The sequence below is a fragment of the Chionomys nivalis genome, chromosome 6, assembly GCF_950005125.1.
Source record: "Chionomys nivalis chromosome 6, mChiNiv1.1, whole genome shotgun sequence".
Classification (NCBI taxonomy): Eukaryota; Metazoa; Chordata; class Mammalia; order Rodentia; family Cricetidae; genus Chionomys; species Chionomys nivalis.
In genome coordinates this window covers 6,076,336-6,141,510 of record NC_080091.1, presented here as the reverse complement: position 1 = coordinate 6,141,510, position 65,175 = coordinate 6,076,336, and the positions used below count along the sequence as shown (strand labels likewise).

The following is a 65,175-nucleotide window of genomic DNA, read 5'->3' as shown; positions in this document are numbered from 1 at the left end:
ATCCAGCAATAAATCTCTTGGAAATATACCCAAGAGATGCCCTATCATACTACAAAAGCATTTGTTCAACTATGTTCATAGCAGCATTATTTGTAACAGCCAGAACCTGGAAACAACCTAGATGCCCCTCAATGGAAGAATGGATAAAGAAAGTGTGGAATATGTACACATTAGAGTACTACTCAGTGGTAAAAAACAATTACATCTTGAATTTTGCGTGCAAATGTATGGAAATGGAAAACACTATACTGAGTGAGGTAACCCAGACCCAAAAAGATGAATATGGTATGTACTCACTCATAGGTGGATTCTAGTCATAAATAAAGGACATTGAGCTTATAATTCGATCCCAGAGAAGCTAAATAAAAATGTGAACCCAAAGAAAAACATATAGTTATCCTCCTTGGTATTGGAAGGAGTCAAGATTGCCAGGCAAAAATTGGAAACGTGGGGCTGGGGGTGGAGTGGGGGTAAGGGAATATGGGGATATGCCTATACTGTGCTTCCTTATCCCAGAGCTGTTCCTGAAGAGAATGATCCTTGTCTTGTATATATATAGAATATCATTATGATAAAAGAGGTTGTGCCAAGCCTATATCCCGTCTATGCCTCAGCGGTGGTTAATACCGGGCTGTCTGCCATTGACCTCCAGGAAGCCTAGTCCCATAGGACACGTAGCTCCCATCCGGCATAATGACATATGTCATGTCACACAGACGACACTGGAGTTGGTGTGGCAGGGATAAAAAAGTGAGAAGGGGAAGATGGGGAGAGCTTGGGGGAATGGGATGGTTGGGATGGGAACAGGGAAGTATATATTCTAATTAAGGGAGTCATTTTAGTGTTTGCAAGAGACTTGGCTCTAGAGATGTTCCCAGGTGTCCTTGGAGATGTCCCCAGCTAGATCCTTGTGCAACTGAGGAGAGGGAGCCTGAAATGACCCTATCCTATAGCCATACTGATGAATATCTTGCATGTCACCATAGAACCTTCATCTGGCAATGGATGGAGATAGAGACAGAGACCCACATTGGAGCACTGGACTTAGCTACCAAGGTCCAAATGAGGATCAGAAGGAGGGAGAACATGAGCAAGGAAGTCAGGACCGTGAGGGGTGTGCCCACCCACTGAGATGGTGGGGCTAATGAAATGGGAGCTCACTAAGGCCAGCTGGACTGGGACTGATGGAGCATGTGATCAAACTGGACTCTCTGAACGTGGTGGACAAGGAGGGCTGACTGAGAAGCCAAGGACAATGGCACTGGGTTTTGATCCTACTGCATGTACTGGCTTTGTGGGAGCCTAGTCTGTTTTGATGCTTATCTTCCTAGACCTCGATGGAGGGGAACAGACCTTGGACTTCCCACAGGACAGGGAACCCTGACTGTTCTTTGGACTGGAGAGGCAGGGGGAGAGGGGAAGGGAAATGGGAGGAGGTGGAAATTTTTTATTAAAATAAATAAATGAATAATTTAAAAAAGATTAAGAATTAGACATTAAGAATTTAGAGCTAATGGTTCAAGCAGTAATTTAATTAGTACAATTTCTGTGTTGTTATTTTGGGGCTAAGCTAGCCAGGTGGCCAATACAAACAAGTGGGCCATCCTCCTATAATCATGCTGATACTTTGTGTGGTTCATAGCTGGGTAAGACTCTTGGTCTCTTTGTTTCTTTGGAAACTTATATAGCAATGAATATAAAAATAGAGACTCTTGGTTTAATTAATATTAATAGCAGAATGAACAATTTATTATACTTTACCTTTCCTGCACTTTTATTTTTGCATTTTTGCTATTTATTTTCTTTCCTTTTTATTGAAAATACATTCTTTGCTCATACATATACCCAGGCCATAGGTTCCCATCTCTACTCCTTGCAGCTCACCCATGTCTATATTCTCCCTGTGATCTACTCTCCTTCTATTTTCTCTTCAGAAAAAGATCAGGCCTGTAAGAGTCAAACAATCCAATAGCACAAAACCTGAGACAAGGCAAAAGTGTTGATATGTGCTCATATGGTTTGGAGTTAGAAACTTCAGAAGATAAAGAATGCATAAAGTTTGTATTTCTAGATCTAGGTTACTATATTAAATATTTTTTTTAAAATTCTCTCAGATTATATGAAAATTTCTGTTTTTAAACAACTGAGTATCTTTTATTTCTTTCTTTGAAGTTGTAATATAATTCCATCATTTTATACCTTACCTTTCTTCCATATAAACTTTCACAAACAACTTTTCTGGGTTTTTCAAATCTATAGCCTCTTTCGTCATTAATACTTATTACATGCATATGTGTATGTATATACTCTAATATATAACTTTCTCAGTCTTTGTAATGTTATTTGTGTATATTTTTTCATGGTTTACATTTGGTGTTGGGTAATCGACAGATGTGGTCTTTCATGGGAAAAACTATGTCTCCCACTCACAGCCTTTACTTGTCCCATGTAGATTTTTGTATAAGGTCAAGGACTTATGGTTTCTTCTTGGACCATTTTTGCATGACTATTATCATTTACCTGTTCAGTTCATTTTTCATCAGTCATATTGGTAAGACTTATGGGTGTAGCTACTGGCATTATTAGGAGACACAGTTTGAGAGAAATCTCTGATCCTCTGCCCTTTACAATCTTAGGACTCTATGTTCTGCATGTTCTCTGAGCCTTAGATGTGGGACTTGTTTTTTAGTTGTGTCAGATGTGACTGGGATTCAATATTCTGCTATTTTTTTCATTATGTTTATCTCTTTTGCTCATGATTCTTTTAAATCTATGTATAATAGTTATGCATATTTCCTTCTTTGAATTGATCAACCCTATTCTTATTTAGAGTACCATCTTTTACTGTTTCACCAGTAAGATCACTTGTACCCTTGTATTCTACTCTCCATTGCATCCTCACCCTCTTTCCTGATTTCTATATTTAGTCTTGGTGAGAATACTAACATGTAAAAATTAGAGCTAGATGCCTCAAAGTGGAGAGAACATGTGGCTTTGTTTTTTATTGGTCTGGGTTACCTAACTCAGCATAATTTTTTATTTCCATCCATTCATGAGCACAATACTTTCATTATCCATTTGCAGTTGAAAGACACCTGGTGCTTTCATTTTCTATCTGTTTTGAAAGAACAGCAATGTGAATGTCTGGGCAAGAATCTCTGGAGTGAGGTGTTAATTCCTTTGCGCATATGTCAAGGAATGGTATAGTTGGCTTCTGTGGCAGACATATTTTTAGATTTTAGAGCATTCTACATACAAATTTATGATTGGCTTGATCTTTTTACAAGCACCCTTTTCCAGAGTACCATACTTTGTGTAACCTATATAAGGTTCTCAACAATCACACAAAGCCCCTTAAACTCTAAAAAATAAATAAATAAATAAATAAATAAATGAACAAGAAAAACATAGTCCATGTATTATTTATCTTGGAGGCTATCTTGTAACTGAAATTTGAGTATATCTATTGGCCATGAATTTATAAGTTATGTGAATAACTAAATAAAATGTATTTCCAGCAGTAGCTTATATTCCAGAATAGATTGTCTTATGTGAGACACATTGAGACTATTTTATTTTTGTTAAAGTATAAACTTAAGAAAAACTTTCTGAAAAGTAGTTAAATAATTACAAATTTTTTACTTTTCTATAATAAATGGGTTTATGATAGACTTAGTTAAGTAATAAAAATAATCATTTTTATTTCTATAGTGTGTTTTGTTTTTTAAAACATTTCAAATGTTTCTTATCAGGCCTTTGGAGTATTATGAAGCACTTTGGGAAAAAGATGCATCCAAGCAGTCCGGCAGCGGATGCTAAAATGGAAAAGACCTCCACAGCCACCATGACTTTGTTCTTGGTGCTGTGGTAGACAGGGAGGAAGGTGACCCAGACACTGCAGAACACCAGCATGCTGAATGTCAGGAACTTGGCTTCATTGAATCTATCAGGTAGGTTCCTTGCCAGGAAAGCCACAGTGAAGCTTCCTAAGGCCAGGGTCCCTAAATATGCCAGCACACAGTAGAAAGCAGTGACTGAGCCCTTGTTGCACAAAATGATGATGTGATCATGTTCAGAGTGTGCATCTTCTTCAATATAGGGAGGAGAAGTTCCCAGCCAGAGTCCAAGGAGAATAAACTGGATCAAGATACATATGGGGATGACAGAGTTATAGAAACCTGAGAAAAAGAGCCTTCTCATTGTTCTTCCTGGTGTCATGATTCTAAAAGCCAGAATTACCGTTATAGTTTTAGCCAAAACAGTGGAAAGAGCCAGAGTGAACACCAGAGCAAATGTAATTTGTTGCAATATGCAGGAGGCTGTGTTTGGCTGACCAATGAAGAGAAATGGGCACAGGAAGCAGAGGAGGAGGGAGATGAGCAGGATGAAGCTGAGAGTCCGATTATTGGCCTTCACGATGGGTGAGTCTTGGTGTTTGAGAAAGATCCCCAAAACTACAACTGTGCTGACAGTCAAACACAGAGCTGTGCAGGCTAGAGCTGTTCCCAGAGAATCATCAAAGGACAGGAATGTCACTGACTTTTGTAGGCAGTTGTTTCTCTCGGGGTTTGGAAACTCTTGAACTGGGCAAGGGATACACTCCTTCTGATCTATGGGAGGAAAATAATCAACATTTCAATTTCTAAAGTTATTACTCATTCCATATTTAAGTTACGGAGAGCACCTTCCACTGATATTCTGTATAACCTGTCACAGTCTGCTTTACTACAGTTTCAAGAAGGACACTAATGGACTAACTCTGTAGAAATCCCCTTTTACTGTCTGTCATGAATCCCTCATGATAATCCTCATGCAGACAAGTTTGTTACTGTTTGTGTTGGGCAATGAAATAATGATCTACTTATTCAGATAAAGTAAAATTGACATATAATCATATAAGAAAGTCTAAAATTGTGCCACACTAGATTGATCAGACTACAGATGCTCAGTTGCATGCCAAAAAAAAAAAAAAATGATCTTCTGCTACAACAAAATTCAACTTAATCACCAGAGGGCAAATTCTTTTTTGGACAGAGACTCCCTGCTAGACCAGAGGTCATGCCAGGTGCCAGAAATATAGGCCTCAAAGACTATGAAACCAAATGAAAACAGAAACCAGAAACAAAACACTATTCAAACAAAGAGAAATTCAAAATTCAAGGACGAGAATTAATTATCCCACAGTTAGATGCCTAAATGACAGTATTCAAATACAATCAACAACAGCCAGAAAAATATGATGCTACAAGAATTTATCTATCCCCATGGCAGAAAAACCTGAATATTGCAACATAGTCAAAGCAAAAGAAAATTACCTTAAAACAACTTTATTGGAGATGATAGAGGTTCTTAAAGAGGAAATGAAAAACTCCTTTGAAGAAGCTGAAGAAAAGTTCACCAAAGAATTAGAGGACATTCACAAAACTTTTGAAAAATGTCAAGAATAACAAGAAAAAGCAAGAAAGAAAACATTCATGGCATGAAAATTGAAACTGAAGCAATAAAGAACACAAACTGAGGGAATTCAGGAACTAGCCAATCCAAGGGAGCAAATACAAACTACAGACACAAGCAGTACCAACAGAATACAAAAGGTGCCTGGGGTTGAAGATGCAATAGTAGAAATAATTTCATTGGGCAAAGAAAATGTTAAATCTAATAAAAACTCCTAACAATAAACATACAGGTAATCTGTAACATCATGAAAAGACAAAACCTAAAAATAATCAGGAAAAGAGAAGAACCTCAGCATAAAAATCCTGAAAATACACTTAACTAAATAATAGAAGAAAATTTCCTAACTTGCAAAACATGACCATAAATTTTTTAGTAGTCTTTTTTTATTAATTAATTTATTTAATTATTAAAGATTTCTGCCTCTTCCCCGCCACCACCTCCCATTCCCTCCCCCTCCCCCAATCAAGTCTTCCTCCCTCCTCAGCCCAAAGAGCAAGCAGGTTTCTCTGCCCTGTGGGAGGTCCAAGGACCACCCACCTCCATCCAGGTCTATTAAGGTGAGCATCCAAACTACCTGGGCTCCCACAAAGCCATTAGGTGCAATAGGATCAAGAACCCATTGCCATTGTTTTTCAGTTCTCAGTAGTCCTCATTGTCCGTTATGTTCAGTGAGACCGGTTTTGTCCCATGCTTTTTCAGACCCCGGCCAGCTGAAAATACACTGAAAATACACTTAACTAAATAATAGAAGAAAATTTCCTAACTTGCAAAACATGACCGTAAATTTTTAAGAAACTTACGGAATGCCAAAAAGATTACATCAGAAAAGCAAGTCCCCTGTCACATTAGAATCAAAACACTAAATGTCCAGAACAAAAAAGAAAGAGCTTTTAAAAGCTGTAATGCATAACGATAAAATAACATATAAAGATGGATCTATAAGAATTACATCAGACTTCTCACTGAAGACTCTAAAAGCTAAAAGGGCATCACCAGCTAGATGTCTTGTAGACTCTAGGACTTCAAATATGTAAGCCCAGATTAATACACCCAGCAAATCTTTCAACAACCATAGATGGAGAAAACAAGTTAATAAATGTCAAAGTCAAATTTAAACACTGTCTATCAACAATTCCAACTTTATAGAAGGTACTACTAAAGAAGAGAAACTTCAACAAAGGAAATTAAATACACCCATGAAAACATAATTAATAGATAATCTCACAAAAGCAAAATCCAAAGAAGGAAAACATACACATACAACCTGAACATCTACACACACACACACACACATACACACCACACCACACTACACTACCACTGTCAGCAACAACATAATAACAAGATATAACAAACACTGGTCATTTATATCTCTCAATTGAGGATCAAGAAGACAATTAAAACACACAGAATTGATAAAAAAGAAAACAGGATCCATCCTCTGTTACATACAAGAAACCCACCTCAGCATCAAAGATAGACGTTACTGCAAAGGATTGGAAAAAGGTTCTCCAATCAAATGAACCTAACTACCAAGCTGGTATAACTTTTTTAATATGTAGCAAAATAGTCTTCAAAGCACAATTAATCAAATGAGAAGGAGAAGCTGGGCAGTGGTGACACATGCCTTTAATCCCAGAACTTGGGAGGCAGAGGCAGGCAGATTTCTATGAGTTCAATGTCTACAAGAGCTAGGTCCAAGACAGGCTCAAAAACCACAGAAAAACCCTGTCTCAAAAAAATAAATAAATAGGGCACCAGGAGAGACAGCAGTGGGGTGAGTTTGTGACCAGCGGCGGAAGCAGCCCTGGACAGGGAACTCTGAAGTTCCTCATCCCCCACCCTATACTCCCCGGGCTCCCTGCAGGGGCTCTACACCCCGCATACTGCCTCTCTCTTCTTGTCCCACCCAGCTTGCATCCAGAACCCTTCTTCCTTCTGCCCCCTTTCCTCTTTGGGCACATAACACCATCCAGCTCAGTCTGTCTGGCGCTGGGGGCAAATCCTCAGGGCAAGTAGGCAGGCGAGACTTCCTTTGTTTCACTGGCCTGCCTGCAACAAGCAAGGTAGGCGCTTTGTTTACGAACTACCCAACCTGCAGGGAGATTTGATCTTGGCACCAGGAGAGCCATCAGTGGGAGAGCTAATCTGGGTACCAGGAGAGCCGTCTTTCGGCACGGAGATCTGATATTGGTACCAGGAGAGACATCACTGGAGCACCAGGAGAGCTATCACTGGGGAGTGCCATCACTGGGAAGGTACATCAGTAGGCAAGGAGACCTGATCCGGTAAAAGAAGATCCATAGGGGAGCATTCGGAGAAAGAGATGGGCAGGCACCAATGCAAGAATTCACCCAACAATCTGAAAAACTATATGAAACCACCAGAACCCAGCGACCTCACAACAGGAGGACATGAACACCTTAATCATGAAGAAGTAGATAAAATTGACTTTATGAAAGTGATTGATGCTGATAAACGCCTTTAGTAATGTGGCAGGATACAAGATCAACTCCAAAAAATCAGTCGCCCTCTTATACACAAAGGATATGGAAGCAGAGAGGGAAATAAGAGAATCATCACCTTTCACAATAGCCACAAAAAGCATAAAATATCTTGGGGTAACTCTAACCAAGGAAGTGAAAGATCTATTTGACAAGAACTTTAAGGCATTGAAGAAAGAAATTGAAGAGGATACCAGAAAATGGAAGGATCTCCCTTGCTCTTGGATTGGGAGGATCAACATAGTAAAAATGGCAATTCTACCAAGGGCAATCTATAGATTCAATGCAATCCCCATTAAAATCCCATCAAAATTCTTCACAGATCTTGAAAGGACAATAATCAACTTTATATGGAGAAACAAAAAACCCAGGATAGCCAAAACAATCTTATATAATAAAGGAACTTCTGGAGGCATTACCATTCCTGACTTCAAACTCTATTACAGAGCTACAGTAATGAAAACAGCGTGGTACTGGCATAAAAACAGAGCAGTTGACCAATGGAATCGTATAGAAGACCCGGATTTTAACCCACAAACCTATGAACAACTAATTTTCGATAAAGGAGCTAAAAGTATACAATGGAAGAAAGAAAGCATCTTCAACAAATGGTGCTGGCACAATTGGATGTCAACCTGTAGAAGAATGAAAATAGACCCATATCTATCACTATGCACAAAACTCAAGTCCAAATGGATCAAAGACCTCAATATCAATCTGAACACACTCAACCTGATAGAAGAGAAAATGGGAAGTACCCTACAACATATGGGCACAGGAGATCGCTTCCTATGTATAACCCCAGCAGCACAGACATGAAGGGCAACATTGAATAAATGGGACCTCCTGAAACTGAGAAGCTTCTGTAAAGCAAAGGACACTGTCATTAAGACAAAAAGGCAGCCTACTGACTGGGAGAAGATCTTCACCAACCCCGCTACAGACAAAGGTCTGATCTCCAAAATATATAAAGAACTCAAGAAACTAGACTTTAAAAGGATAATTAACCCAATTAAAAAATGGGGCACTGAACAAAACAGAGAATTCTCAACAGATGAAGTTCAAATGGCCAAAAGATACTTAAGGTCATGCTCAACCTCCTTAGCGATCAGAGAAATGCAAATCAAAACAACGTTGAGATATCATCTTACACCTGTCAGAATGGCTAAAATCAAAAACACCAAGGATAGCCTTTGCTGGAGAGGTTGTGGAGAAAGGGGTACCCTCATCCATTGCTGGTGGGACTGCAAACTTGTGCAACCACTTTGGAAATCAGTGTGGCGGTTTCTCAGAAAAATTGGGATCAACCTACCCCTGGACCCAGCAATAGCACTCTTGGGAATATACCCAAGAGATGCCCTATCATATGACAAAAGCATTTGTCCAACTATGTTCATAGCAGCATTATTTGTAATAGCCAGAACCTGGAAGCAACCTAGATGCCCTTCAATAGAAGAATGGATGAAGATTGTGTGGAATATATATACATTAGAGTACTACTCTGCGGTAAAAAACAATGACTTCTCGAATTTTGCATGCAAATGGATGGAAATAGAAAATACTATCCTGAGTGAGGTAACCCAGACCCAAAAAGAAGATCATGGGATGTACTCACTCATAATTGGTTTCTAGCCATGGATAGGGGCCACTGAGTCTATAATTTGTGATCCTAAAGAAGCTAAACAAGAGCGTAAACCCAAGGAAAAACATATAGATATCCTCCCAGCTATGGGAAATAGACAAGATTGATGGGCAAAAAATGGGAATCTTGGGGGGTGGGGTGGGATGGGGATGAGGGGAGATGGGGAGAGAAAAGTGTGAAGGAGAGGATGAGGGGAACTGGGAGAATCGGGGTGATTGGGGATAAAGGAAGGTTGGATGGGGGAGCAGGGAAACTCATACCTTAGTTAAGGGAGCCACCTAAGGGTTGGCAAGAGACTTGAACCCGGAATGGCTACCAGAAGCCCTGGGCAATGTCCCCAGTTAGTTCATTGGGGCACCTGAGGATAGGGAACCTGAAATGAACCTATCCTATAATCATACTGATGAATATCTTGCATATCGCCATAGAACCTTCATCTAGCGATGGATGGAGATAGAGACAGAGACCCACACTGGAGCACCGGACTGAGCTCCCAAGGTTATAATGAGGAGCAGAAGGAGAGAGAACATGAACAAGGTAGTCAGGACCATGAGGGGTGCACCCAACCACTGAGACAGTGGGGCCGATCTATTGGGAGCTCACCAAGGCCAGCTGGACTGCTACTGAAAAAAACATGGGATAAAACCGGACTCTCTGAATGTGGTGGACAATGAGAGCTGACGAGAGGCCAAGGAGAATGGCACAGGAACTTTCATCTGGCGATGGATCGAGAGAGAGACAGAGACCCAATTTGGATCAACCGTCTGAGCTCTTAAGGTCCAAATGAGGAGCAGAAGGAGGGAGAACATGAGCAAGGAAATCAGGACCACGAGGGGTGCACCCACCCACTGTGACAGTGGAACTGATCTATTGGGAGCTCTCCAAGGCCAGCTGGACTGGGACTGAATAAGCATGGGTTGAAACTGGACTCTCTGAACAAGGCGGACAATGAAGGCTGATGAGAAGCCAAGGACAATGGCACTAGGTTTCGATCCTAATACATGAACTGGCTTTGTGGGAGCCTAGCCTGTTTGGATGCTCACCTTCCTGGACCTAGACAGAAGTGGGAGGACCTTGGTCTTCATGTAGAGCAGGGAATTTGGACTGCTCTTCAGTATCAAGAGGGAGGGGGAGTGGACTAGGGGGAGGAGAAGTGGAGTGGGGATAGGGGGAGGGGAGCGGGGGGAGGGGGCAATATGTGGGAGGAGGGGGAGGGAAATGGGAAACGGGGAGCAGTTGGAAATTTTAAGTAAAAAAGAATAAAAAAAAAAAAAGTTCAAATGGCCAAAAGATACTTAAGGTCATGCTCAACCTCCTTAGCGATCAGAGAAATGCAAATCAAAACAACGTTGAGATATCATCTTACACCTGTCAGAATGGCTAAAATCAAAAACACCAAGGATAGCCTTTGCTGGAGAGGTTGTGGAGAAAGGGGTACCTTCATCCATTGCTGGTGGGACTGCAAACTTGTGCAACCACTTTGGAAATCAGTCTGGCGGTTTCTCAGAAAATTTGGGATCAACCTACCTCTGGACCCAGCAATACCACTCCTGGGAATATATCCAAGAGATTCCTTATCATATGACAAAAGCATTTGTCCAACTATGTTCATAGCAGCATTATTTGTAATAGGCAGAACCTGGAAGCATCCTAGGTGCCCTTCAATAGAAGAATGGATGAAGAAAGTGTGGAATATATACACATTAGAGTACTACTCTGCAGTAAAAAACAATGACTTCCCGAATTTTGCATGCAAATGGATGGAAATAGAAAATACTATCCTGAGTGAGGTAACCCAGACGCAAAAAGAAGATCATGGGATGTACTCACTCATAATTGGTTTCTAGCTATGGATAGGGGGCCTCTGAGTCTATAATTTGTGGTCCTAAAGAAGCTAAACAAGAGGGCAAACCCAAGGAAAAACATATAGTTATCCTCCTGGCTATGGGAAGTAGACAAGAGTGCCAGGCAAAAAATTGGAATCTTGGGGGTAGGGTGGGATGGGGGTAAGGGGAGAGGGAGAGAGAAAAGTGTGAAGGAGAGGATGAGGGGAACTTGGGGAAACGGGATGATTGGGGATATAGGAAGGTTGGATAGGGGAGCAGGGAAAGTCATATCTTAGTTAAGGGAACCACCTAAGGGTTGGCAAGAGACTTGAACTTGGGGTGGCTACCAGATGCCCAGGGCAATGTCCCCAGTTAGTTCCTTGTGCACCTGAGGATAGGGAACCTGAAATGATCCTATCCTATAGCCATACTGATGAATATCTTGCATATCACCATAGAACCTTCATCTAGCGATGGATGGAGATAGAGACAAAGACCCACACTGGAGCACCGGACTGAGCTCCCAAGGTCCTAATGAGGAGCAGAAGGAGGGAGAACATGTACAACGAAGTCATGACCACGAGGGGTGCACCCACCCACTGAGACAGTCGGACCGATCTATGGGGAGCTCACCAAGGCCAGCTGGACTGTGACTGAAAAAGCATGGGATAAAACCGGACTCTCTGAACATGGCAGACAATGAGAGCTGACAAGAGGCCAAGGACAATGGCACGGGGTGTTGATCCTACTTCAGAATCTGGCTTTGTGCGAGCCTAGACAGTTTGGATGTTCAACTTCCTAGATCTGGATGGAGGGGGGAGGACCTTGGACTTTCCAAAGGGCAGGGAACCCTGACTGCTCCTGGGGCTGGAGAGGGAGGAGAAGAGGAGTGGGGGGTGGGGAAGAGGGGCGGGAGGAGGGGGAGGGAAATGGGAGGCGGGGAGGAGGCGGAAATTTTTTTTTCAATTAAAAAAAAGAATAAAACACAGAATTATGGGGGCTGGAGAGATGGCTTAGAGGTTAAGAGCATTGCCTGCTCTTCCAAAGGTCCTGAGTTCAATTCCCAGCAACCACATGGTGGTTCACAACCATCTGTAATGAGGTCAGGTGCCCTCTTCTGACCTGCAGTCATACACACAGACAGAATATTGTATAATAATAAATAAATAAACATTAAAAAATCACAGAATTATTCGTGGAATGTGTTTTTGTGCTACCAGGTATAGCAGATAGGAGTGGATTTACTTCCGATTATTACTTTCGTTTGCTGTCATTATTCAATTAAATGTTTAAGCCATCCTTTACCACATTGATTACATTCACTGAGTTTTTTCTAGTATGATTTTTTTTCATGTTTTTGAAGACTACTGAAATTTGCAAAGACTTTATTGCACTGATTACATTAATAGGATTTCTTTTCAGTATGAGTTCTTTCATATATTTGAAAATAACTGTTATGTACAAAGGCACATCGCTTCTTTCCATATCCCTTAGGATCACATGGCTTGTATCCAAAGTGACAGATGATACACCTATTAAAGTAGAATAACAAATAAAAGGTTTTACCATTGCATTCACTGTTTAACTTTTCTCACCAATACATATGTGGCATGGGATTAAGGTTTCTCCACCACAACCTTCTTGATGTTCCTAAAGGGACCCCACCAAACTTTGGTCAGTCACTACAAGTATATGAGGGACTCTGGCTTTAATATTGACAATTTACTTGGGAAAAGTCTTGGACATACACTAATCCCTTAATCAATGTGCATGCCTTTTATGATAATTGAATGATACAAAACTAAATGGACAGTTCTACAGCATGGACCTCATGGGGATATAACTAAAATAGTGGCATAAGCTGGGCAGTGGTGGCGCATGCCTTTAATCCCAGCACTTGGGAGGCAGAGGCAGGTGGATATCTGTGAGTTCAAGGCCAGCCAGGTCAATAGAGTGAGTTCCAGGACAGGCTCCAAAGATACACAGAGAAACCCTGTCTTGAAACACCAAAATAAAATAAAATAGTGTCATGTGTTAAGGTACTGATTCCTTGTCTTGTTTCATAGAGGAATGCCTTGCAAACACAGACCTAGTACATGACATTGAGGGATATGGTCTGTAAGAAGTTAATCATCAATATACTTAAAGCTGTGCTTATTTATGCTATAGCTTTTCTTGTTGGGAGCTGTGAACCCCCAGATCATGAAACAACTTGCTTTCCCCTTATCTGAGTGCCTACAGCTCCTCTGAGCATGAGACCCTCAGGAGCTCCTGATGGCAGGAGAGTGGTTTCTGGTGGGTTCGGCTGGGGCATGGCTGGGGCATGGCTATCCCTATATAAGCTGCCCCTGAACACAATAAAGGGAGCATTTTTGGAGCATTTCTGTATCAAATGTCTCTGTCTCTGTGTGTTTCAATCTCCAGCTCCTTGCCCGGCTCAGATGGTGCATAGAGTGCAGATGGGGCTTGGTGTGCCTCATTTTCTTTAAAACTTCAGAGCACATTAAAATTTCTTCAGTAGAGCACTGTATCATCTTGCACATGAAATTTACCTTCCATATCTTCTAGCACTTTGACAATGTTCTTCAACATTGTGGTCTTCCCATTTGGAGCCTAAAATATAGTACCAGAAAATGTATATTGCTGAATATTATACAAATCTAAATTAGTGTATTTAGTGAACCTGAGAACCATGCCTGATTTATTCACCACATTCTTCCTCTTTCACAGTAGAACACCAAACCCCAAGATAGGCTTGTGCCCTTGTTTAAAAAGTGAAAGATAACTCATATTCTTACCTACAGCAGTGATATTATCACAGATTTCCAGCATCACATCTCTGTAGAGACTCTTCCCCAGAGAAGTTCACACAAACACACCCTAATAGGTCACTGCCTCCTGAAATATCCCATATACATATATGATAGTAGTGGTAAGATGGGATGCATTGTGAATGTACACTTCGTGGGGAATACATTCACATAATTCTTCACACACTTATTCCATGTCAGAGAATTTCAAATGTATTCCGCCAAGTCACGTTAGAAGGAAACAGAAAAGAAGGATCAAACCACTCATTTCTGTGCCCACTGAATACGATACAGCATTGTGGGAGAAATGCCTACTAACAGATATACCACCTTGTCTTGTTCCTGATTTTAAGTGGAATGGCTTTGAGTTTCTCTCTGTTTAATTTGATGTTAGCTGTCGGCTTGCTGTATGTTGCTTTTATTATATTTCGATATGATCTTTGTATCCCTAATCTCTCCAAGACCTTTATCATAAAGGGTTGTTGAATTTTGTCAAATGGGTTTTCAGTATCTAATGAAATGATCATATGGGTTTTTTCTTTCAGTTTATTTATATGATGGATTACATTGATAGATTTTTTTTTCACAAAAATGACTTTTAATGAAAGCAGCTGACAAAAGAACTATCAATAACATGGTAAAACAGACATCAGTTCACTCTATTCTGTGGTAGGACTCTAGGAAAGATGCCTTTATTGTTACATTCTTGGACTTTGTAAAAAAAAAAAAAAAGAAAACCGGAAAATGACTTATAGTCTAGTTATTTCAATTCTTATCAAAATAAAACAAAATAACCAAAATAAGATATAAACATTTTAAAAAGTCAAAGTTCATTTTAATAAAGCCATGAACTTGAACAGTTACTGTAAGCTACAAACCTGGGTAAGGAATAGTTTGTTCTTCAAAAGCATCTCATCTGTTCTCAGTTAACTTAATGCTTTCTTAACTAAATCCCAAATCTAGAAGGAGAGATGTGTGACCTGGGACAGCGCAGCGATACTGAGACTGCTCAGGCTCTGAACAGTCTGAGGTGCTGCTTCCACCGCAAACGAGGAGTGGTACTTGGAGGAAAGATGAGAAGAGTTACTGCAAAGGTAGGTAAGGCCACAGTGAGCTCTGCCCTTGACCACTGAGGCAGAATGAAGGTATGAGGAAGGGAGGACACTGGCTGGAACAGATCTGAAGAGAAATGGTGAGCAGAGCACAGCCTGGGGGTGATTAAGGCTGGCAGTAACAGAAAGCCGCAGCCACAGATTTAACCAGCACATTTTACAGACGGCCTACCCCTTGAAAAACCAAGGAGGAGGCAGCTTAAAGATGTTCAGAGTGGCATTTACAGTAGCAGTCTTCAGGAAACAGTGGGTAACAAAGCAGGTGGAAAACAAGGCTCTGACAAAGGATTCTTAGCAAGACTACATGAAAACTTTCAGAAGTCCAGGGAGTCAGAAAGACACCAAAAATGCTGGAGAAGTTACAGTTTGCATCAGAAGGTACTCGTGGCTCCTGTTTTAAGGGACAGTAAAAGCTTACCACAATCTAGAGGTAGTTTTTACTCTACAAAAGAGAATGGCATCACTAGACTGTGTCCTTTAACACACACGTGTGGTTCCTGTACTAAATGTAGCCCAATGAGTCTGCTGCAATTCCCAAGAAACTGAACAAGGCATCACCAAAGTGCAGGAATGGAAGTAAAAACTGGCAATATTAGCACACAAGGCTGATACACAAGACTGAATGCAATCAAAGTTTAACAGAAAAGAAAAAAAAATTGGACAGAACATTTCTACTAGGGAAAAATAAACAAAGGGCAAAATGGGAAATAAAAATATAAGTTACATTTGTATTTTTATAAACTTACAACTATCTGTTTCTAAGGTACTGTCTTCTGGCTATTTTATTTAGTTCAGTTTATTTAGTTATCATCTAATAAAAGCCATCTTATGATCTTATATTCAGAATTATGAAGTTCTGGCCTAGGCTAAAGAAAGGAGAATGAAGTACAATAGATCATCTTGCAGAGACTTTCCTCATTTTACCCTAAGGGCACCATCTTGGCAGCAAATAATTCTCATGATATTTTTTGTCATTTGCCAACAAGGTGGGAAACACCCTGTTAAATGTAAGCACTGGGAACATTCCAAGTTAAAGATAAAATGTTTAACTTACACATAATACAAGTTATGTACAAGATTTGGGAAAGGAAGGAAACCTGAACAAACCCTGGAACACAGATAAACTGATGAACAGGCAAAGAGGCGCAAACCCTTCAAATGGTGATGTTCTGTGCCATTAACTCGGAAATGACTAAATGGTCACACTGAACTCCACGTAAATGTTAGAATCTCTTGGATTACCACTATAAATACATTTTTTTTAAAAAAAAAAAAGGAAAACAGAAATAACTACCAACAGTATCTGAGAATAGACTAAGTTAACATACATTGCATGTATTGCAGGCAAGGCAGAGGCATTTTTTTAAAGCTTTTGCACAGACTTCATATAATCTTAAAAAAAATATGCAGGCCTTTACAAAATTTGATTTGCTGAAATCAAAATAATTCCAACTTATGAAAAAGTCATAAGACTTCAGCTTAAAAAAGTTCCAGCCTTAGACCAAAAGAACCTGGAAGTGTTCGGTACTCAGATTGAACAAGCATGGTCAGGCTTGAACCTGAATGTACTTTAGAGCCAAAGCTCAAAGGGGTGGAGAGTGCAACCTACTGGTAATAAGGTATACTACATACTGTGGTATAAAAAGGCATGGTGAAAATGTACCTTTTACTAAAGCTTACGCAAGTCCCTTGGTCCATAAAAACTACGTTAAGATTTGTGTCTTCTAGCTTAACCTGTACTCCAGCCACAAATCTATTTCTTGACCATTTAATCAAAACCAATCAAAAACCAACCAAAAAGGGGGTGTGTGCGAGAGAGACAGCTGAAAACCGTGATTTCCAACAGTTTGTACATTTTGATGTTTTCCGTTTTACTGTGGCTTCTGCGTTTCACATCAGCACTTGCAGGTAATGGGGGTTTTGAATAGATCACCTGGTATGAAGTTTTCCCAAGAAACCACAAAAGATTGTTCATTTTATCCTTGCCTTTCTTTCTTTCCTTTTTTTGTTTTTTCAACTTTTTGCCACATTCAAGTCAGTTTAAGTCCTAGCAAAAAGACGTTAGTTAGGACACCACGGTTGCTGTGGACGATGTGCACTGGTAGAATCTGTGCTGGCGTTCGTGTAACTTCCCTCGCTGTTTGTGTTTGACTCGTTGGTGGGCACTTGGCTTGAGTTGGCTCTGAGGATCGCTCCTGCTGCGCTGCAGTGTAGCCTCGGCCCTGGTTCTGGTGTGTAGGTAAAGGTAAGGCTGGTAGAATAAATGATTCCATCATTACGGGCCAAAGTTACTGGAACCTGGACTGGCTGCCGGACCCATCTCCAACCTTCTCGGAATGCAGAAATGTCTGGGACCACACAGAGCATGCTCTCTCCACATCTGTACATTGTTTCAGCTTCTACATCCCCAAACCATACTCGTAAATTTGGAGTAAAATTCTGTCCTGTAAGTTCAAGCATTGCTACGTCTCCGCCGCCATTCAACTGAAGACTTTCTACGACAGGCACAGGAGTGACTGGGGCAAGGACAGGGCCCATTCCTTCATAGAATGTATACTCTGCCTTATCTGTGCTAATGATTGTCCAGGAAGCTCCATCATTTATCATTTCTTTATTTGGTTCTTTCGGACATGGAGTGGCCTGAAATTGGATTATTCTTTCTTGAGAAAGGCACAAGTACATTCTTTCAGTATCCTTAAGGTAAAATGCACATTTGTGGAGTTGTGATACAGGGTCATCTGCATCCAGTAATGCTGTCTGCTTATCAACTTTTCTAATTATCAATCTTGGGAGTGCCATGCCAGTAACTGAGCACACAAGTTTGACAGTCTGTCCATAGTGGATGTAACCATCTCGGACTGTGAACTCCTCTCCTTCTGATTCATCGTCATCCAAGAGATGAATATAAAATGCTCCCCACTGTTGTGAACTAGCATGGAAGTTTCCTCCTTCTACATGCAGGTATCTGGTACTAACTGTCTGGGATCTAAGCCGATTAAACAAAGCCACCTTTGTTCCTGAGGCAATGCACAAGTCAGCATTTTTCAATGACTGCTTCTTTTTGGAAGGTTTGGAAATGACTTTTATCCGCTTGCTGAGGAACACACCAATGTCATCACTGTTGCCATAGAACATTTTTACAGACAACATGAAATGCTTTCTCTTGTCTGAATCAGATATGTACAATGTTTTAGCTGTGCAGTAGTTCTTCCCTTCCAAGTTCAGCTGCTGCATTTCTTGGTCACTATTTCCTATCCCAATAAATGCACAGGGTTGTGACTCTTGTTCCGAACAACCATCTCTTTCCATTTGCTCTTTTTTTTTCTTCCAACCACTGCCCATAAGATACACACAAGGAGGAGGGCAAAAAAATCGTTTTTCATTTCCATACGACTTCTGCGCAACTTTTGCGTGAAGAATGAGTACTGTTTGATCCCCTCGTTCTTTTAAATAATTTCGCACAGCTTCTCTAGTGAGTCGCTTAGGTGGAGGCCGCTCACCAAACTTCCCTGTCACAACAGGCGCCATCTTCCACAAACTCTCGCCAAAACTCCAACCCTCGCGAGATTCCCCCGCCGCCTTTCCCTGCTCCTCTCCCCCGCCCCTTCCCTCGGCCTCGCTGATCGCTGCCACCCGGCCCCCACGCCGCCTTTCCCCGCTCCGCCGCCGCCGGGAGCCTGCCACCTCGCGCCGCCCGCGGACTAGGGGATCCTGTTCGCTGCCTTCCCTGGAAACCTACCCCGGCGATGGAGGCACATTGATAGATTTTTGTATGTTGAACCAGGCCTGCATCTCTGGGATGAAGCCTACTTGGTCATAATGGATGATTTTTTCTTGTTGTGTTCTTGGATTCGGTTTGCCAGTATTTTATTGAAAATTTTTGCATCGATGTTAATGAATGAGATTGGTCTGTAATTCTCTTTCTTGGTTGAGTCTTTCTGTGATTTTGGTATCAGGGTTACTGTAGCTTCATAAAAAGAGTTTGGCAATGACTCTTCTGTTTCTATTATGTGAAACACATTAAGGAGTATAGGTATCAGCTCTTCTTGGAAGTTCTGGTAGAATTCTGCACTAAAACCATCTGGTCCTGAGCTTTTTTTTGGTTGGGAGTTTTTTCATGACAGCTTCTATTTCCTCATGACATATAGGTCTATTTAAATTGTTCACCTGAACTTGATTTAATTTTGGCATATGGTATTTATCTTAAAAATGTTCATTTGTTGTACATTTTCCAATTGTGTGGAGTAAGGTTTTTATAGTAAGACCTAATGATTCTCTGAATTTCCTAAGTATCTGTTGTTATGTCCCCCTTTTCATTTCTGATTTTGTTAATTTGAGTGTTCTCTCTTTGCCTTTTGGTTAGTTTGGATAGGGGTTTGTCAATCTTGTGGATTTTCTCAAAGAACCAGCTCTGTTTCATTGATTCTTTGGATTGTTTTCTGTGTTTCTAGTTTGTTGATTTCAGCCCTCCGTTTGATTATTTCCAGTCTTCTACTCCTCCTGGGTGAGTCTGCTTCTTTTTTTTTCTAGAGCTTTCGAGTGTGCTGTTAAGTATCTAATGTGAGCTTTCTCTGTTTTCTTTATGTAGGCACTTAGTGCTATGAACTTTCTTCTGAGCTTTCATAGTGTCTGATAGGTTTGGGTATGTTGTCTTCGTTTTCATTGAATTCAAGGAAGACTTTAATTTCTTTATTTCTTTCTTAACCCAGGGGTGATTCAGTAGTTGACTGTTCAGTTTCCATGAGTTTGTAGGCTTTCTGAAGGTGGTATTGTTAAATTATAACTTTACTCCATGGTGATCTGATAAGACACAGGTGGTTACTCCAAATTTTTTGTATCTGTGAATGTTTGCTTTGTTACCAAGTATGTGGTCAATTTTCTAGAAAGTTCCATGAGGTGCTGAGAAGAAGGTATACTCTTTTATGTTTGAGTGGAATGTTCTATAGATGTCTGTTAAGTCCGTTTGATTCATTACATCTGTTAGTTCTCTTATTTCTCTCATAGGTTTCTGTCTGATTGACCTGTCCATTAGTGAGAGCGGAGTGTTGAAATCTCCTACTATTAGAGTGTGGAGTTTGGTGTATGCTTTGAGTTCTAGTAATTTTTTTTACATATGTGGGTGCTTTTATATTAGGGGCATAGATATTCAAGATTGAGACTTCATCCTGATGAATTGTTCCTGTTATGAGTATAAAGTGTCCTTCTCCATCTCTTCTGATTGATTGTAGTTTGAAGTCAATTTTGTTAGATATTAGTATGGCCACACCTGCTTGTTTCTTAGGTTTGTTTGATTGAAAATCCTTTCCCAGCCCTTTACTCTGAGTAGATGTCTGTCTTTGTGGTTGAGGTGTGTTTCTTGTAAACAGCAGAATGCTGGATCCTGTTTTCGTATCCAATCTCTTACCCTGTGCCTTTTTATAGGTGAACTGAGTCCATTAATATCAAGCAATATTAATGACCAATGGTTGTTAACTCGGGTTATTTTTTGGTGGTAGTGTTTATGTCTTAGAGTTGTGTTGGTGGAGCGTTATTAGATGTCTGTGCTATTGTGGGTATTGTTGACTTCCTTGGGTTGAGGTTTTCCTTCTAGTACTTTCTGTAAGGCTGGGTTTGTGGATACATTCTGTTTAAATCTGCTTTTGTCATGGAATATCTTGCTTTCTCCATCGATGGTGAGAAAAAAGCTTTGCTGGGTATAGTAGTCTGGTTTTTTAATGTCTGCAGCACATCTATCCAAGACCTTCTGGCTTTCATGGTTTCCATTGAGAAGTCAGGTGTAATTCTGATAGGTTTTCCTTTATATGTTACTTGACCTTTTTCCTTTGCAGCTCTTAATATTCTTTCTTTATTATGTATGTTTTGTGTTTTGATTATTTGATGAGAAGATCCAGGTTATTTGGTGTTCTGTAAGCTTCTTGTACCTTCATAGGAATATCCTTCTTTAGGTTGGGAAAGTTTTCTTCTATGATTTTGTTGAATATATTTTCTGGGCCTTTGAGCTGGAGTTCTTCTCCTTCTTCAACTCCTGTTATTCTTAGGTTTGGTGTTTTCATGATGTCCCAGATTTCTTGGATGTTTTGTGTTAAGAATTTGTTGGATTCAATGTTTTCTTTGATCAGTGAGTCTATTTCCTCATTGATCTTCAGTGCCTGAAATTCTTTCTTCTATCTCTTGTATTCTGTTGGTTATACTTGTCTCTGTAGTTCCTGTTCATTTACCCAGATTTTCCACATCCAGCCATTCCTCGGTTTGTGGTTTTTTTTTTTTTAATTTTCTCCATTTCGATCTTCAAGTCTTAAACTGTTTTCTTTACCTGTTTGATTGCTTTTCTTGGTTTTCTTGGGTATCTTTGAGGGATTTATTAATTTCTTCTAACTTTTTGTTTGTCTTCTCTTCCATTTCTTTAAGGGAGTTTTTCACTTCCTGTTTAAGGGTCTCCATCATTTTCATAGGTTACATTTAAAGTCGATTTCTTCTCCTTCTTCTGGGTTAGGGTGTTCAAGTCTTCCTGTTGCGTGTTCACTGGATTCTGGTGTTCCCATGCTGCTTTTCAGGATGTTGGAGGAATTCTTTCATTGGCGCTTGTCCATCTCTTCCTTCAAATGAGGCCAGCAGAGTCTTGGCAACTTGGTCCATTCTTTGCTATGGCTGACTGTGTACTTGGGAGTTTTTCTTGGTCTGCCCTCTCTTAGGTCCCCTCAGCACAGGAGCAGGCTCTCAGATCCCCTCTACCCTGAAGCAGACTGTGTTGGGGGATCCAAGGACCTCACAGATGAAAAGTCGGGCTTGGGGGCAGGGTGGAATGGGGTAAAGAAAGCCAGCAGCAGGGGACACACCCTGCTGGATGGCCAGAAAAGCTTAGGGAACTGGAGGGGATCTGGATTCAGTCCCCTGGGATTGTTCCAGAGAGCGGCACTTCAGGCCACTGACTGACCTCTTTGGATCCCCTCAGCACAGGAGCAGGGTCTCTTGCAGGATTCTAAGGACCTCACAGACAAAACAGCTGGCTTGGGGGCAGGGTGGGATGGTAGAAAGAAGTCCCAGTGGCAGGAACACTCCTCGCTGACTCTCCGGACCCCTCAGTTGTGAAGCAGGCTGTGTTGGGGGATCCAAGGACCTCGCAGATGAAAAGGCTGCATTCATTGATTTTTGACACATTGTTTTACCTGACAAACTTAATGACTTCTCTGAACAACCAAAGAATTTATTTAGCCATGTGCCTTCAATAATAGCTAGGTATCAAAGGAAGCTCCTAACGCTCTAAAATCCTTAAAATTCAAAGACTCATGTGAATTTTCATCAGCCTACAGAGCCAATCTTGGGAAATACACTTCCCAAGGGAGGCAAAAGAACAGACTGCAGAAGCTGGACAAACTTCTGCCAATGAGCATCCTAGACGCTGTTGCAGGGGATCTGCTGCCTCCTTCTGCCTTCTGTGGGCACCAAACACACACGTGGTGAGCATACACATATGCAAGCATCACTCATACACATGAAATAAATTCAGTAAATTAAAAACACTACCCCCCAGCCAGGTTGTCATGGTGCACACTTTAGCCCCAGCACTCGGGAGGAAGAGGCAGGCGGATCTCTGTGAGATCCATGTCAGCCTGGTCTAAACAGTGAGTTCCAGGACAGCCAGGGCTACATAGAGAAACCCTGCCTCAAAAATAAAATAAAAAAAAAAAGAAGGAAGGAAAACCCTACCCTCATATCTGTCACCACAGATTAAACAACCAGAAATCCACAGAAATGTGACAAGTACCTGTAGCCAAAACTACAAATCTGTAATTAAAAGAATGAAGGAACTCAAAGAAATTCCACAGTCGTGGACAGGAGGCTTCAATATTATTTCAGTACACAACTGAGTTATGGATTCAACAGAAGTCCAACAAAATGTCTAACAGCTGTTGCTGTCAACAACAGGAAACTGAAAAAGCCGGCCATGGTGAATGGAAAGGGGTCTGCACGAGACTGAATAAAAGCCACACTGCAACGTGCGGCTTCCGATCTGCACACACAGCTGCGGTAAAGTCTGTACTGTCTGAACAAGAATAAAGAGATCAAAAGCAACTAAGAGCCGGGCGGTGGTGGTGCACGCCTTTAATCCCAGCACTCGGGAGGCAGAGGCAGGCGGACCTCTGTGAGTTCGAGACCAGCCTGGTCTACAAGAGCTAGTTCCAGGACAGGCTCCAAAGCTACAGAGAAACCCTGTCTCGAAAAACCAAAAAAAAAAAAAAAAGAGAGAGAGCAGCTAAGAGAAAACTTAGAAGTCACAATATAGTTCATTTTGACACAAGGCCAGGTGATCCTGACACTCGTGACTGGTCCACCCTGGCATCTCCACGCAGATGTGTTCATGACACAGACTTTTCGCCCTGCACAGCACTAACTGCAGACGGATCCTACACCTGAATGTTCAGTGCCAAGCGCAGAACTTCTAGAAGACGCTAGAGGACCAGGGCTCTGCGAGCTGGCGAGTCTGCCTTCCTAGGCGGTGATGAGAGCGATGCATGTGCTCCCGCAGGAGGGTGAGACCAGTTTTCATGCACCACCAATGGCTTCCCATGTTGTTTGTGACTGCAGTCTCAGGATGACGTCATTCAAAGGACGCCCACGCTGGGGCGTGGCAGGGACCTCCGTCCAGTCGCGGGTTCCCACAGCCCCGGGAGGACCCCACACCGGATCCACCCCACGTGGGGAGCCGGCCCTCGCTCACCATGGCGCATTCCGCTCGCCCCGCTCTCCTCACAGCTCCTGGCAGCGGGTCAAAGGGCAGAACACGGAACACGGCAGTGTGCCTCAGATCGCGAGCCACAGAGGCCCCAACGTGGCGACTGGAAGTACCCACCCATTGTGACTGGCAGTCCGCCGGGGAGCCCTGATTGGCTAGTGTGATCTGAGTGACCTAGTACTGGAAAGGGGCTCAGCACAGTGTTTGCCAGCCCTGGCTGCCACCCCAGGCACAGAACTGTCCCAGGCCTGCAGACATTGGCGTTGCAGCAGAATTTGGGCCTGGAATACAAAATCATTACTGCACCTTTCCTGCACGCAGCAGTCACTTCCCGATCTTCCTCCTGGGTCTCCAGCATACACAGACCATTAAACAAACGATGTGCAGCAAGGGATCCCTCTGCGTCACAGCTGAAACGATGCCCAGCTCATCCAGGTCAAATTTACACCACCTGACTGATATTCACCAGCCATCAGCAATTTCAGTAGGGCACACTGGGATTCTCAGCTGCACCGTCAGCCAAAACCACAGCACTTCCCAGCCTTCTGTGGTGGCGCTGGCCCATTGTGTGAGCACTCAGCTTGGTCTATGATCCTAAATACCGACAATAGAGTCCCCAAAGGGGAGGTTTCAGGGTGAGGGCCTGGGATGAGACGATAAAGACAGAACTTGCTCAGGCTTGTCAGAACACAGTCCAGGAATGGAGTCATGGGAGCAGAATTCTGAGTGCTTAGGTACACTCCAAGAAAACAGAGAAATCTTGTGAACTCACTTTCTTCAAAACATGTAATTAACCGGATCGTGGTGCACGCCTTTCATTCCAGCACTCGGGAGGAAGAGGCAGGCGGATCTCTGTGAGTTCGAGACCAGCCTGGTCTACAAGAGCTAGTTCCAGGACAGATTCCAAAACCACAGAGAAACCCTGTCTCCAAAAACACACACAAACAACAAAACTGGAATTATTCTAGGAATGTGTTCTTGTGCTCCTCCCAAGTGCAGAGGATAGGAGTGAATCTATTTAGATTATCCATTATTGCTTGATGCTGTTATTCAATGGAGTGTTTGCACCTCTGTGGAAAATCTTGTTTTTGCCATGTGGGACACATCCTTGTGACTGTATAGTCTGTGTTTTTGCCGTGTGGGACACATCCTTGTGACTGTATAGAGTCTGTGTTTTGCCGTGTGGGACACGTCCTTGTGACTGTATAGAACTTGAACTTACCAGAACTTTATTCCTTTGGTATTTGCAGACAGGCTTTCTTTCCACAGCCTTGGCTGTCATCACAAAACCTTTCTTAACCCTCAGACATTATACTGTCAGGAACTTTAAAAAACATTGGCTATTGCATTGGATTTTAGTCCACCTAAAATATCAGCTCCACTGTCCCAGGTCTCCCTGCCTCTGGAGCAAAGGCCCGGGCTCCACCTTAACCACGCCTCCACTGTAACAGAATTCTGCTGGGGTGCCACCGTCGCTGGGCCAGGTACCTGGTGTAGCTCTGGCGTTAGTGCCCAGCCCCTAACTCATTCTTTGTGTTACAGATACCTTTTGTTGCCCTGTGTGAATCTCATCTAAGAGGTTCCTATGGATACAAAGCCCAGGCAGACTTGGCTATGGGGAAACCCAGATAACCGTGGTACCTCATAAGTCAGGTATTTGCACTTGGCAATGTAGTGTGGACACTCCACTTGGTTTGAAATATGGAAATCTACGAGCTAAAGTATAAACACAGGAAAAAATAAAAATGTCAAGAGGCGAAGGGAAAGGCTTCAGTCCAAAGAGGCTGAGCCCCTACGGCCGCAAAGGCTAGCTTATTCTCAGAGTCTCTGAGTCTGCATTTCACGGACCCGTGTGAACCCACACACCCATTCCGCCCTACCCATGACACCAGCCCTCATGGGGTATTCTCCGCGGACTCCACCTCTGAGCCACAACACGATCCCCTGGTTTCTTCAAATACGGCATTGCATTCATATTTATTGCTATAACTGTTTTGAGTCCAGAATATCAGACTATCATCTGAACCCCTGCGCCATCCCTGCCCTCGCCCAGCAGTTACGTCTCCCTCTTGCAGTGAGCTTACACTCCTGGGTGGGTGGATGGGTGGGATACAGATGGCATCGTGGGAATTGTACCATCAGATGGGGAGTGCTGTAAGCCGTGGAGTGATGGGTAAGGTCCCAGGCTGGCTCCCAGAGCCTGCTGAGTCCGTTCAGCACCCTGGGGCATGGGAAAGGGAAGGTGGTCTCTGTGGCTTCAGCTCGCAGTGGTGAAGGACGGAGAGTGAAGAGCCCAGCTGTGTCCTCAGCGACCCTGAGCCTGCAAGCGCTGCATCTGCAGGATCTGGCTGAGAATGCACTGGACGTCCTCATCCATCTGTCCCTGCAGTAGAGTAGGGATGGATAGCGGCAGAGACTCTGGTGCTCCAGCTGGGTGCTCCCCTGTGCCCTAGAAACCCCCCTACACAAACCCAAGGGACTCAGTACTCCACAAGACAGGTCTGTACACCGGGATGTTCCCAGAAGCCACAAGGCTATCCCAGAACAGAAGAGGAAACAGGCCCAGGCAGTGGTGGAAGAAGACTTAGGCCGGGTTGGCCCCCTGAGATGGAGTCAGGAGGCGGGCACTCACCTGAATGGCATACAGGAGATGGGTACGGTATAAAGCCACAACGGCACCGTGCTCCCGGGTCTCCTCCTGCAGACACAGAAGGGGGAGGCAGAAGGATCAGATGCTCAAGGTCATCCTTGGCTACATAGGAATTTTGAAGTGAGCTTGGGCTACGTGAGACACAGCCTTAAAAGACAGGTGGAGCGGGAGGAAGGAAATGGGAGTGGGAGGGTAGAGTGGGAAGAGGATTTGGAAGGGGAGGCCCATCCACGGCTAGACACACCCACGTCCCTCCACCTGAGTCAAAACCCCATGCCCACTGGCTGCTGGTGTCTGAGCCAGGGATGTGCCCCTGAGGTGCCCTGACCAGCCTGGATTCTGCCAGCCACCCCTGTCTAGACAGAGACTGCTCCCCGTGTGGCTGCCTTCACCCCTCCCCTGCCGCAGAGCAGAGCAGTACCTCCATGCGCTGCTGCAAGGCCGCCACCTGGCCGCGGAGGGCTTCCTCCTCCTCAGAGCTGGCAGGGGCTGCCTGCTGCGCCTTCAGAGACTCCTTCAGTGAGAAGACTTCTTTAGACAGTTCTGTGATCTGGAAGAGTGGAGGAACTCTGAGCAGCCAGGCAGGGACCAAGGACCTCTGCACCTCTACTGGGCAGCTTCATAAACGGTCACAGATCTGGGCCAGGAGCTGAGCTGACTGGGAACTTGTATCTGTACAGCCGAAGAACTGACATTCCTCTGACTTTTTTTTTTTTTTTTTTTTTTTTTTTTTTTGGTTTTGGTTTTGGTTTTTCGAGGCAGGGTTTCTCTGTAGCTTTGGAGCCTGTCCTGGAACTAGCTCCTGGAACTAGCTCTTGCAGACCAGGCTGGCCTCTAACTCACAGAGATCCGCCTGCCTCTGCCTCCCGAGTGCTGAGATTAAAGGCGTGCGCCACCACCACCCGGCTCCTCGAACTTTTAAATGTTTGGGGGGAGAAAATAGATCAATTTTGTGACCCTTGAAGGGATTCCAAATCATACTTTGATGTTCATCAATAAAGTTTTATCAACACGTCTCTGTCTGCTCACAGCAACAGGAAGCAGACAACATACAGATTAGCAGATACTTTGTCGTTTTTTGGCCGGTCATAGAAAAACACCCCGTCAGCTCATCTGAGGAACACCAGGTTCTAGAGCTGCCTGGTTACAATCAGTAACCCATAAAAACAACTTGGATTTCAATCTCATGTTACAGGAGGCCCGAGGCTGACCTGTGACCTCTACACACGCACGTGCACACAAAGAGAACACAGAAATGATACAGTTGGTCAGTTGGCTCACATGCGGGAGCCGGGACACTTGGGGCCGAGCCTCTCTCTTGTCTCTCTACTGAGTTCAATCCCTGGGACCCACATTGTTGAAGGAGAAGACAGATTTAGGCAAGTTGTCCTCTGACCTCCACACAGGCATGCCCCAACCCCCAACTAAAGAAATACATATAATTTTAAAATCTTCTAAACATTACAGGCTCCGGGAAATTTGGGTTCAAATCTTGGCATTTGATCCATTTAGTGCTGTGTGACCTTGTATAACTGGATTTACCTCTCTGTGCCTGTTACTTCAAATGGGGATAATTAGAGCGGTTAAGCGTGCCATACCAGTTACGATGGTTACAATGAGCAGTTGGAGCATCAACACCCATAGCGGCTCCAGCTGAGACTCTTCTCTGTCTCACTCTGCCATTGATAAACGGGCTGGCTTCACAAGACAGTGACGGCTACGAGGTTCTTCAGTTGTGTGTAACCTCGGCTGAGTGGGCCCCAACAGAAAGCAGGAGGGAACCCACCTTCTTGTCCTTCTCCTTGGCCTTGTCCAGGGCCTCCTGGGCACGGCTCTGCGCCTGGCGTGCCCTCTCGGCCTCTGTACGAAGCCCCCGGAGCTGCTGTTCGGCCGTGGCCAGCTGGGCCTCGGCCGCGTGTCTCTCGCTCTTCATAAACAATGCCTCCCGCTGCACCTGTGGCCCAAGCCCACGCGTGACTCTCAGGACATTTTCACGACGAGCTGATGGCTTTCCACCTCCAGGAAGGTTTTAGATTCCCACCCAACCCTAGGAACCTTCGGGTCCTGCATGCACCTCCGGCTACGCTGTGTGTGCCCTGGGTTCTAGTTCCTCACTCAGTGATGCCCGAGTGAGGTCCAGGTACTCAGGAGGCTGAGGCAGGAGGATCAAGAGTTGAGGGCTACATCATGAGTTCATGGGCAGCCTAGGCAACTGAGAGAGACTGTCTCAAAACACACACACACTAATAAAAACAAAACAACAAACATAAAAACAAAACAAACTCATAAAAACAAAACAACAAACAAACAAACAAGGCCAGGGCTTGGGGAAGGCTCAGCGGGTAAAGGCACTTGCAGCCAAGTCTGACAACCCGGGTTTGGTACTCAGGACCCACATGGTGGAAGGAGAGGACTGGGTCCCACAGGCTGCCATCTGACTTTCATGCCATACTGTGTGTGCACACACATAAGGAAAGAATAATCAGCTAAATCTAAATAGAAATATTACGGGCTGGAGAGGTGGCTGCTCAGGCGCAAGACCAAGTTCGGTTCCCAGCAGCCACATTTCGGCTCAAGTGTGCAAATCCAAAGTTCCGGGAGATCCGACGCCCTCTCTGGGCCTCGCTGGCGCCTGCGCTCACCTGGAAGACTTCGGCGCTCGTCCTCTCGTGCTTGCGCGCCAGCTCCTCCAGCTGCGCCTGCAGCCGGGTCACGTGGTCGCGCAGCGCGGCCAGCGCCTGCTCGTGCTCGTCCGCAGGCACCGAGGCCCCGCGCACGCGCTCGAGCTCCTCGCGGACCGCATCGTGCGCGGAGCTGAGCTCCGCAGCCCGAGCCTCGGAGGCCGTCAGCGCTCGGCGCAGCTCGGCGGCCTCCTCGCGTGCGCGCTCGCCCGTGGCCGTGGCCGTGGCCAGCAGCTCCCGCAGCGTCTCCAGCTCGCGGCTCCTCCCCCGTGCCGCCTCCTCGGCCTCCGCAAATCGGCCCCGGGCGGCCTCCAGCTCGGCCGCCGCCTCCCTTTCCCGCAGGCGAAGCGTCTCCTCCAGGCCTCGGATTCGGGTCTCCAGCTCGGCCTGCAGCGCCGCCGCCGCTGCCGCTGCCCCCGGGTGCAGGACCGCAGCACAGGGACCCTCTGCGCAAGCGGCCTCGGCTTCCGTGGCCTTGAGTCCTATGGCCTCGGCTCCGTTGGCCTTTGTCACAGTGGCCTGCGCGCCTGTGGTCTCTACGGCCATGGCTTGTGACCCCGTGGTCTCCTCTGCTCCCGTGGTTTCCAGGGTGGTGGCCTGAGTTTCCGTAACCTCAGCTCCCTTGGCCTCAGTCACAGTGGCCTGCGTCCCCGTGGCTTCTGCTCCCGGGGCTTCTGCTCCAGTTGCCTTGACTACTGTGTCCTCTGTTGCTGTGACCTGCACTCCTGTGACCTTCACTCCTATGACCTCTGCCACTGTGGCCTGCACTCCCGTGGTCTTCACTGCCGTGGACTCTGCTGCTGTGGCCTGAACTCCGGTATCCCGCAATTCTACTCCCGTGGCCTCCATGTTTCTAACCCCTGTGCCCGGGAGCCCCTCCTGCACCGCACGCACCCCATCAGCCTCCATGCCTGGATTCCCTTTTCCCCCCATGGCTTCCGCCACCACCGGCTCGCTTTCAGCTTTGTCACCTACAGCTTTCACGTCTAGGGCCAGAGCCCCAGTGGTTCTCGTGTCCACAGCCTCGTCTGCCGCAGCACCTTTCCCCGTGGCGTCTGAACTTGCAGCCTCGGGCTCTATGGGTGTCACTTCTGAAGCACTGGCTTCTGTGTTCCCGGTGCCCAAGGAGCCTCCTGCTTGGGGTTCGGTGGTGCCGTTTGCTGTGGTTTCTGGATATGTGGTGCCATTGAGCTCCGGGACGCTAGGACCATTCTGGGTGGTGGTCCCCTTGTCCGTGCTCTCCTTCTGTACTGTCTCCTCTCCATGACCCCTGGCCACCTCCCGCTGCTCCTGCAGTGCATGCATGGCCTCTGTGTGCTGCCTCCGGAGCTGCTCAAGTTCTGTCCTCAGAGTATCATACAAGACCAGAGGGACCACTTCAGGCTGATTGTCTTCCACCATCTGCACCTCGTCCTTCTCAAACTCCTCAAGGATCTGGGGGTGGGGAGGCAGGCAGGCTAAGAGACAGCCTCACCATGTTCCCCGCCCACCCCAAGGTCCCCAGAGCTGTACACTGCCTCAGTTTCCCCACCTGGACCTTCTCCAACAGCTCCTGGTTCTGCCTGGTGAGCTGAGCCACCTGCTCCTGCAGGGATGCCACCAGCTCCTCAGCTGACAGACGTTGCTGCTTTGACAACAACGCATCAGCTCCTGGCAGGGTCGGGGAGAACACGGAGTCAGGCTGGCAGCACACACTATCAGAGGCAGGGGCCATGCAGCAGGGGACCTAGCACTGCCTCCGGCAACTGGGGGGAGGGGGCTCACCGTGCATTGCCACTCTCCTGGCATCACGCCCCTCCATGTAAGGTCATGGCTCCGCCCCCCCCCCAAACGCCTCAGAATCCCAGATGGGGAGCAGTGAGGGGGTGGAGGAGCTCAGAACTCACCTGGAAAGTCAGGCATCTCAGCCTCCTCGTCCTGCAGGGTGACCACGTCGTAGCTGGTGTTCTCTCTATCATTCTATCAGTGGGGTACAAAGTCGACCTTCAGGTCCTGCACCTTGATACCATTATTACCTCCCAAAACTGGGGTGTTCACATATCTATACAAGACCCTGGAGTCACCCGACTGGTAGTGGCTGTATTCACAGAGCATCCAACATGCCCTTCCATGTTCTACTGAGATGCTGGGGTGGGCCAGGGCCTTTGGACATGCCAGGCAACCCCACTGAGGACGTGCCCAGCATATGATCAAGGCTCTGGGTTTGAATCAGAGCAGCTGCCCAATAGAGGATCGTCTCTACGCATGCTCACAGATATTTTGCCACATTTTGTTTCTTTCGTGTGTAACCGCACGGGGATGCACACATGCCACAGGGCATAGGTGGTAGTGAGAATTGGTTCTCTCCTTCCATCCTGTGGGGACGTGAACTCAGGTCAGTAGGATGGGCAGCACACCGCTTTATCGGCTGATCCTCTCGCCGATTCTAACTGCACACTTTGAGCAGCATCTGGGTGAAGGTTTGAGGGGTGTGGTCTGCGTCTGACTGGGAGGTTTATATGTGTGGGGCATGTGGGATGCCTGTGTCAGTGTGGCTGCCATCTTGGCATATGCGTGTGTTTGGAGAACTCTTCATAGATGTGGCTTTGTGGAAGTCATGTGTGGTCGGGACATTGTGGATGCACCGTGGTTCCTGAATGAAGCTCTGGCACGTCAAAAGACTCACCTGACACCGAAAATCTGCCCGCCCACCCTCACTCCACCCACCCCTGCCCTGGTCCTTCCCATTCCTGTCTCTGGCCCAGCCCTTTGCAGTGGCCCCGCACCTTGCCCCCATCCACAACACTGGCTCCACACACTTTGATGACAGCACACCCAACCCCCCCCCCCCCCGCCGTCCTTGTCTTCAGACTTTCCCCACACCTCTACTCCCTTTCCAGACTCCAACCGCACCCAGCCTCTGGTTCCGCCCCCAGTCTCTGACTCCAGCCCACCTAGCCTCTGGTCCCGCCCCCAGTCTCTGACTCCAGCCCACCCAGCCTTTGATCCCGCCCCTAGTCTCTGACTCCAGCCCACCCAGCCTCTGGTCCCGCCCCCAGTCTCTGACTCCAGCCCACCCAGCCTCTGGTCCCACCCCCAGTCTCTGACTCCAGCCCACCCAGCCTTTGATCCCGCCCCTAGTCTCTGACTCCAGCCCACCCAGCCTCTGGTCCCGCCCCCAGTCTCTGACTCCAGCCCACCCAGCCTCTGGTCCCGCCCCCAGTCTCTGACTCCATCCAGCCTCTGGTCCCTCCCCCAGTCTCTGACTCCATCCAGCCTCTGGTCCCGCCCCCAGTCTCTGACTCCACCCAGCCTCTGGTCCCGCCCCCAGTCTCTGACTCCATCCAGCCTCTGGTCCCGCCCCCAGTCTCTGACTCCACCCAGCCTCTGGTCCCGCCCCCAGTCTCTGACTCCAGCCTCCCCAGCTGATTGCCTTGTCCGCACTGCAGCACCCTAACCCCTCTGGCCACGCCCGCCGTGACCCTGCCCACCTCCAGAAGGGACAGGCGGCTCTGCAGGCTCTCTACCTCCCGGCCCAGACTCTCCTTCTCCTCCTGCTTCTCTGCCAGCAGTTGCTGCAGCTCCTGCACCTGCAGAGGACAAGGTCAGCAGTTAAGGACCTGAGGACCCAGGACCCTCCCAAGCAGTGGTCCTCCCCACCTACCTGCCTCTCCAGGCTGTGCACTGAGCTGGCCTCTGCCTCCAGGGGCTGCAGGTAGAAGCGGTTGGGATTGGACAGAGCAGGACAGAGCTGGACAGTCATGAGCCACCTAGTTTCTGACAGCCATGACTATTCTCCACCTACACTGAGTCCTACTGTGTACCACTCTGAGCTTTCACGCTGTGTGCCGGACCCCATTCTGTTCTCTCTCGCACTCTCGCTCAAGTTGCTTTGGCCCAGAGCCTGCTCCACAGCAGACCCTGTTCCAGACCACTCACTCATTCGTTTACTCCTCGCCGAGGGCCAGTCATTCACCCAGAGTTTATCCACTCTGAGCGTGGCACCTTCAGCTGAGCCTGCCCTCGGGGGCGTGCCTTTGAGTGGTGGAGCTCTATGGTGGAAATGAAGGAAGCTGAAAATGAGGGGACGATTTTAAATAAAGTGGGCTGGGAAAATGTCGGTCGGTAACAGGCAGAGACTGAGGAAGGAGCCTTGGGGACAGCTGGACAGACAGTAATTCTCTCCTGCAAAGGCCCTGGGGCAGGACAGAGCCTGGCATGTGGGAAGGTCAGTGAGGGGGCCCCGAGTGTCTGGAGCAGAGGAAGAAGAAAGGGGAGGAAGGTCGGTGGTGTGGTGTCCCAAGGAATAGCTCCCCACACCCGGACCGCAGGCCTTACAGCCTCCTAACCTCCTTTCTCCTCCTTTCCTTGTGCTGTTCCAGGCCCCTGATCTTCTGCAGGAGCCGGCCTCTCTCTTGGCGCAGACGCACAATCTCCTCATAAGCATCCTGATCGTCCTGTTCCCTCCCCACCAAGGGAAGCCACTTTAGGTGAGGTCTCCAAGGCTGCACCACCGTGAGCGTGAGGCAGAGCCCCCTCCCACTCCAGGCTACCCCATCTCTTACGGGAACAGACATGCTGGCTGGAGGTTGGGGTGCCTTCCGCTTCTTGGGGGCCCCTTGCTTTTCATGGCTGGACACCGAGTTCTGGCGTGAGCATATGGGGACATAGAACACAGGACCTGGGCCAGGTTCCACTCAGGGGATCCAAAGTGGCCAGCCCCTAGCGGTCAGCAGCCTCAGCTCCCTCCTGACTTCCTGTGATGAACCCCAAGTTCACCCCACTAGTCCTACGTCCCACCAGCCATTCGCTGTGTGCCCTTTCCCTGGCTTTATACTCCTCTGACATTTTCTATCCCCTTTGAAGCCCGAGTCACTGAAGATCGGAGCCACAGGGAAAGTGGCCATGCTAGCTACCACCTCCCCTCCCAGTTCCACTGCTGGTATTCGCGTGACCGCCACTGGGCGGCAGCAGATCCCGGAGTAGCGGTGACAGAACCGCTGTCCACGGGTCTGCCTTTTTCTTTGGGGGGGTGGGGAGGAGGAGGCGAGGGTGGGTGCAGCGAGTGCATGCACGGGGCAGGGGACTGTCAGGCCTTTCGGGTTCCTACCTGAGACGAGGCCTCTCCGGAGTCATCCTCTAGAGAGGCTGTGGAGAGCGGAAGCAAAGTCAGGGACCACCTTCTGCGTTCTCAGCCCAGAGTAGCTTCCCAAGTGCTAGTGCTTTGTTGTTGTCGTCCGGGAGGGTCTCACTCTGTAGCCCAGGCTAGCCTCAAACTCAGATCTAAGCGCTCTAGCCTCCTGGTCGTGCACCACAAAACCCAGCCTCTGGCCCAGGGACGTTAAGGTAGAAACCTGCGGGGGTGGACTGCTGGGTGGGGAGGACCTTAAAACTCGCAGACTGGGGCAGTGGAGCTTCCCGGTTGGGGGTGGGGTGGGCTGTCCTCTCTTAAGAAAGGCAGTCTCCATACTAAGGGTGACCCAAGAAATCACAATGGACCACTCCTGAGTCCTCTGGGGCTCCTTGAAACTGCCCTGAGACGGAGAAACGAAAATTTTCATGACCCAGCATTGAGGTACCTTGGAACTATCAGTAACAAAGGAATAAGTGGATGACCAGAAACTGCCTAGAAGGAGACAGACAGGGGAGGCAGGGTTTGCACACCACTGGGAGGTGAAGGGCGTTGTGCAAACTCCTGTAGAAGCTGCAAGATGACTTTGTCCCCCGTCAGGGCTCCGTAGTGAGTGGCGTCCTGGCCCAGGGCATCAGTGATGCCCAGCTGGGCTCCACCCCGCAGGAGTACTTCAACGGTCTCCGGGCTGGCCCCCTCACACGCCAGCATCAAGGCTGTCCTGTGGGGGAAAACGGGGCTACTGAAGGAGCAGACGTTGGTCCCCAACCTCCTAAACCCTTCTCTACCTCCAGGCCAGGAAGAGGCTTCCTAGGTCCGCAGCTCAGAGAGGTCCAGATACCTGCTCCAAGTCACACAGCATCTTCTGGAAAGGTCGGGAGGCCTGGTGCTCACCTGCCTTGCAGGTCCTGGTCGTTTGCTGCAGCCCCCTGCTGCAGGAGGAGGCGGCAGAGATCTGTGTGACACATCTGGGCCGCTATGATGAGGGGCGTGGCGCCCGACTGGTAGGGAGGATGAGATGGTATGAGTGATCCGCTACGGCAGGGATAGTACCGTACCCCACGGCAGGGATAGTACCGTACCCCCCTCCCGCGACAAGATCCCAGCAGCTCACCCGGTCCCGGGGGTTCATGTGTGCCTTGAAAGAGCAGAGCAGCTTTGAACAGGACAGACAGCCACCAGCCGCTGGGAAAGACAAGAGACCAGGTCTCAGTCTGCAGCCTGGCTGGGCTGGAACTCACTAAAAAGCGGGGTGGCTGACAACAGTTATGCCAGCAGCTGGGAAGCCCAGGCTGGAGGATGGTTGCACCTTCGTGACCAGCACGGCTACCGAATGAGACCTCAACTTAAATCTCAGGGTTGGAGCGATGGTTCAGTGGTTAAAGCTCTGGCTGCTGTTGCAGAGGACCTGGGTTCAGTTCCCAGCACTCACATGGTAGTAGCTCCTAACCATCTGTAACTCCAGTTCCAGAGGACCCAGCACCCACTTCTGGCCTAGCACAGACATGCATGCAAGCAAAACACTCATACACATTTAAAAAATACAAATACATTTCTTTTTTTTTTTTTTTTTTTTTTTTTTGCTTTTTCGAGACAGGGTTTCTCTGTGGTTTTGGAGCCTGTCCTGGAACTAGCTCTTGTAGACCAGGCTGGTCTCGAACTCACAGAGATCCGCCTGCCTCTGCCTCCCAAATGCTGGGATTAAAGGCATGCGCCACCACCACCGCCCGGCACAAATACATTTCTTAAAACATTTAAAATCAAACAAAAAAAACAGAAAAAACAAAAACAGACTAGAAAGATGGCTCAATTGGTAAAGGTGCCTGTTGCCATGCCTACTGACCTGAGTTGTGTCCCCAGGACATACCTGCCGGGAGAGAGGACCCACTCCACCTCCCTCAAGCACGTGGCACAGTTGAATAAATGATTTAACTTTTTAAGACATCCCCTCGAGTGCCGTGGGCATGGACGCCACCTGATGGTGCCACTCTGACTGGGGACTTAGTGACTAACAGCAAAGCCAAGAGTGCTGTCCCCTGGGCAGGAGGGTCGACCCTGTGCTCCTGGCCCCCGGCAATCAGTCCTTGGCTGTTCTGAGGACGGAGTCTGGAGTGGAGGAGCTGCTTGTATTTAGGGCACCCAGGGGATTTTGGAAGGAATTAGGGTTCTAACCACCCTACTCTGTCCACCCACAGGCCAGGCTTTGGGGTGCAAGAAATAGGGTCCCCCGCTGGTACAGGTGCCTAACTTCCTGTGCAATGGGGCAAAGGGGCCTGGTTCACACGGTGACTGCAGTTTGAGCTAAGCCTTAGGCTGCACACAGAACAAGTGACCAACTGGAGATGGTGGCCCGCATCCGTCCCCCAGCAGCTCAGAGGCTGAGGCGGGAGGACTATGGACTTCAGAGCTAGCCTAGGCTACAGACTGCATCAAAATAAGTAAGGAGAGCGCTCAGAAAATGGCTCTGTCCATAAGTGACCTAAGCTCCACCCAAGTAAGTCAGGTGTGGAGGTGCACAATGCGACCCCAGTAAGGGGGCGGGGGGGGCGGGGCGGGGGCAGGAGGATCCAAGCTTTGCTATCACCTAGCTTAAGTTGTGGAGACCAAGTTCACAGAAGGGGTGGAGAGCACATGACAATGACACAGATTGTCTTTTGACTTCCACATGACACACACATGAATACTCATCCATAAAAACTAAGAAAAGGCCAGGCGGTGATGACACACGCCAGTAATCCCAGCACTTGGGAGGCAGGGGCAGGCGGATCTGTGAGCTTGAGGCTAGCCTGGTCTACAAAGGGAGTCCCAAGGGTTGTTACACAGAGAAACCCTGTCTCAAAAAACCAAAGAAAGAAAGAAAAAAAAACTAAGAAAAGGTCTAGAGCTGCAGGTCAGAGGTAGAACCCTACCTAGAATCCCCCAGTGAGAGGCTGGGGCGTGGCCAGGGTGGAGCCCCGCCTAGAATCCTCCAGTGAGGGGCTGGGGCAGGGTCATGGTGGAGCCCCGCCTAGAATCCTCCAGTGAGGGGCTGGGGCGGGGTCATGGTGGAACCCCATCTAGAATCCCCAGTGAGGGGGGTAGGGGCGTGGTCAGAATGGAGCCCCGCCTAGAATCCCCAGTGAGAGGCTGGGGCGTGGTCAGAGCGGAGCCCCGCCTAGAATCCCCAGTGAGGGACTGGGAGCGTCATCCACTGACAGGAGCCTGCCTTGAATTTGGGAGGCCCTGGTTGCACCCACCTGCGTGATGAAGGGCTGTCCACCCACTGCTGTCCTCAATGTCCACCACGCAGGAAGCCTGGGAAGTAGTGACAGGTGTTGTCATCTCTATCCCCTGAGTGACTGATTTCTTCAGCCCTCCCTACTCCCTTGGACTCTACTGCCCTTGTTTCTGTGTGTGTGCTTGCATGTTGCCGGGTGGGAGACTGTTCTTTCCTTCCCTGAGGTTCCCAGTGAACAAAATCAGGTGAGCAAGCTTGGGGTAAGTACTTCTACCTACTGAGACATCTCTTCGGCTCACAGTTTCGCTATTTTTAAGCTATTTTAGTTTGTGTGTGTGTGTGTGTGCGCGCGTGCGCGTGCGCGCATGAGTTCCCAAGAACACCGGAAGGGCAAGCAGGGTCCCCTGGAGCTGCAGTCACAGATGGTTATGAGCCTCCATATGGGTGCTGGGAGTCGAACATCAGTCCTCCAGGAGAACAGACAGTCTTCTAACCACTGAGCCGCCTCTCCATCCCCTCTGGCTCTTTTTCTCCCTTCCCCCATCTTGTTTCCCTGAGAAAACCATTTTCCAGACCCCGGGTGACCCTATTTTGATGACGGTAACAGAAGGGACCTAGCTGGGGGCCCGGGAGTAGCTGGGGGCCCGGGAGTAGCTGGGGGCCCGGGAGTAGCTGGAGTTTCGTGTGGACAGAGAAAGAGCATCGGGACCTCCAAGAGCTGCTTCAGGCACTCGGGGTGCCCATACTTGGCTGCCAGGTGAAGGGCGTTGTAACCTGAGGGTAGAAGAGATGGGGAGTGTCCTCCAGGTGTGCTCAGCGGCCTCCCGCGCCTCAACCTCCAAACTCAACTACTTCTTAAAACCGGCTGCCTCCGTAGATCTTTTGGTTGCTGTCTGTTGCCTCTCCATACAGGGCCTCATTACGTAGTCCAGGTTGGCCTGGAACTCGCAAGGATCTGCCTGCCTCTGCCACCCAGATGCTGGGACTGAGGTCTTTTATTTTATTTTTATTTTTGACCAAGTCTCATATAACACAAGCTGGCCTCCAGCGCACATATAGCTGAGCTGAATCGCTTGAACTCCTGATCTTGAGCCTCCACACCAGCTGCTGGAACGATGACAGGCATACACCCACCACGGATGCACCCCGGGGCTTCCCTTCATGGTTGGTGAGTGTCCTACCCACGGAGCTACAGTCTCAATGTGGACCTTACTCTGGACAGCCAACGAAACCCTGCCGTCCACCCAGGGGCGGGTCCGGAAGTACCTGCTCCATCTGTGCTCATGACGTCTGAGCCTTGAGCCAGCATCACCTCCAGACAGCCCACGGCACCCTTCATGGCCGCTAAGTGGAACCTACAGGCATTGAGTTAGGGGTCATTCCCAGAAGAGTGTCCAAAGCACCCCAGTCCCAGGGCTTGGGCACTCACGCAGACTTGCCCTCGGGGTCCAGTTTTGTGGGGACCAGCCCTTTGTGGGCGATCAACGAGGCCACTCTGGCTGCATCGTTGTTCTCCACGGCCTGGAGCAGGCGCTGGTCATTTTTGCCCCAGTCTTGGCCCTGTGGTGGCACACCCAGAGGTGTGTGGGACTGAGTGGTTCACCGTCCCCTCCCCACCAAGGAACAAAGGCAGTGGCTCCGGACTCTCACCCACCCACTCCTGGGCACTTGCCTGGCGCCTGCCTCTTGCTGCGGGTTTCGGGATAGGGCACGGGCCACAGGGCGGGCAGGAGCCAAGGTCGGTGGGACCGAGCCGGAGCTGTGGGGTAGGTGGTCCTGGCTGGGGGCCTCGAGACAGCGTCTCTGAAACCTGCACCCCCCAGCATGTGTCTGCAGGCCCACCACCACGGTGTCTTCCGAATGTCAGTCCTCGAGCCACCTCCCCTCACTGTGCCTTAAGCCAAAGCCAGTTTTGTAAGACAACGCCCATCTTCCTTCTTTTCTTTTTTAAAAGTATCTCTCTATGTAGATCAGGCTAGCCTGGAACTCACAGAGATAGGCCTGCTTCTGCCCCCAAAATGCTGGGATTAAAGGCGAGGTCTCCAATATCCCCATTCTGTTTTTGAGGCAGAGTCGGGCACCACGTAGTCCCGACAGGCTTCAAACTCCTTGAGTCAAAGATGACCTTGAGTTCCTGGTCTTCCTGCCTCCCCCTCCCCAGGACTGGGATGACAGGTATGAAGCAGCTCACCTAGTTTTACGTAGCGCTGGGGAGGGCAGCCAACAACCCATCACCTCACCCCTCCTCCACAATTATTTTACTATCTTTTGTTGTTTTGAGACAGCGTCTCACTATGTGGTCAGGCTAGCCTCAAATTAAAGATCCCCCTGCCTCAGCCTATGAATGCTACGATAACTGGCCTTTCACAAAACATCCTCCAGCGCCCATTGACCCCACTACCTCCCCACCCTTCACAGCTGCTCTGCCAAGGTCCCATTGTCCCCTGTAGCATTAAGGCCTGGCCGGTAGAGCTGCAGCCACAAATATGCCCAGGTTCCCAAGTCATTGTCCGCAGTGCCCTCCAAGACCTGCATCCCGCAACGCTCGGCTGACCCCGCGCGAGCACAGAGACCCTCGGCGCCGCCCTCCACGTCCGGCCCGCGCCCCGCAGCTGCCCCGCCCCCCGCCCCCGCCGAGAGTCTTCCGGGGAAGAAGGGAAGGCGCAAAGGGACCCAAACGCCTACCGCGAAGGAGGCGGATGCGCAAAGACACAGCTGCTTCATGGCGAATGGATGGGACTGGGCCAAACAAGACCACGCCCATCCCCCCCCCCAGACTCGTGGCCACGCCCTCATCCTCAAGCACAGGCTCCGCTCAGCTTCACCCTCCCCACGCCCCCACCCCCGCTCAGGCCCCTCCCACCTCTTCCCAAGGCTTCTCCCTGCCTGGCAGCTGGCCCATCATTCATTCACACATCGTCTCCCAGCCGTTTACTCATTCATTCATCTCCGGCACTCATTCATTCACATATTTGTTAATCCTTTCATTCACCTTTCCCTTCTCTCGTTAATTCCCTCGCCGCCCCCCATTCACTAACTCATCTTTTCATGGGCACATTCAGTGGCTCACTCCTCCCTTCGCCCGCTCACTCCTCTAGCCCACTCGTCCATCCTCTCTTCCACCATTTGCTCCGGTCCAGCTGCTCTCACTCTGAAATGGAATCCCGCTCCTACCTCGCCCCTATCCACCTATGGGCCTGACCTAGAGCTCACCTACTGGGGCCTCTGCCCTCCTCACGTGCGCACTGGGGTTCAGGTAGATTGCCAGCTGAGCGGGACGCACCACCCCGCACGGGCCTGGTACACAGTGAGAACACAGTAAAAGCCGCTTCACTCACCGGACACATAGAGCGGTGCCTGCGCAATTCATTAGATCAACCTTTCAGTGCAGGGGTGCGGCCTGCGTTTCTGTCTCCGGGGTCTGTGGGCACCTGTCCCGCCTTGGCTGGAATTAGAGCCCTCCACGCAGGACACACAGATGCATCCCACGATCTGCCGCTCGGGGACTGGGGGGACAGGGTATGGGCACCCTGGGCACCCTGGGCAGAGGCTCTGCTGTTCAGCATTTGTCGGGTGACTGCTGGATGCCTTGGAGACTCAGAGCCAAGGCAAGCCCTCTCCAGTTTCGTGGCTTCTGTGCAAGTGGTTGGTACTATAGAAAGTGTCTTGGGGACAGGACGAGAACTGTGGGATGTGGAGTTTCCAGACAGGCAGAACTCTGAAGTGAGGGTCTCACCCAGTCCTTGCAGTTACGAATGTTTCCCTAACAAACCAATCCTGCCTTCCTGTCCCTCAACACTCTGGGCACTGGGCTGGTGTGTCAGTGTGTCATTCTCTATGGGGAGTCCTGGCACACACACACACACACACACACACACACACGTGCAGACACACACATATACGCCAACTTTGAGAGAGAGAGAGAGAGAGAGAGAGAGAGAGAGAGAGAGAGAGAGAATGAGAATACTTTGAGCTGGGTGTGGATGTCCAACTTGTGATCTCAGCACTCAGGAGGCTGAAGTGGTAGGGTTGTGAGTTCAAGTCCAGCCCGAGCTATCAGGACAGCATCAGCAAACCTCTACAAGCCTCCTCACTGCCCTGGAGGGATTTTTCTCAAATAAGATCAGAAAGTCGGTGAGAGGCCCCCTAAAGTAATTCCAACTCTAAACAAGGGAAACCGAGACCCAGAGCCCGCTGCGCCCAGCTGCGCCCCTGCTGGAGCCTGGAAGGACAGCGTGAGGACACCTGCTGGCATACAGCTTGGCGCTTGCCTGCCCCAGGAGGGGACCCAGAGCCACGGGTGTTCGCTTTCTTCCCTCGAGGCTGCCTTGACAAAAGCGGAGCTTCATTCTGGCTGCTGTGCGGAAACCGGAGAAGGGCGGGCAGAGGCGGCCCAGGCCTCCCATCTGCTGCCCAGGCTGGCGAGCGCCCCACTCCCCCACCCCCACCACCGCTCCTCCCACCCCGAAGCTGCCCCTTCAGCAACCCACGGAAATACACCTGCTTCCCATCCCAAACTAGGTGTTTCTCATCAGGGGTGGGCTGCAAGATTTCGAAATAATTCAGCTTTTAATAATAGATCTTTTTCCCAAACAGGGTTTCTAGGTATAGTCCAGGCTGTCCTGGAACTCACTCTGTAACCCAGGCTGGCCTCGAACTCAGAGATCCGCCTGCCTCTGTCTCCCGAGTGCTGGGATTAAAGGCGTGCGCCATCACAGCTGCCCTAATTCAGCTTTTCAAAAACTATTTTTCCTTTAATTTAAAATTTATATTTATGTGGGTGCGTGGGCGGGTGCATGACGACAGAGGTCAGGGGGCAACTTTGAGGAGTCCTTTTCCTCCTTCCCCCAGTGGGTTCTGGGAATCAAACTCAGAAGTCAGCGCACAGGCTGCCCCTGCAGAGGACCACGCTGGGCTCACAACCACCAGCGACTCCAGCGCCAGAGGAACCCGACGCCCCCTTCCGGCCTCCGCGGGTACTGCACACACGCGGTGCCCACACAGCTGTGCAGGACACAGGAAAAGCTTTGGCTGGATCACCTTTCCCCTCTGAGCCATCTTGTCAGCCCATTACTTGGCTTTTGCAGTAACTGGGTTTCCAACTGGCTGTGATTCCCAGGGTTTCTGTGAAAAATGTATCGGAGGAAATGAGGGGCCAGTCCAGCCTGTGTAGCTGTGTAGGAAAGCTTCTCTCTCTCCTCTCCCTCTCTCTCTCTCTCTCTCTCTCTCCCCCCCTTCCCTCCCTCCCTCCCTTCCATCTCCATTTCCCCATGCAGCAGGTCACACCCACAGATGCCTGGCCCCTACAGGAGGCAGGACCCTTCGGAGCTGTGTGACTTTGATCCTCTCTGAGCCTCCCTTCATCTCTGAAATGCAGACAACATAAGTTCATTCCTTGAAGAATCCGTGTGAGGGTGAGACAGGCTGACTGTGCAGAGCACCTGGGAACCCTGTGGAGTCACTAAATTCGGGGGTTTAAATGAAAACAGGTGGAGAGAGTTGGAGGTATCTTGCTGACACCTTGCTAACAGGCACAAAGGTCCTGCTTCCATCTCTGGGGGAGGCGTGATCCAGACTGGGAGGACAGAGTGGGGCCATCAAGGGAGTCAGTGGACCCATGTGGAGGGTAGCATTTGGCTAGCAGAAAAAAAACACTGGTCCATGAAGCTGCTCTGGGCTCATGGGGTGGGGGTGGGGAGGCCTAAAGGCAGAGCCCTGGGTTCTGAGCTACTGTGGCGGTTCAAGCAGGAGATTAGACAAGGGTTCATGCCCTCCCTCCCCCAGGTGGGTGGACTCACCTCTGTCTTCTTGAACCTTGCCCGAAGGGTCTTCATCATACCAGTTAGGGGCTCTTGTCCTGTCTCTGGGGAAGGGGGGGATGGAGTAAGGGAGGGTGTTGGCTGGGGCCACAGCACCCTGCACAGCACAGCCTCTGTCTTTCTCTTGCACTGCAAGCCCCTACATGGGCAGATCTGCTACCCACTCTGCTGTGTGTCCCTGTGCAGGTTACTTACCCTCTCTGAGGGAACTGTCCTCAACTGTAAAAAGAGGAGATAATTCCTCCTTGGCTCAGACACTGTGCTTCTGCATCAGCTCACAGCACCATCCTGTGCTGTATTAGCTCACACCACCTTCCTGTGCTTCTGCATCAGCTCACACCACCATCCTGTGCTTCTGCATTAGCTCACAGCACCTTCCTGTACTGCATCAGCTCACACCACCGTCCTGTGCTTCTGCATCAGTCACTGATGCTAAGAACCCTCCCCGCTTCTCTGTAGACCTAGTCATAAAACCCCATGTGCTCATCAGTGTTCTGTCTCCCAGACAGAATAAACTCTACCTCCCCAAGTGGAATGTCCTGCATTCTCCACAACTAGGTCACTTCCTCTGCCTCTAACTTGGCTTCTAAGCAAGGAGCAGCCACCAGGCTGCTTCCAGGTTTGCCCAGTGACAGGCTTCTTACTAGGGGTAAAGGAGAGGAGACACTGGACTGTCAGTTCCTTGTAGGAAAGCCAGGCACACTTGTCACTACTCTTGGTAAACAAGAGCAATCTATTCAGGGTAGACCCATCCACTCACCCATCCACCCACCCATCCACCCATCCACCACCCATCCACCCACCCATCCACCATCCATCCACCCACCCACCCATTTATCCACCCATCCACCATCCATCCACCCATCCACCCACCCACCCATCCATCCACCCATCCACCCACCCACCCATTTATCCATCCATCCACCCACCCATCCACCCATCCACCACCCATCCACCCACCCATCCACCATCCATCCACCCACCCACCCATTTATCCACCCATCCACCATCCATCCATCCACCCACCCACCCACCCATCCATCCACCCACCCACCCACCCATCCATCCACCCACCCACCCATTTATCCATCCATCCACCCACCCATTTATCCATCCATCCACCCATCCACCCACCCATCCATCCATCCACCCATCCATTCGTCTGTCTATCCACCCACACACCCACCTGTCTGTCTGTCCATCCATCCATCCACCCACCCATCCATCCATTCGTCTGTCCATCCACCCACACACCCACCTGTCCATCCATCCATCCGCCCACACACCCATCCGTCCATCCTTCCTACCCCCTCTACTACTCAGTGTAACGGTTCACTCTCACCCCCCAACTATAAAGTTCAATCACACCCAAGGGTGAGTAACAGGACACCCAGGAGAGTTGTCCACAGGTTGCCTGTCAGGAGGGAATCGCGGCATGGGGGCAGGGAAGGTCTGTGGATTTAGGGGTCTCTCTTCTAGAAGAGGTGACAGCAGCACAGGTCCAGTGGCCTGTGGGTCCCCACAACGGTTCAGGGTGGAGGCTGCGCATTGATCCAGGGCAGCAGCAGTGGGGTGGGACGCGTGCACCTATCACGATTGCGTAGGTGCATGTGTTCAGGGTGTCGCAGGCAGTCCCTCGCGGGGCAGCACCAGGACCCAGGCCTCCCCTTCCTTGGGACCCAGGGCAGCGTCTGCCCTGGCCTCCCCCAGCCTCATCCCCTACCTCAGGCAACTCCAGGCCAGAGCCCCGTGTCCACCGCAGCCTCTCTGGTTACCCGCTCCAGGTACGAGCTGCCAGCAGCGGAGTCAGGGTGATACCCGATCAGGTTGGGGGGGAGCACCCGCCCAGGAGGACCGGATGAGCCGAGGTGAGCTGTTGTTGGCCAGCCTGCTCAGGTGGGCAGCCCGGAGGACCGCCTCTCCCTCCAGCCTGTGCGCTCCCGCCGCCGGGAAGCCTTCCTCGGGTGTCCCCACGGGGATCAGGAGGTTCCTCTAGTTATGTGCTGCCCGTCACCCGGGTCCCCAGTCATCATCACCACGGTTTGGTCCTGTCTGTGACCACCAACAAGGTTCAGGATGGTGGCTCCTACTGCATAGATGACCACGGGACGGGGGATCATAGGGGGTCCTTGTGCCCCCAATATCCCCTTCTCCATTTCTCGGTATCTCTGGGCACCTCTGTGTAGTATGTGGCTCACTTCGTTCTGGGGACCTGACCCTGAAACTCTGTGCTATCCCGGGAGATGCACCCCAGAAACAGCCGAGAAAATGTTGGCAGGTAGTCCTGGGGGTCTTTACTCGGCCCGAGAACCGTTCCCATTCATCCTATCCTGTGGCCCAGAGAGAGGCAGACACGGGCTGACAGTCACACAGCAGAGACCCAAGAGCTGCCCTATGGTGTCAAGAAGCTCGCACCGGCTCTAGGCACCAGGGGTTGGGCTCTGCCCACTGAGCAAAAGCCTATTTTCATGGATTTTGTTGATGGTTGTGTCTCTTTTAGAAACAGGGTCTCTCTACACAGCCAGACTGGTCTGGGACTCGCAATCCTCCTGCCTCGGCTCCTGCGAGCGGCCGCATCAACTTTCCGGTCCAGAACTGGCCCAGCCAGACCGGGTGAACGCTTGTCAGTCGGCCAGGTAGTCTCTACCAGCACTAAAGATGGCGGCCGCGGCATCAGCGCAGCACAGCGCATGCGCCTTGAAAGAACGCCTCCCGACCCCTCCACACCCGTGTCTCTAGAGGAGGCGGCTCCTCTTCCCGGACCGTCCCTTCCCCACTTCCGGCGGAAGCCACCTCAACAAGGGAAACTTTATTGTTCCCGTGCTGCGGTGCCGACGAGGATGTCGGTGAATTATGCAGCCGGGCTGTCGCCGTACGCGGATAAGGGCAAGTGTGGGCTGCCCGAGGTGAGGGCCGCGGTGTCGGCTCGCCGAATGACCCCAGATGGGGGCGGCGCGGCGGAGTGGGGCATTGCGCGAGCAGCGAGAAGCACGGGATCTAGACAATGGGGAAAACTTCCCTGCAAGGAGGGGGCGGGAAGTGACGCCCCCCGCGCGTCCTGGGGGACACCGAGGTACCCGGTTCCGCGAGGGGGCGAGGGTGGCGGGGAAGCGACCGGGTGCGCCTGTCGGGAGACTGGGGTCCGCGGGACCGGAAGCCGGCACCCCGTCCGGGGCACCCGCGTCGGCCGGGCTGGCCTCGCGACCCCGAGGGTGGGGGGAGAGGAGCCTCTCTTCGCAGCCCAGGCTGGCCTCGAACTCACAGAGATCCCCCGGCCTCTGCCTCCCGAGTGCTGGGGTTATCTGAGGTCAGGGGTCAGAGGTGACATCACGGGGGTGTCAAGGAAGGGGAGTGGGTGCCCGCAGCGCATGCAGAGGCCACGGCCAGGGGAGAGTGACAGCACCGACCTCAGGAAGCCCACCCACGGGAGTCACGTGTTGCATGCCCTCTGACCCCACAGATCTTCGACCCCCCAGAGGAGCTGGAGCGGAAGGTATGGGAGCTGGCAAGGCTGATGTGGCAGTCCTCCAGCGTGGTTTTCCACACGGGCGCCGGCATCAGCACCGCCTCTGGCATCCCCGACTTCAGGTCCGTGAACAAGGAGGGGAAACTGAGGCAGGGCTCTTGCTGATACCTCTGGGACCGAGGTGAGGTGGGAGAGCGACCTTTCCGGTCCCCTAGGTCTCTGGAAGGCCCAGCGAACACGTCACATGCCCAATACACAGAACATACCCAGATGATGTAGTAGCCGCAAGGGATGCCGGAAATGTACCGTTTGCGTGGCCACCCACCCGTTGGGGTTTATAAGATCACCGTGACCACAGCAAAGCATTCTGGGAAACCGGACCTCAACCCCAATGAACTCCCATGCCTTTGCTTACCCCTGGGTCTTTCCCACTCCACAGAGCCCTTGTCCACCAGGTTGCCCGCCTCTCCCCGAGAGAGTCCTAAGCAACCCAAGAGCAGAACTGGGGACCACTGGGACCCCAGCATCACCAGCATGGACTGACTAACAGGAGTCGTCCGTGGGCTGGAAAATGAATTTTGTCCTCCTCCCTCTGCTCGCTGTCCTCAGAGGCCCCCACGGCGTGTGGACCATGGAGGAGCGTGGCCTGGCCCCCAAGTTTGACACCACCTTCGAGAGCGCCCGGCCCTCGAAGACCCACATGGCCCTGGTGCAGCTGGAACGCAGGGGCTTCCTCAGCTTCCTGGTCAGCCAGAACGTGGACGGGCTGCACGTACGCTCCGGCTTCCCCAGGTCAGGTGGAAGCAGACCAGGGGGCGCGGGGCTCAGCTGCGCCTCTTCCTCCTCTGGGAACCCGGGTACCCGAGCTCACGGGCATTTTACTGGCGATGGAAAAAGGCGAAGAGGGGAAGAGCTCAGAGCCCAAAGCCGGCCAGCACTGGATCACCGGGGGACTCTAGGCAGGGCTCTCTGCCTGGCCACGCCCCAGCTCCTCACTGGGGGACTCTAGGCAGGGCTCTCTAAGGCCAACAGATTTGGTTTTTGTTTTTGTTTTTCGAGACAGGGTTTCTCTGTAGCTTTGGTGTCTGTCCTGGAACTAGCTCTTGTAGACCAGGCTGGCCTCGAACTCACAGAGATCCGCCTGCCTCTGCCTCCCGAGTGCTGGGATTAAAGGCGTGCGCCACCACCACCCGGCAACAGATTTTTTTTTTTTAACCATTTTTCGAGGATTTTTCTGTCTAGCGCTGGCTGTCCTGGAACTCGCTCTGTAGACCAGGCTGACCTTGAAATCACAGAAATCGCCTCTCTCTGCCTTCCAAGTGCTGCGGTTAAAAGACGTGGGCCACCACATACAATTAGCCAACAGATTTTTGTAGTGGGGAGCAGATATTTGTGTGTCTGCAGAGATAAGGTCAGCTCTGCCTGTGACAGTTCCTCTGGCACAGGCTGGGGCATCCTCCCTAGACTTGAGAAGTCCCTGGTCTTGTGGATGAGCAGCTCAGGAAGGCTTCCTGGAGGAGGGGGCAGGCTGAGCAGCTGACCCAAGCCTCAGGATTTAGGAAGGCTCCGAACTCACTTTCTCCTCCTCAGAGACAAGCTGGCTGAGCTCCACGGAAACATGTTCGTAGAGGAATGTCCCAAGTGTAAGATGTGAGTATCAGTGAGTGTCGCCTGTGTATGGGGGCGGGGGGGGGGGTGTGAAGCTTTTCCAGGCTCTCCCGGGATGGGGCACCACCAGGTCGTTCCCTCCACCCCCACCCCCTCAGCCAGCTAAGGGATCCTAAAACCTAAAATGCCCCTACAGAAGGCTGGGAGATGTCCCTGTTCCCAGGGACAGTCAGATAAAAACAGACGAACCAGAAGAAGGCAAGCCTACCTTCGTGTCCCCAAGCAAGGAACTACAGAACAGGGTGGCACAAGCCATGCCCTTGGAAATGAGGGGCTCCCCCTGCTCCGCCCTGCTGTGGCTCCAGCTGGGCAATTGCATGGCCTTACCCAAGAGCCCCGGGGTGTTAGGCATAAGCCATGCTCCTGAGCCTCGGCCCCTGGGCCTTCTCCAGGGGCTCTTTTTCAAAGGGGACCTCCTTAAGTTGTCCGGGTTAGCCTGGAACCTGCCTTCCTCCTGCCTCAGCCTCCTGGGCGCCGAAATCCCAGGTGTGAGCCATCACGTTGGGCTTAGCTGCCTCCCTCCCCTCGCGCCCGGTGTATGGGTGCCAGAAGCTGGCGTCAGGTGTCTTAACTCAGTGCCTCTCCTTGTGTTCTGAGGCAGAGTCTTCCAGAACTCACTGGTTTGGCAGAGTGGCCAGCGAACTCCTGGGGTCCCCGCCTCCATAGCACTGGAGAGTTAAGTCTGCTCCACGAGCCCTCTTTCTCGCATAGATTCAGGGCTTCCTGTCTGCATGGCAAGCCCTTTCCAGACCGAGCCATCTTTCTGCCTGTCCCTCAGTCTTGCTGTGTTCTCAGGGGTTGAACCTGTACCCCAATACACTGGTTACACCACCCCCGGATCCTTGAAAGAACACCAAAAAGGGCACATCCCCTCCTTCCTCCCTGTCCAGGCAGTACGTGAGAGACACAGTCGTGGGCACCATGGGCCTCAAGGCCACAGGCCGGCTCTGCACAGTGGCCAAGGCGCGGGGACTTCGGGCTTGTAGGTGAGTGACTTTCCTTAGGCCTGCCCCTGTCTGAGGTGAAGGCCCTGACTCCCTTCCCTGACCTGCCACAGGGGGGAGCTGAGGGACACCATTCTGGACTGGGAAGACTCGCTGCCTGACCGGGACCTGATGCTCGCTGACGAGGCCAGCAGGTGTGACCCGGCGCTCCCTAGGTGGGAATGGGTGGGGACAGCTGCACAGGCCTGGGATAAACTTCTGGGTGGGACAGCAGAGGTGGCGCCTGCATCACCCATACCCCTGGGCAGGATAGATGCAGAGGAGAACCTGGGACACAGGAAGATTAGGTTTGTTAGGTTCCTTATTTTCAGAGTTTCTGTAGTGGGGAGGGGAGATACTTGTGTGTACTCAACAAGCCCATGGTACAGAGCCAGCCCCTCACTGGGGATTCTGGGCGGGGCTCCACCATGACCATGCCCCCCAGCCCCTCACTGGGGGATTCTAGGCAGGGGCCCCACCCTGTCCACGCCCCAGGCCCTCACTGCTTCCTGCTCCCAGGACCGCAGACCTGTCAGTCACCCTGGGCACCTCGCTGCAGATCCGCCCCAGTGGGAACCTGCCCCTTGCCACTAAGCGCCGGGGAGGTCGTCTGGTCATTGTCAATCTGCAGCCCACAAAACACGTATGTGCCAGTGCCCTGCCCTGTGGCCCCATATCCCCTGCAGTGTCCTCTGCCCCGGCCTGACCATCCATCACTCCGACAGGACCGCCAGGCCGACCTGCGCATCCATGGCTACGTGGACGAGGTAATGAGCAAACTCATGAAGCATCTGGGCCTGGAGATCCCCGCCTGGGAGGGACCCTGCGTGCTGGACAAGGCCCTGCCGCCCCTGCCGCGCCCTGCTGCACCCAAGGCTGAGCCCCCTGTGCATCTCAACGGCTCGGTGCACACTGTGTATAAGCCAGAGCCTGACAGCCCTGTATCCCAGAGGCCCCCCAAAAGGGTGAAGACCGAGGCTGTCCCCAGCTGACCCGAGTGCGTGGGACCAGAGAGGTGCTTGTAGGAACCACACATGTTGGGGTTTTTCTGTTTTGTTTTCTTTTCTTATGTGCTGGGGACCACACCCAGACTTGCACATACCGTACCACGCCTTTTCGGATTTTTCTTTGAGACCTGGGCTCCCTAAGTCACTCAGGCTGCTCTTGAACTCATTGCTATAGCCCAGGCTGGCCTGGAGCTGGTGCCCTTCGCCCCGCAGCCGGCACAGTAGCAGGGATCCCAGCACAGCTCCTTCCAGGTCTCACTGTGTCTCTTGTCCGAGTCCCTCCGGGGAATCTCGGAATACAGGGAGTCCCACTCGGGTGGAGGAGGCTATGTCCCGGGGCTGGGGTTCACACGCCTCTCCACTGGCCACACCCCCTTGTGACTCAGGATGTGCCCAGAGCGGCACCCACACACTCCACCTCCCCACCTTGACCCATCTATGCATAGGAGGGACAAGGGGCCCATCTATGCTAAGGGCCCCAGGCTTCCAGAAGCCCCCAATGCAATAAACACAGTTCCTTTCAGTTCTTCTTTCCTTTATGTGTGCACATGTGTGTTTATGTGTACTTGTGCATACACACGTGTGTCTGTGTGTGTAGTGTATAGGTTCATGGGTGGAGATCAGGACAGCTTGAAGGAGTCAGTTCCCTCCTACCATATGGCTTCCAGGAATGGACCGCCCAGCCGAGCCTTCCCCCCAGCGCCTGGTCTTCTTTATTTGCCTGAATGTGTTGGAATCCCCAGCCAGCCCAGGCTATGTGAAACCTGTCCCAAAACATCCCATTTGGTTATTTTAGTCATCCCCCAACATGGCCAGATGCGTGGATCAGACTGCTCTGTGCCCTCCCTCGCTACAGACACCACCCTTCACTTGGTCTTTGAGAGAGGTTCTCATTTAGTGTGTAGGTTTTGTCTGATCCTGCGTGGCTGCCTGGTGACTGCAGAGGACATCAGATCCCCGGAATCTGGATGGTTGTGAGCTACCATGTGGGTTCAAGGATTCAAATGCAGGTCCTCTGTGAGAGCAGCTGATATTCTGATCACTGGGCTGTCTCTCCAGCACCCTGCCCCTCATACAGATTCTTTTGAGACAGGGTCTCATCCCTGGCTGGCCTGGAACTCACAGAGATCAAAGGTGTGACCCACCATGCCCTGGTAAAGCCTGCCATTTTTTTTTTTTTTTTGTTTTTTTTTTTTTTTTTTTTGTTTTTCGAGACAGGGTTTCTCTGTGGTTTTGGAGCCTGTCCTGGAACTAGCTCTTGTAGACCAGGCTGGTCTCGAACTCACAGAGATCCGCCTGCCTCTGCCTCCCAAGTGCTGGGATTAAAGGCGTGCGCCGCCACCACCCGGCTAAGCCTGCCATTTTTTATATGGGTTCTGGGGATTTGAACTCAGGTCCTCACACTTACACTGAGCCTTGTCCCAGCAGTTCTTAGGCATCTGGTTGGTCAACCCAGCCACTGTGCCCAGCTTGGCACTGTTTCAAGGTCTTTATTAGACCATCAGGTGTTTTAGACAGGCAAAGAATCAGAGCTTCTCAGAGTTAAACAAATGCAGCGTAGACAAAAGCTACACAGCTTAAAATACTATTCCCCAACCCCTGGAAGGAGAGAGCCAGGTCCACAGTTGTTCCCTGCCCTTCATTGCATGCCAGCCACATGCACCCCCAACTAACATACCATCCACCCAAAGCAAGCAAAACTGACTTACCATCTAAACAAAAACATGCAAACATTCAAACAAATAGGAGACACTCAGCAGTTTAAGACCTTACTTACCCCATGAGCAAAAGCCTAGCCTTCACACATCCAGAATGTACGTAAACTGCATGTGGTATGGCCATCTGCCTTAAAGTCCTGCCTTGAAAGGGTTGGCAGGGGACCTGGTTTCATTGCGAGATCCCAAGTCAAAGAACTAGAGAGAGGTAGAATCCAACAGTAACCTCAGACACGGCCTCGTGAAGCTCAGACTGGCCCCAAACTTACTGTGCAGACAAGGAATGAGCTAGGACTGCTGATTCTCCTGTCTCCTCTCCAGGCTGAAGTGTGCACCACCATGTCTGGCTCCTGTGGAGCTGGACAGGCAGTCCCTGCACGCTCATCCACTCATTGGAGTTTAAGGGAAATGTCCCTTGCACCCTCTTGATTGGGACACTGGGAAAGGCCTCCTGAGGGATGTTTGTACAGTGTGAAAGTATATTGCTGTGATTGGTGTAATAAAAAGTTCAACAGTCATAGCTAGGCAGGAGAGATAGGTGAGCTTCAGGGCAGAGGGAATTCTGGAAAGAAGGCAAAATCACCAGCCAGCCACAGAGGAAGCAGCGTGGACAGTACGAAGTGATGAGGTAGCAAGCCACTTGACAGAACATAGGTTAATAATGGGTTAATTTAAGTTATTAGAGCTAGTTAGGAATAAGCCTAAACCATAGGCCGAGCTTTCATAATTAATATAAGTATCCGTGTGGTTATTTGGGAGCTGGCCAGTGGGAAAGAGACTCATTCTCCTGAGAGGAGAGGACCTGACTGACTGAAACTTCTAGAAGGTTTCCTGCAAAACCAACTGTCAAGGAAAGCTGCTTCCAGATTCAGGGCACGCGGATCACTGCATCAGAGCAGGCTCCACACTCGAGATGCCAGGAAATCAACAGACACAAAACAGTGCTGGTCCACAGACTGGACCAAGTACATTGCAGGCAGCAAAGCTGGAGGGGCTGAGGCCATATCACAGCCAATGTTCCACTGCTGTGAGGAGACACCATGACCACCGCAGCTCTTATAAAAGAGGTATTTAACAGGCTGGTGTACAGCTTCAGAGAATTAGTCCGTGATGATCGCAGCAGGAAATAGACACTGGGGCAGTAGCTGAGTCCCTCATATGCCAATACACAGACAGCAGGCAGAGAGACGCTGGGCCTGCTGTGGGGCCCAGCCCAGGGACACCCCCCAAAAACCACACCCCTCCGGCATCACGGCCACACCACCAGCAAGGCCCTCCAGAAAGGCCACACTCACAATCCTTCCCAAACAGTTACACTAACTTACTAAGCATTCAAACAAAGTCTATGTCCGGGCGGTGGTGGCGCACGCCTTTAATCCCAGCACTGGGGAGGCAGAGGCAGGCAGATCTCTGTGAGTTCAAGACCAGCCTGGTCTACAAGAGCTAGTTCCAGGACAGGCTCCAAAACCACAGAGAAACCCTGTCTCGAAAAACCAAAAAAAAAAAAAAAAAAAAAGTCTATGGAAGCTATTCTTATATTCTTATTCAACCCACCATAGATCACCTGATCTTTTTGTAGCCCAGATGATTCTGTCCGAGTTCCAGGTGGCAGATATGCAGTTATAGGGTGGGGGGTATCCTGCTGGGTTCCTGTCTTTTTTGGTCTGATTATTCTTGACTGTGACCCCATTTCTCCCTCCTGGAATAGGAATATTTTTTCTGTGCCAATGTCTGTTGCAAATGTGTAGCTTGATTTGTAATAGTACTCACAGGTAAGAAATTGCCTTGAGTCTAAAACATGAATCATGGACTTTAAAAAGATTGTTATTATTTTTATGTGTATAGGTGTTTGTGATGGTTTGGAAGAAAATGGTCCCCAAAGGGAGAGGCACTATTAGGAGGTGTGGCCTTGTTGGAGTAGGTTGTGGTCTTGCTGGAAGAAGTGTTTCACGGTGGGGATGGACTTTGAGGTCTCATATATGTTCAAGACACCACCCAGTATCTCAGACCACTTCCTGTTGTCTGCCTGCACACTGCAATGTCCCACCATGATGATAACAGGCTGAACCGCTGAAACTGTGAGCCACTACCTCAATCAGATACTTTTCTTCTTAAGAGCCGCCGTGGCTATGGCATCTCTTCACAGAAATACAAACCCTAAGATGGGGGTTGGAGAGATGGCTCAGAGGTTAAGAGCACTGACTGCTCTTCCAGAGGTTCTCAGTTCAATTCCCAGCAAACACATGATGGCTCACAACCATCTATAATAAGACCTGATGCCCTTTTCTGGTGTGCAGGCAGAACACTGTATATATACAAAAAGAAACCCTAAGACAGTGTTTAAAAGCATGTTTATGTAGCCAGCCGGTGGTGGCGCATACCTTTAAATCCCAGCACTCAGGAGCCAGAGACAGGCAGATCTCTGTGAGTTCAAGGTCAGCCTGAGACCAGCCTGGTCTATGGAGCAAGTTCTTCAAAGACAGGCTCCAAAGCTACAGAGAAACCCTGTCTTAAAAAAAAAAAAAAAAAGCCTGTCTAAGCACCATGTGTATGCAGTACCAACAGAGATCAGAAGAGGGCATCAATCCCTTGGAACTGGAGTTTGAGTCACCATGTGATGCTGAAATCTTAATCCAGGTTTTCTGTAAAAGCAACTAATGCTCTTTTTGTTTTGTTTTTTTAAAGAAGGAGCTGATTCAGATAAAACCAAAAGTGGATTCTCTGTTGGAAAGCCTGAAAAAGAACAAAGCCAACAAGTAGAGATGAAGAACGAAAGTCCGAGGAAGGGCAGAGCAGCGCTCTGTGAAAGAAGAGGCCACTGTGAAGACAGCGGACGCCTAAGGCGCTGTGACCTGCTGAGCAGGGCGACCCACCTGCTGGATGAAGAGCCAGGGGATGACCAGCTGCCGCCGATCAAGGACTACGTGGAAGGAGAGGGTGAGACAGCGCCAATGGGAGGATGACTCCAGCACACAGCGCAGTTTAGAAATCTTATCCCACAGATTCAATGCAATGCCCATCAAAATCCCAGCAAAATTCTTCACAGACCTCAAAAGAATGGTACCCAACTTCATATGGAAAAGCAAAACACCCAGGATAACCAAAACAATTCTGTACAATAAAAGAACTTCTGAAGGCATCACAGTCCCTGACTTCAAACTCTACTACAGAGCTACAGTACTGAAAACAGCCTGGTATTGGCATAGGAACAGACAGGAGGACCAATGGAACTGAATTGAAGACCCGGATATCAATCCACACACCTTTGAACACCTGATCTTTGATAAAGAAGCAAAAACTATCAAATGGAAACAAGAAAGCATATTTAACAAATGGTGCTGGCATAACTGGATATCAGCATGTAGAAGAATGAAAATAGATCCATATCTATCCGCATGCACAAAACTCAAGTCCAAATGGATCAAAGACCTCAACATAAAGCCAGCCACACTGAGCCTTATAGAAGAGAAAGTGGGAAGTACACTTGAACGCATTGGCACAGGGAACCACTTCCTAAATATAACCCCAGCAACACAGACACTGAGAGAAACAATTAATAAATGGGACCTCCTGGAACTGAAAAGCTTCTGTAAAGCGAAGGACATGGTCAACAAAACGACAGCCTACAGAATGGGAAAAGATCTTCACTAACCCCACATCAGACAGAGGTCTGATCTCCAAAATATACAAAGAACTCAAGAAATTGGACACCAAAAGATCACATAATCCAATAAAAAAATGGAGTCCAGACCTAAACAGAGAACTCTCAACTGTCTACACCTGCAACCCCAGTGCTGCGGGAATGGAGACCGGAGGATTGCTGGGGCTTGCTGACTGCCAACTCAGCTTGAAGAGCAGAGAAAGCCCATGTGTCAAAGGAATAAGACTGAGTGTGAGTGGACACCAACATCCTTTTCTGGCCTCATGCATGCACAAGTGCACCCCCAGACAATGCACACATGTGTGAGCGTGCAGACACACAAAAAGTGGAGAACAAAAGAACAAGGCACCTAATGCTGACCTCTGGTCTTCATGTGCACACACACACACATCCTCAGAGGAACACACGCACACAAGTGTGCTGTTAATCAAGGGAAATGGATGGGCCCTGGTTTCAGTGAGAGGCTCCAGCTGGATAATTATGCAATCAGCATCCCTGGAGACAGGACCAGACATCTGTCCAATCAGATACTAGCATCAAGGGCGCCATCCAGTCAGAGCCACCCTAGATATTCATGAAGGTCCTCTGTGCTCATGAGCAGTGTGATCCCAGGGAACGGTCCATGGCAGCACATTTGAGAGTTTGCAGCTATGTAAATACATGAACAGATGCTGTGCAGCTCAGCTGCATGCGATGCATAGGCGGCTCTAGCAGTGATGGTACACACCCTTAATCTCAGCACATGGGAGCAGAGGCAGGAGGATCTCTGTGAGTTTGAGGCCAGCCTCATCTACAGAGTGAGCTCAAAGACAGCCAGGGATATAGAGAAACCCCGTCACAAAAAAAAAAAAAAAAAAAAAAAAAAAAACAAGCAAAAAGTTTGTCTTTGGGACTGGAGAGATGGAACATTGGTTAAGAACACTGCCTGTTCTCCTAGAGGACCATGGTTCAATTCCCAGCATCCACATGACAGCTCACAACTGTCTGTAACTCTAAGATCTGGCACCCTCACACAGACACACCTGCAAGGGAAACACCAATGCACATAAAATAAAAATAAATAATTTAAAAATTTTGTCTTCAGCAATACACACAGATGATGGAGGAAGGTCGTTGGTTAATTAATAAAGAAACTGCTTGGCCTGATAGGTTAGAACATAGGTGGGTGGAGTAAACAGAACAGAATGCTGGGAGGAAGAGGAAGTGAGGTAAGACGCCTCAGACAGACACGATGCCGCTCTGCGATGAAGCTCCGACCCAGGATGGACGTAGGCTAGAATCTTCCTGGTAAGCACATCTCGTGGTGCTACACACATTAATAGAAATGGGCCAAGCAGTGTTTATATGAATACAGTTTGTGTGTTGTTATTTTGGGGCATGAACTAGCCAGGCAGCTGGGAGCCAGGGTGGCAGGAGCACAGCCCACAGCTCCCACAACACACAGACGTCTACCTACAGAACAAAATCCAAAATAAATACTGACATGGTACAAAACAGGATGTTTATGAAATTTTGTTTATCAGAAACATTACAAGAAATTAAGGCCTATGACTCTCTAGTATGGTCGAGTCACCTGCAAAACCAGACCAGGGCTGGGTTTGGATTGAGATTGCTTGCAGAGTGCTCGCCTAACATACATGAGAGGGCCTGGATTTGCTCCCCAGCACCCCTAAATGAGGGAAGAAAAGCAAATGAAGGTAATGCCATATTAATAATCAAAAAGATGGGCTGGAAAGATGGCCCAGAGGGACCTAGACTATTGCCAGCAGCCACACTGGGTGGCTCACACCACATCCATGGGATCTGACCCTCTGGCCTCCAAAGACAAAATACCTACCTGCACAAACCTAAACACACACACATAACAAAAAAGAAAATACAACATTTTGTTTTGTTATTAGAACTAGAGACCAGGTGTGGTTTTTTTTTTTTTTTTTTGGTTTTTTTTTTTTTTGGTTTTTTTTTTCGAGACAGGGTTTCTCTGTAGCTTTGGAGCCCGGCCTGGAACTAGCTCTTGTAGACCAGGCTGGCCTCGAACTCCCAGAGATCCACCTGCCTCTGCCTCCCGAGTGCTGGGATTAAAGGCGTGTGCCACCACCGCCCGGCAACCACGTGTGTTTTGTGCACACATGTGGGAGATGGAGGTTAGGGGTCATTTAAAGCTTGATTGAGTCTCTCTCTCTCAGGCAAGATAGGGTGATCCTCCCTCAGGGGGCTTGTGAGGATGTCTGCCTCCTCTGAGGTCTCACAAAGAAAACAGATGAGGGGTCGGGCGGTGGTGGCGCACGCCTTTAATCCCAGCACTTGGGAGGCAGAGGCAGGCGGATCTCTGTGAGTTCGAGACCAGCCTGGTCTACAAAGTGAACTCCAGGACAGCCAAAGATACACAGAGAAACCCTGTCCCCCCCCCAAAAAAATAAAAGGAGGAGGAGGAGGAAGCAGATGAAGCGACACAGCCATCTTCCTGGACCGTCCAAGCAAAGGAGGTTTCTTCCCAGTGTGCTTTTCTCCACTCACCAGAAGACATTTTTCACACCCGTGGTGTTCTTGTGTGGGCTGAGCCCAAGACCCTGGGCTATGCTTGTCCCACCACACCCTACCACAGGGCCACACGGCATCAGTGGCCCCTCAAAGGTCCTGTCTAGCGTGAATTTCCACGTGTCCTCGGAAGGAAGGGACAGACACGAAGGCTTTCCCACACTGCCTGCATTCATAGGGTCTTTCCCCAGGGTGTGTTCTCATGTGCGCATGAAGGGACGAGGAAGAACGATGTGCTCTCCCACACCTGCCGCACACATAGTGCCGCCGCTCCCTGTGCTTCCGCGAACACTGAGAGTGGCTGACGGCTTCCACGCACAGCTCACGTAAGGAAGGCTTCTCTCCGCTGTGCGTCCTGACGCGCTCACGAAGGGAAGACTGCTGGCACTCATAGGGCTCCCCGCAGTGTGCGTCCTCACGTGGATGTGGAGGAGTGCCGAAAACCCAAAGCCCTCCCGCACTGTGCACAGGTGTGTGGTTTGGCCCCACTGTGCATCTTCAGGTGCGTCTGGAAGCAGGCACGTGTCCTCGAGCGCGTCTTCCAGGATGCGGGATACCGGAAGGCTCTGCCACACTTCTTGCATTCGTAGGGCTTCTCCTTACTGTGTGACCTTGTATGCTCTCTGAGGGCTGAGTAGCGAGAGAAGGCTTTGCCACGGTGCTAACAAACGTGTGGCTTCTCTCCACTGTGTGCCATGTGGTCTCGGAAAGATGAGTGACAGCTAAGGGCTTTCCCACACTCTTTACACTCCTGGAGCCGCTTTCCAGTGCGCAGCCTCGTGTGATCCTGACAGTGGGAGGGGGATCTGAAGGCTTTCCCAAAGTCCTTACACGCGTCGGGTCCATGCCCGGTGTGTGTGCACGTGTTGCTTAGGATAGGAGTAGAAGCTGAAGGCCTTCCCACACGTGTCACATGCATGACTTTCTCTCCTCTGCGACTTCTCGTATGTCCCTTAAAGGAGGAGGAGCAGGAGAAAACAGTTGCACGGTTTGTACATTCCAGAACTTTGTCCTACTGTCTGTCTGGTTTTCTCAGAAGTCTCCCATTGTTGGCACAGCGACAACAGCAGGCTCTCCCACGGTCCTCACGGGGATGCTACAAGTGTCTGCTGAAAGGCTCTTTCTGGCTCTTGGAGGCTTTCCTGGGCCTCCTGCCTTCACTGGCTCTGCCTCCAGTTGGAACACTTCAGGACACAGCAGGACCCTCAGCCTGGAGCCACAGAGTCTGTCCATCAAAGGACTGTCATTCAAAGTGAGAACAGCTAACAAATCATTGGGGATTACAAATAACCTCAATATTCAAAGTTTAGTTTAAGATCGTGTCTTGTGCCAGGCCGTGCTTGTGCACCCCCTTAATCCCAGCACTCCTGGGAGGCAGAGGCAAACAGATCTCTGTCCAGGGCCAGCCTGGTCTACAGACAGTTTCAGGACAACCAGGGCTACTCAGAGAAACCTTGTCTCAAAAACAAAACAAAACAAAAAATTAACAAAACAAAACAGTGTCCTCAGACTCTGATTCCCCCCCCTCCCCGCCCCCTCGTCTTCCTGAGCTCCAGGAGAGCAGGTGTGAGCTACTTCTTCACACAGCCTGAAGGTGATTCTCTGTCACAGACTACATACTCTTGCGGCACTGTCTACCTTGGTATCTAGTTTTTAAAAACAGAGAGGCAAAGCCAGGTGGTACCTTTAATCCCAGCGCTCAGGAGGCAGAGTCAGGTGGATCTTTGTGAGTTAGAGGCCAGCCTGGTCTACAGAGTGAGTTCCAGGACAGCCAGGGCTACACAAAGAAACTCTGTCTTCAAAAAACAAAACAAGCCGGGCGGTGGTGGCGCACACCTTTAATCCCAGCACTCGGGAGGCAGAGGCAGGCGGATCTCTGTGAGTTCGAGACCAGCCTGGTCTACAAGAGTTAGTTCCAGGACAGGCTCCAAAACCACAGAGAAACCCTGTCTCGAAAAAAACCAAAAAAAAAAAAAAAAAAAAAAAAACCAAAAAATATTCTGTGCATACATATTTGCATTATTTATCTTTTAAAAACACTTGTATTGGCTGGAGAAGACAGCGTAGTGGGTAAAGGGCACCTACAGTAAAGGCCGGCCTGAGTTCAGTCTTCGCAGACACATAGTTTGTTTGCGGTTTTTGTTTGTTGGTTGGTCGGTTTGGTTTTTCGAGACAGGGTTTCTCTGTAACTGTGGAGCCTGTCCTGGAACTCTCTCTGTAGAACAGACTGGCCTCGAACTCACAGAGATCCTCCTGCCTCTGCCTCCCTAGTGCTGGGATTAAAGGCGTGCGCCACCACCGCCCAGTTTAAAGGAAGATAGTGCATACAGAAGTAATTTTCTTAGAGAAAACAAAAGAGATCCTCATTGCTGAAAGCCAGGACCGAACCAGGGACCCTTAAATGTTCAGTCTGACCCTCTCCTAACTGAGCTATTTCAGCCTCCTGCTTGTGTTCTGAGACAGGGTCTCTCTACATAGCCCTGCCTTGCCTGAAACTCACTCTGTAGACCAGGCTGGCCTCGAACTTGCAGAGATCCACCTGCCTCTGCCTCCCGAGTGCTGGGATTAAAGGCAAATGCCACCATGCCCATTGCCCTGGCCTCCTGGGATTACATTTTGAATCCATCAAGTGTTAATTAAGGCATTCACTGGCTGGTTTAGTGTCAACTCGACACAAGCTAAAGTCATCAGAAGACTCAGCTGAGGAAAACCTCCATGAGATCCAGCTGTAAGGCATTTTCTCAATCAGTGATCAATACAGGAGGGCTCAGCCCATGCTGGGTGGTGCCACTGTCTTCACCTAGACCCTGGGGATCTGAATCAGCTCCAAGACCATCCTGACCAAGAAATGACAAAACGAGGAAAACCAGACCTCCCTCTTCTCCTGCCACAGGAAAAGGCACCCCGGGCAGTGAGGGGCCTGCGCGGCTTGGTGGGAGAGTCCTTGCCTAGTGAGAGTGAGGTCCTACACTACAGAGAATGAGGAGAGAGAAGATGTGGAGGGGAGAGGAGGGAGGGGACAGAGGACAGGAAAGGGGAGGAGGAGGGGAGGGGCCATAAAAGACCTCCCTCACATTGCTAGAGTGCCCACAGACAAAACTTATGACTGCAGATGAAGGGAAATCAAGTGTTGGGCCTGGGGAGTCGCATCTATCTGTAAGGGACATGCCACTCAGGCACGAGGACCCGAGTTCAGTCCCTGGTGCAGAGGAGGATCTGAGAAGGATCGCTGGCCCTGGCCCAGGAAACAAGTTAGGCAGCATTAAGAAAGGGGGCGCTGTGGGCTGGAGAGATGGCTCAGCGATTAAGATCACTGGCTGCTCTTCAAGAGGACTGAGGTTCAATCCCCAGCACCCACATGGCCACTCACAGCTGTTTGTAACTCCAGTTCCCGTGGGTCTGATTCCCTTATATATACATGCAGGCAAAACACCAATGCACAGAAAGTAAAAATAAATAATAATAGCCGGGCGGTGGTGGTGCACGCCTTTAATCGCAGCCTTCGGGAGGTGGCTCTCTGTGAGTTCGAGGCCAGCTTGGCCTACACTGTGAGTTCCAGGACAGGCTCTCCTTCCACCATGTGGGTCCCAGGACTTGAACTCAGTTCATCACGATAGACGGCAAACACCTTAGTCCACTGAGCCCTACTGCAGACTTTTATTTTTCAATGTTTTTGTGGCTCTGTGGGGACCCATACATTTTGCCCTGCAAGGACGCTGTACCCCGCACCCTAATCCAAAGTCACGACCTCCCGAGCACTCTAAGGACCACTCTTTACAACCAAATCCGCAGCCGGTGACTGCCACCGCGCATTCGGGGCTCTGGCACCTCAGTCAGAGGAGGATGACTTTGGGTCAAGAGCCCGGTTGCGAAAGCGATAAGACCGTGACGACAGAGCACCATATTGCATTTCCGGACATCTTTCAGTCGCCCCAACATCCAATTCCAGCCAATCTCAGGATCCTGTCCCGGTTTTCTCCCCAGAACAGGAAGTCGACCAAGGAATTGTTAACTATTGCAGGTGGGTTGGGCCGCTCAATTCTCCACTGGCCGATCCCGGAGCCGCCAGTGCCCGCCTCTACTCAAATGCGATTGGATAGCGCCGCTGTCAAAATGCGCTGGCGGGTGGGGCTTAGCTTTGACACCGCACAGCGGGTCTTTCCTGGATGCCCGGATGCTCCGGTCACCAATGGCCAGGTCCACTAGCTGGGCTAGAGGGCTCGGCGGTGGGGATGCTCGCAGCCAAGCCTGAGAGCCACAGTTCGATTCCCAGGTCAGGCAAGTGGGGTCCCGAGCCCCGCAGGTGCTGATCGAGCCCCGCAGGTGCTGATTCTGACGTCCATCGTGTTCTCTGCAGCTGTCCACCCACACGTGTACTCAAATAGACTGATATGGCTGGAGAGATGCTCCGCAGTTAGCGGTCCGCTGCCCCGCAGAGGACCGCCCGGCTTCACTTGGTTTCTTCATTTTAATTTTATTCTTTGACACAGAGCATCACTCTGTAGCCCAAGTTGGCCTCAGACTCAGGGAGATTCCCCTACCTCTCTGTTTCTAGTACCTGAAAGACAAGTGAAGTCTCTGCAAGCCCTACAATCAGAGCCCCATCCCTTCCCCACCTTCTCCGCCCCACCCCCAGCCCTCCCCACTCCTCACCCACCCCCAGCCCGCTCCCACACCTACCCACCCCCAGCCCGCTTCACTCCTCACCGACCCCCAGCCCACTCCACTCCTCACTCACCCCCAGCCCGCTTCACTCCTCACCCACCCCCAGCCCGCCCCACTCCTCACCCACCCCCAGCCCGCTCCACTCCTCACCCACCCCCAGCCCGCTCCACTCCTCACCCACCCCCAGCCCGCTCCCACACCTACCCACCCCCAGCCCACTCCACTCCTCACCCACCCCCAGCCCGCTCCACTCCTCACCCACCCCCAGCCCGCTCCCACACCTACCCACCCACAGCCCACTCCACTCCTCACCCACCCCCAGCCCGCTCCACTCCTCACCCACCCCCAGCCCGCCCCACTCCTCACCCACCCCCAGCCCACTCCACTCCACCCACCCCCAGCCCGCTCCCACACCTACCCACGCCCAGCCCACTCCACTCCTCACCCACCCCCAGCCCGCTCCACTCCTCACCCACCCCCAGCCCGCTCCCACACCTACCCACCCACAGCCCACTCCACTCCTCACCCACCCCCAGCCCGCTCCACTCCTCACCCACCCCCAGCCCGCCCCACTCCTCACCCACCCCCAGCCCACTCCACTCCACCCACCCCCAGCCCGCTCCCACACCTACCCACGCCCAGCCCCTTTCTCGACTCTGGAAGCCTGCGGTGTCCGGCTGCTGACAGCAGATGGCGACCTTGCTCGCCTGCGCGCGCCGCCTCGATCCCCGCAAAGCTTCCCAAAGGAACAGCCGCGACCTCCGCACCCCCACTGAGGTCTGCGATGACAACCGGGGTCACTCAACTCAAGACACCCTAAAGTGCTTGTGTGCCTCTAAGGAATATTCAACCAACCGTTTACTTCCCAGACGACAGCTGGGAGCAGGAGTGGATGAAGCAGAGCCTCGGACTCTGGACCGCTGCGGGGAGTGTGGGTGACAAGCCCGCCTTGAGGGGAGACACGCCAGCCTCGCTGTTTTCCTTCATCTCCGCCCTGCCCACCTGTCTGACCCCGCGCCTTGCTTCTCAAATTTCTGTCCTCCAAGAACCCAGCTACAGTAATTCCCAGAAGCTGATACAGGAGGATCACAAAGTCCTCCTGCATTCTTATAAGAATAAATTTTAAAATAAAATGGGCTGGGAAGTGGTGACTCACGCCTTTAACCCCAGCAGTCAGGAGGCAGAGGTAGACGGATCTCCGAGTTCAAGACCAGCCTGGTCTACACAGTGAGTTCTAGGACAGCCAGGGCTACACAGAGAAACCCTGTCTTGAAAACCGCAATAAATAAATAAAAATTGTAAGAAAATAAATGCAAGCCGGGCGGTGGTGGCGCATGCCTTTAATCCCAGCACTTGGGAGGCAGAGGCAGGCGGATCTCTGTGAGTTCGAGACCAGCCTGGTCTACAAGAGCCAGGACAGGCTCCAAAACCACAGAGAAACCCTGTCTTGAAAAATCAAAAAAAAAGAAAAAAGAAAAAGAAAAAGAAAATAAATGCAATAATAAAATGATACAATGGCTTTAAAAATTAAGTAGCTCAACAAATGAAATGAATAAAGACAGACAAAACAATAAATAATATTTTTTTTAAATGGTCATGGGGGGCGGGGGAGAATGTCCTGGAGAGATGAATCAGCACTTAGGAGCACTTCCCAGCACAAAGGCTTCAGCCTTGTCATGCCCAGGACTCCAGCTGCATGCCCTCTTCTGGTGACTGCAGACAACCGCACTCCCATACACACAGCCCTCCAAACACACACACAATTAAAACTCCTTACTTCAATATTAAAAAGTAAGGTTATAACATAAAGTAAATAAAATAATTAAATGTGGGGCTGGAGAAATGGCAGTAGTTAAGATCACTCACTGCTCTTCCAAAGACCCTGAGTTCAATTCCCAGCAACCACATGA

At 50.0% G+C, this 65,175-nt stretch overlaps 4 protein-coding genes across 7 annotated transcripts in view; 1 reads left to right on the top strand and 3 right to left on the bottom strand.

Moving 5' to 3' along the window:
- The window catches only part of LOC130875636 (vomeronasal type-2 receptor 116-like), a 25,210-nt gene extending 11,189 nt beyond the window's left edge, over positions 1-14,021 (bottom strand). The window contains exons 1-2 of the mRNA XM_057771671.1: positions 13,982-14,021; positions 3,732-4,460 (exon numbers count right to left, since the gene is read on the bottom strand). Coding sequence (XP_057627654.1) covers positions 3,732-4,460; positions 13,982-14,021 — 769 coding nt within the window. The remainder of the gene's footprint in view (positions 1-3,731; positions 4,461-13,981) is intronic.
- An 808-nt stretch (positions 14,022-14,829) lies between these two features.
- Positions 14,830-18,954, bottom strand: LOC130876415 (recombining binding protein suppressor of hairless-like). Its single transcript, XM_057772929.1, is given in 2 exon segments — positions 14,830-17,448; positions 17,451-18,954. Coding segments are annotated over 2 exon segments (1,461 nt in total). The 5' UTR covers positions 18,880-18,954; the 3' UTR covers positions 14,830-17,416.
- A 7,231-nt stretch (positions 18,955-26,185) lies between these two features.
- On the bottom strand, positions 26,186-40,467 carry LOC130875905 (ankyrin repeat domain-containing protein 24-like). Its single transcript, XM_057772199.1, has 20 exons — positions 40,429-40,467; positions 39,173-39,303; positions 39,010-39,098; positions 38,453-38,517; positions 37,763-37,820; positions 35,641-35,711; positions 35,421-35,527; positions 35,060-35,247; positions 34,506-34,543; positions 33,961-34,041; positions 33,745-33,852; positions 33,060-33,095; positions 32,887-32,985; positions 31,303-31,375; positions 30,948-31,066; positions 29,378-30,850; positions 28,522-28,689; positions 27,157-27,285; positions 26,718-26,783; positions 26,186-26,468 (listed from the first exon to the last, which is right to left on the bottom strand). The coding sequence occupies exons 1-20, from the start codon at positions 40,465-40,467 to the stop codon at positions 26,391-26,393; spliced, it is 3,216 nt and encodes a 1,071-aa protein (XP_057628182.1). The 3' UTR covers positions 26,186-26,390.
- A 5,889-nt stretch (positions 40,468-46,356) lies between these two features.
- LOC130875836 (NAD-dependent protein deacylase sirtuin-6-like) lies at positions 46,357-55,176 on the top strand. 4 transcript variants are annotated; one of them, XM_057772092.1, is made up of 9 exons: positions 46,370-46,468; positions 47,023-47,150; positions 47,638-47,820; positions 48,619-48,678; positions 49,587-49,682; positions 49,754-49,834; positions 50,199-50,322; positions 50,405-50,446; positions 55,087-55,176. In XM_057772092.1, exons 1-9 carry the CDS (start codon positions 46,403-46,405, stop codon positions 55,159-55,161), a joined length of 855 nt encoding a protein of 284 aa, XP_057628075.1. In that variant the 5' UTR covers positions 46,370-46,402; the 3' UTR covers positions 55,162-55,176. The 4 variants fall into 4 exon arrangements, with proteins under 4 accessions (XP_057628072.1, XP_057628075.1, XP_057628073.1 ...); XM_057772089.1 differs by lacking the exon at positions 55,087-55,176 and having other exon boundaries at positions 46,357-46,468; positions 50,405-51,209; XM_057772090.1 differs by lacking the exon at positions 55,087-55,176 and having other exon boundaries at positions 46,370-46,448; positions 50,405-51,209.
- Positions 55,177-65,175: the final 9,999 nt, after the last annotated feature.

What these genes read in the sequence shown, in the direction of transcription:
- LOC130875836 (XM_057772089.1), top strand. Translation starts at nt 46,403, where the DNA reads ATGTCGGTGAATTATGCAGCCGGGCTGTCGCCGTACGCGGATAAGGGC. An exon ending in TCTGGCATCCCCGACTTCAG is followed by an intron (nt 47,151 to 47,637) that starts GTCCGTGAACAA and finishes CGCTGTCCTCAG; the next exon opens with AGGCCCCCACGGCGTGTGGA. An exon ending in CGGGGACTTCGGGCTTGTAG is followed by an intron (nt 49,683 to 49,753) that starts GTGAGTGACTTT and finishes GACCTGCCACAG; the next exon opens with GGGGGAGCTGAGGGACACCA.
- LOC130875905 (XM_057772199.1), bottom strand. Translation starts at nt 40,467, where the DNA reads ATGAAGCAGCTGTGTCTTTGCGCATCCGCCTCCTTCGCG. An exon ending in TGCACAGCCTGGAGAGGCAG is followed by an intron (nt 32,986 to 33,059) that starts GTAGGTGGGGAG and finishes TGTCCTCTGCAG; the next exon opens with GTGCAGGAGCTGCAGCAACT. An exon ending in CCAAGGAGAAGGACAAGAAG is followed by an intron (nt 27,286 to 28,521) that starts GTGGGTTCCCTC and finishes CCACTCTTCCAG; the next exon opens with ATCACAGAACTGTCTAAAGA.